Below are 72,089 nucleotides of genomic sequence, written 5' to 3'. Positions count from 1 at the left end.
TAATTGAAAATAGGAAAAAATGCTACCCTATACTGAAGCATTTCAACACAATTGGAAACATTATGCATAATTTTCAATAGATGAGGATATACATTTACAAAGTATTCACAAAAAGATATTTTTGGCCAAAATTTGAATTTGTTGAAAGAAAGTACATCTCTGATCTACTTTTTTAGAACTTTCTGGGTTTCAAGGTCTTTAACAGAGGTGTGTGTGTGTGTGTGTGTGTGTGTGTGCATGTGTGTGTCTGTGGGTGTACGGAAATGTACTGTGTTCATAAAAATGCCAGTGTTGGTGTTTCCAAAGTGAAGCTACTAAAAAACAGAGAATTGGTGTAATCTAGAGGGGAGAGGAATTGATAATGCAGAGAGCACTCGGAAAATAAAACTATGGAAAAGAGGCCACAGTATGGACCAGAGGTAATTACCTGATCACTAAAAAAGAGAGAAGAGAAAGAAAAAGACACAGGAAAACAGGGTCAGAGAGGCAGAAAGTGAAAAATCTAACAGTGTATTTGGCACTGCAGAGAGTAAAAGAATGAGAGGTTTTTCCCCTTTCTGTTCATGGGTTATGAAATTGAGGTTTTCCATATAATTAAGAAAGGATGGATCTTGGTGAAGGGCATATTGTCATCTATGAGAGAGCTGCAAGAAGTATAGGGAAGATTGGAGAAGACGGCTGACATTGCTGCTTTGGGGTAGTTGCTCTAAAACTTCTGCCATTCAGCCACGCGGAGGAGGTGAACAGGTATTTGGGGACATGTGTGACACTTGATCACATGTAACAATAATATATATTACATGTAGAACAATTCATATCATAATTTATGTGTGGAGCAGGATGTAGCTCAACAACGAATGTTCAGAAACTTTACCTAAAAGCCAATTCATAAGTTCTTCTAAAATTGTTGTTAACCTGGTGGGCATATTTTCTAGGGATTTCAAGTGAGCCAAAATTGTCAAGAAATAAAAGCCGTCAGGAATAACGTCTGCTTGGCCTATGAATCATAGACACACTTAAGAGGCATTTAACATTTTAGTTACAGCTAGAAATGATCTTTGCTTTAAAATTTAAAAATGTGTTTTCTTTAAACTTTGGTTTCATTTTCTTAGGCATTTCTTCAAATAATACATATGTGTGAATGTATGTGATTTTTAGACTATAAAATACTTTGAAACTCTTAGATAAATCTTTGCTAATAATACAGTTCATTATGGAAGAATTTTAGGATTCCTTTTGCTCTCAGCATTGACTACTGTCATTGTAGTAGTTCTGACAATATGATGATTATATGAAGACTCTGAGTTCAAATGCATCATCCTAAGGCAATGCAAACATATTTTCATGTTCTTGTTTTATCATATTTATGTATAACAGAAATGGGAAGACTAAAAGATTTCATTATCACAATTTTGGAGGGCAGAGAAAATACCGACAATCTGCATTTCCAGGCTAAGTTTCAGCTATTTAGAAGCCAAACCTTCTCACTAGTCAGCTGGCAGATCACATTCAGCGAGAAAATGTTTCAGATTTTTCATAGCTATGTTTAACTTTAAATAAGAGATTACATAATTAATGCTAAAATTGCCTGTCACTATTATATTCCTTAAGGTTTTCCATTCTTTCTTAGCTTAAGTCCTGATTTTTATTTTCATTATTCTCATTGTTATTTTTCTTTTCATAGAAAAGTACTGCTTAGCTCTATAATCTTTTGTTTGACATTAAGGGATAAATATTTTTGACAAAGCGAAAATATGCTTGAATAAGTTTGTGGTCTTCTGTAAAGGTTTAACCTTATGTAGTTGGATTTTTTACACTTTTGATAATAATAATGATTACATAAACTTTATCCAAAAATTGTTATAATTATTCAGATTAATTTTGAATCAATTAAAAAGTTTTAAAATAAATATTATTTGAAGTGTTTATCAGATCAGAAAACAAATGAAAAGATTCATGGTTATACATCAATAATTGCTTATAGTGTAAATGAAAACATTTGTTAATTTCTAGAAATTTATCACATATTTGATTTTACTTTCCAGGCAGTATTCCCACATTTTAAGTTTGTCTTCATTTTAATAAAACTGTATCCAGAAAAATAATAAAACTATAATCTGAATATACAAAAATTTCAAATAATGACTCCATATATGCTCAGGAAGTTTAATGTCTTGACTTTAATCATACCAAAGACTTCTTATGCTAATATAATTTTGTATATATGCAAGGGTTTCACTTCTGTACGCAATCAAGAACTCAGCTAAGCTGTTTATCCTCTCCATGTTCTTCCAGAACATTCTGCCTTAAGGATCTAATTCATGGTTACTTCCTACTCCGTTTTTAAATTTCACCATGATTATGCATCTCATTTACATTTTATTTCCTGGGTCTTTCCTCCCCTCTCAAAAACTACCCAGAGAGCATGATAGCGGCCTTTTCTTGACTTCCACGCCTTACACACACACACACACACACACACACACACTCTCTTACTTTCACAAATATGTGATAATGGGGACAGTGTTGCTACATTTATATTATTCTTCACAAATGAAACTGGTCACCTGTTTGCTGTATATCATAGTCTTGGCCAACATCAGGCAGATGCTGCCCAGATGGCCTTTCTTCATCTAGAAACATGGAGCCATGGTGGCCACCTCACTTTCCTCACACCCTCAACCTAATTGTATCCGGGTCCTAACCAGCAGTTGAATCCATTTCCTTTCCTTCATTTTCCTTTCTGCTATCCAGGCATTTGTCCTCTTGGAAAGCAAGACGAGGCCTTCCTACCTCATGCTTAATCTGCTCCAGTGGCATTAGCCTACACTCACTCCTCAAAGAGAACAGATCCTTCCTAACTCAGAATTTCACACAAGGCACGTACCCAGGAGTCCTCGCCACTCTATTCCATCCCATGTCTCCTCATATTCAATAGCCATAGGCTTTAGTCTAGAGGTGACACCTCTGGGACAATGTACCTGAAGCCCTAGACAAGGAGCTTTGTTATTTGCCATCACATATTCTATGTTTCTCTACATGACATTTATAGCAATAATTTTTGTTTAAATAATTTTTAATATTTTAGTCCCTCTCCTCAACATATACACTTCTAAAAATCAGTATGTTGCTCACTACTGATTTCCAGCACCCAGCACAGCCCTTAGCATATGGTTGGAACTCACTGAATTTCAGCATTATAAAGAAATGAATTAAATGGATGTTGCACACATGTGTGAGGAGCCATGTGGAATGTAAACGGCAGCACAACTATGTGTAAAGTTGTCAGAATCAAGGAAATGGAGCTAAATTGGGAGCCAGAAAGCTAATCCATATGGATGTCGAGGAGATGAGGCTTGAGACACAGAGCAGTGAGCAATGTGAGGGATCCAAAGGCTAGGGAAGTCCCACAGGAACACAGGAGATGATTCAAAGAACCCTCGGTTGTCCTGAAACATTGCTTTTCTTCATGGGCTAGAGGACTTTCTTGGCAGAGGGCTGAAGACAAATGCGTGCAAAAGTGCTTTCTCTAAATGTCTCACTAGCTTATGTTTTGAATGTATAATTCCAGAACTATGTATCACCCATCTCTCTGTGCTGTTCAGTTCTTTTCGTCCTGCTAAATCTTTTCTGCATCTCTATTTAGATGATTTCTCATTCTTTCCATCTGAGACTGATGGTTATTTCCATGTGGGGATGTTACTAAGAAGACTATATAGGGTCTAGTTAGCAAAAACAGACCATAGAAATTTTTTTTTAAAGTCTGCCCAGCATTTAAGAAGATATCAACCTGGTCTCCAAGTGTCCAGTCCTATCTCGTGTTTACCAGCTTTTAGCCTTTTTCTTTTTCTAAGGATAAGCTCTCACTTTTCAAATTCTGTGTGACATTTTTAAGGCCACATACATGAACACATTTTCATGTATTCCATCTTGCAGTCCTGAAGCAGTAACATGACTACCTGTTGTGGCAAAAAGGCTGCTCCTTGGTCTGATCTGCATCTTCCAGGGAACTTGCTTGGCGGTCTATGATCCATCAAATTTTCCCCTTAGTAAATCTCAAAAAAAGATCACCCATAAGCATAGTACAGGGGTATTCTGAGGTTTGACTAGTATTTCAGAGTGCTGTAGATCCTAAGATGAAAGCAGTAAGAAAGTTGAAAGAACAGTATTATTTATTCAACAGACATGCTAGAAATCTCAGAGCTTCCCTAGTCCCTATTTTCTGTCCTATGTATATAACATAAAACTCTGCAAAATCAGAACTGAGTTCTCTGTAAAGACATTCAGAAAGAAACAACACCAGCCTTGAAGGGAAGGCCTTGTAATCCATGGTTTATTCTCCTTTTCTTGTTATGGCCGATGGCAGCACCTAGATTAGAGTAGGTTCTCAGCCGTGGATTCACTGAAATAATGCTTTAAAAATATACTAATAAAGAAGAAAAGAGAGAAGAATCAAATAGATGCAATAAAAAATGATAAAGGGGATATCACCACCAATCCCACAGAAATACAAACTACCGTCAGAGAGTACTATAAACACCTCTATGCAAATAAACTAGAAAATCTAGTAGAAATGGATAAATTCCTGGCACATACACCCTCCCAAGACTAAACCAAGAAGAAGTTGAATCCCTGAATAGACCAAAAACAGGCTCTGAAATTGAGGCAATAGTTAATAGCCTACCAACAAAAAAATGTCCAGGAACAGACGGATTCACAGCCAAATTCTACCAGAGGTACAAGGAGGAGCTGGTACTATTCCTTCTGAAACTATTCCAGTCAATAGAAAAGAGGGAATCCTCCCTTACTCATTCTATGAGGCCAGCATCATCCTGACACCAAAGCCTGGCAGAGACACAACAAAAAAAGAGAATTTTAGACCAATATCCTTGATGAACATTGATGCAAAAATCCTCGATAAAATACTGGCAAACCAAATCCAGCAGCACATCAAAAAGCTTATCCACCATGATCAAGTGGGCTTCATCCCTGGGATGCAAGGCTGGTTCAACATATGCAAATCAATAAACGTAATCCAACATATAAACAGAACCAAAGACAAAAACCACATGATTATTTCAATAGATGCAGAAAAGGCCTTTGACAAAATTCAACAGCCCTTCATGCAAAAAACTCTCTATAAATTAGGTATTGATGGGATGTATCTCAAAATAATAAGAGCTATTTATGACAAACCCACAGCCAATATTACACTGAATGAGCAAAAACTGGAAGCATTCCCTTTGAAAACTGGCACAAGACAGGGATGCCCTCTCTCACCGCTCCTATTCAACATAGTGTTGGAAGTTCTGGCCAGGGCAATCAGGCAGGAGAAAGAAATAAAAGGTATTCAATTAGGAAAAGAGAAAGTCAAATTTTCCCTGTTTGCAGATGACATGATTGCATATTTAGAAAACCCCATCGTCTCAGTCCGAAATCTCCTTAAGCTGATAAGCAACTTCAGCAAAGTCTCAGGATACAAAATCAATGTGTAGAAATCACAAGCATTCTTATACACCAATAACAGACAAACAGAGGGCCAAATCATGAGTGGACTCCCATTCACAATTGCTTCAAAGAGAATAAAATACCTAGGAATACAACTTACAAGGGATGTGAAGGACCTCTTCAAGGAGAACTACAAACCACTGCTCAATGAAATAAAAGAGGATACAAACAAATGGAAGGACATTCCATGCTCATGGATAGGAAGAATCAATATCGTGAAAATGGCCATACTGTCCAAGATAATTTATAGATCCAGTGCCATCACCATCAAGCTACCAAAGACTTCCTTCACAGAATTGGAAAAAACTACTTTAAAGTTCATATGGAACCAAAAAAGAGCCCGCATTGCCAAGACAATCCTAAGCAAAAAGAACAAAGCTGGAGGCATCATGGTACCCGACTTCAAACTATACTACAAGGCTACAGTAACCAAAACAGCATAGTACTGGTACCAAAACAGAGATATAGACCAATGGAACAGAACAGAGCCCTCAGAAATAATACCACACATCTACAACCATGTGATCTTTGACAAGCCTGACAAAAACAAGCAATGGGGAAAGGATTCCCTATTTAACAAATGATGCTGGGAAAACTGGCTAGCCATATGGAGAAAGCTGAAACTGGATCCCTTCCTTGGACCTTATACAAAAATTAATTCAAGATGGATTAAAGACTTAAATGTTAGACCTAAAACCATAAAAACCCTAGAAGAAAACCTAGGCAATACCATTCAGGACATAGGCATGGGCAAGGACTTCATGTCTAAAACACCAAAAGCAATGGCAACACAAGCCAAAATTGACAAATGGGATCTAATTAAACTAAAGAGCTTTTGCACAGCAAAAGAAACTACCATCAGAGTAAACAGGCAACGTACAGAGTGAACAGGCAACCTACAGAATGGAAGGAAATTTTTGCAATCTGCTCATCTGACAAAGGGCTAATATCCAGAATTTACAAAGAACTCAAACAAACTTAGAAGAAAAAAACAAACAACCCCATCAAAAAATGGATGGAGGATATGAACAGACACTTCTCAAAAGAAGACATTTATGCAGTCAACAGATGCATGAAAAAATGCTCATCATCACTGGCCATCAGAGAAATGCAAATCAGAACCACAAATGAGACACCATCTCACACCAGTTAGAATGGCGATCATTAAAAAATCAGGAAACAATAGGTGCTAGAGAGGATGTGGAGAAATAGGAACACTTTTACACTGTTGGTGGGACTGTAAACTAGTTCAACCCTTGTGGAAGACAGTGTGGCTATTCCTCAAGGATCTAGAACTAGAAATACCATTTGACCCAGCCATCCCATTACTGGGTATATACCCAAAGGATTATAAATCATGCTGCTATAAAGACACATGCACACATATGTTTATTGCGGCACTATTCACAATAGCAAAGACTTGGAACCAACCCAAATGTCCATCAATGATAGACTGGATTAAGAAAATGTGGCACATATACACCATGGAATACTATGCAGCCATAAAAAATGATGAGTTCATGTCCTTTGTAGGGACATGGATGAAGCTGGAAACCATCATTCTCAGCAAACTATCGCAAGGATAAAAAACCAAACACTGCATGTTCTCACTCTTAGGTGGGAATTGAACAATGAGGACACTTGGACACAGGAAGGGGAACATCAAACACCGGGGCCTGTTTTGGGGTGGGGGGAGGGGGGAGAGGTAGCATTAGGAGATATACCTAATGTAAATGACGAGTTAATGGATGCAGCACAGCACATGGCACATGTATACATATGTAACAAACCTGCACGTTGTGCACATGTACCGTAGAACTTAAAGTATATAAAAAAAGTATACTAATTCACAGAAATCCTCCGCACTTCCAATTACAATAAAACCATCTATTACTCTAAAATTTGTGAATATTAATCATTCTATCCTTCTAGCTTTTATTCTGCATTTGTGACCCCTTTGTACTATTTTTTCTGTTAGGATACAGTCAAGAAAACTGAAATCATGGTAGTAAGTACTTTAAAGACGGAATTGGTTACCAGATGTTAGAAAGCTCTAGAAGTTCTTGAGCAGGAGTAATTATAGACATCAGTTTACCTTAAATGGGCAGAATTCAGATAGATAACAACAACAACAAAAAGAGACTGTGGAGGTTATTCATAGTGGGCTAATTTGTTTGGGAAAAATAAGTAGCTATAAATCAGTATATTCTAGTATCTTTGAGACAACAAATATGGGAAATTATTTTTCTTTTCTTTTTTTTTCCCAGCAAGCGCTGTGTTTATTTTCCAAACAATTTTATTGAAATGTGCCAAGAGTACATGGGTAGCACAAATGTATGAACAGGAAAAAAAAAATCACATGTACAACAATTTTTTAAAAGTGAAGGTTAATTTTGGGAGATATCAGTTCCCCTCTCCCTCCCCCTGCAGACTTCCAGCGTTTCCATTAAGGTTAAGCCTCTACGAACCTAGCATTAAAAAAAAAAAAAAAAAAAAAAAGGAATACAAGATCTTTTGCAAATAACAAAAACAAAAAACAAAAAATGGCATAAAGGACAGAGAAATGTCTTCCTGCTTAGATGGCACTCTTCCTAGGCACCTAATTAGGAGGCGTGCTGAGCGGTGGAGAAACACAACTTCAGAGTGTAAGGGTATGGACCATTGGGTTTTTCATCTGGTAATGGTTCAGGAAGCCCAGAGTCTCCAGGGCATCGCTCTTGGATTCCCACTGCAGCAGTCCAGAGGAGCTGCGCTCACTTTTGCTGAGAATACTTTCACAGAAGATGGCCGTTTCACTCCAAGCTCATCGCAGATCTCAAAGAAGTTCTCCTCAGTCACCTCCAGCGGGGTGTTGAAGAAATGCAGCACGTTGCTGGGGTGCTGGATGCGGTTCTTGGCTGCCTGCTCTGGGGTGGAGAACCGATTGTTCTGGGATTCACTGAAGTCTTTGTAACTGCAAGACCCGTCTTCCAACCCGTATGACTGACCGGGCATGATGGCTGGCTGCTTGGAGACACAGACATTCAGCTTCTGCCCAAACATGAAGTTGTTGTTGAGGTGGGTAATGGCCCGGTCCACAGCGTAGCCATCAGCCATCTCCACCATGGCGGCCCCCGGCTTGCTTTTCATGAATTTCACCTTCTCCACATTGCCATACAAGCAGAAGACATTGAAGACTCGGTCACAGTTCATCTTAGATTGATCCAAGCCATAGACCACCAGCACAGGGCTGTGGGCGTGAGGGCCATACTCGGGTGGTGGGGGAGGGGGTGGGGGGGTGCCCATACTGGGGGCCGTAGCGACTTGGGCCCCGACGGTGACCCCCCACTGGTGGACCCATCCTTCTCCCTTAGTAGTGAGGGGTGCGGGGCCGTAGCCCTCATCATGGTAATGGCTGTGGTATCCACCGTGGGGCCCTCCATATTCTGCTGGGTGATCTCCCAGGAGAGGGGGCTGCCTCTGGCGTTTGTTGGGGTTGCTGCCAGGATCACCTTGTCCACTGAGATTGGGGTTTGTGTAGTCCCAAGTATCCTGATCACTCTTGAACACATTCAAGCGTGTAGGCTTTGCGTATTCCATCTTCAGAGCACAACAGCCAGAATAGATATCAGCCCCATTGAGAGAGGCCTTGGCCCACTGGGCACTTTGAACAGAGTCGAATTCCACCATCGCCTGAACTCCATTCTTCCTGAAAATGACAATTCTCTGGACAGGGCCACAAGGATTACAGATAGTGTAAAGAACATCCGTGGTGATCGAATAAATGGGGTTCAGGATGGTAAAGAGAAGCACACTGTTCACGCTCCGGGAGTCATCCGAGTCCCCGGGGTGGGAGATCTTCTGGATGGTAGAGTAGTTGACAAAAGCTGGGTGGCCGGCAATGCATATTTGGTTGTCGGCTGCGTAGCTCACTGCGTTGCAAGCCCCCAACACATCTTCAAACTCCACCAGTGCTTGTCTCTTTTTAGGCATTACCACCACAGAGCTGATGGGTCCAAACTCCTGCAAGTCCTCCACAAGGTCAGCTTCCACCACACCCTCAATCAGGCCCCTGATGTGGACAACTGGGGAGGCAGGGGTTTTGTGCGGGTCATCGTAGTTCTTCCCGCCGCTGCTCGCCGCCCCGCCTCCTCCACCGCCACCGCCACCGCCACCGCCACCGCCTCCGTGCTGGTCGCCGGCGTTGCCAGTCTTGAGCCGCTTAGTGGTCCCGCCGCCCTCACTGACGCCGCCCTGGTATCGGCCACTGCCGCCTCCGCCGCCCGCCACCGCCATCTTCACCGTCGCTCCGGACGGCCTCTGCTGCTCGTCCGGTTGCTGCCTCTGCTCCAGCCGCCGACGCCGCTTCTCCCGGGAAATTATTTTTCTAAGTTAGTTTGGTAAAGTTTAAAAGGGTTGTACTTTATCCTGTAGACAATTGAGAGTAGTTTGCTGTATTTAAGAAGGATAAATAAACTGTTCTGTGTGCAGGGCGGATTAGAAATGGAAGACATTGGAAGCAGAGAGAAGTTAAGGAAGAATGTTGACATTATCTTAAAGTGTTAAGAACCTGAACGAAACTCATTGCAAAATCATTGCCAGGGAATACAATGTAGGGCCATTGACTGACTCTAGTGGTGGATGAGGACAACTCACAGAGAGAAATCTGACAATCCATGCTTAGCAGAGGGAAGGAAGCCAGAAATAGTTATTATTAAGTGCAAGACTTCAGTTTTGTTGGTTTTTTGTTTTTTACTCCCAGCAAGCTAAATTTGACAATAATGTAGCTCAATTTCTCCCAATCTCATTTTGTTAATCTCTATAATCTTGCCCCAGAAAAGCCCCAGCTCAGAAAATTCTGTATTCATTTGTCTTCATAAGATTGTAAAAATTTCAAAACTGTCTGTTCATGATAATTAGAGAAATACAAATCAAGACCACAATGAGATACCATCTTATACCAACCAGAATGGCTATTACTAAAAAGTCAAAAAATAACAGATGCTGGTGAAGTTGTGAAGAAAAAGGGATGCTTATACACTGTTGGTGGGAGTGTAAATTAGTTCATCCATTGTGGAAAACAGTGTGGCAATTCCTCAAAAGCCTAAAGACAGAAATAGCATTTGACCCTGCAATCCCATTACTGGGTATATACTTAAAGGAATATAAATCATTCTATTATAAAGACACATGCATGCATATGTACACTGCAGCACTGTTCACAATAGCAAAGACATGGAATCAACCAAAATGGCAATCAGTGACACACTGGATCAAGAAAACGTGGTACATATACACCATGGAATACTACGCAGCCATAAAAAAGAACAGAGATCATGTCTTTTGCAGGGAAATGGATGGAGCTGGAGGCTATTATCCTTAGCAAACTAACATAGGAACAGAAAAACACCGCATGTTCTCACTTGTAAGTGGGAGCTAAATGATGAGAACTCACATGGACACACAGAGGGGAACAACACACACTGGGGACTTTCAGAGAGAGGAGGCAGAGAGATGGGAGATCATCAGGGAAAATAACTAATGGGTGCTAGGCTTAATACCTGGATGATGAAAGAATCTGTACCACAAACCCCCATGACAAAAGTTTACCTATGTAACAAACGTGCACTTGTACCCCTGAACCTAAAATAAAAGTTCAAAAAGGAAGCAAAAAAAAAAAAAACTTTAAAGTAGCTCAATAAGTTTTATATTAATGTCAACTTTAAATAATTTTTATGCACAATACGTTATGAAAATTCATTTACCTTTTTTAAAAAAAGAATGCGAAATTTTAGCAGAGTTTTCAACAACAATGTTATAGTTAACAAGAGAAAAGCATCCTGATGTTTTACAAACTGGTGTTTCAATGAATTACTCTTTTTTTTTCTGAGAGGGGATCTCGCTCTGTTGCCCAGGCTGGAGTGCAGTGGCATGATCTCGGCTCACTGCAACCTCCACCTCCCAGGTTCAAGTGATTCTCCTGCCTCAGCCTTCCAGTACCAGAAGGCATGCACCATGACGCCTAGCTACATTTTGTATTTTTAGTAGAGACAGGGTTTCACCAGGTTGGCCAGGCTGGTCTCTAACTCCTGAGCTCCCAAACTGCTGGTAGTACATGCATGAGCCACCGTACCCAGCCAAAATGAATTACTCTTGTGTTCTATTCATTTGTTTTTCCTGCATTTTCATTTCATTTCACTTTGACGAACCAACAGAAATACCCGATGCAATACAGTGACAGCTTCAAAAGCTTCATGTTAACAAAGTTATCATTTCACAGTAGATAAAATAATATGTGAAAGTAATGAGAATTTAGGAATTCCTCTAAAATCAGAATTTAAAGACATACCACTTACCCTTTGTTAAAATAGCTTACAGCACAGAAGTCTTAGAAAATGGGCATTAGAGTGTCAGAAAGCTAGTCATGTTAAAAAAAACCTTTCAAATCAAGGCTAGCCACCTCATTAAATAATAAAATGAAGAAACTGCTTATAAAACCGGTGTTCCATTTTCAATTTTAAAAAAATGTTGATAGTAAAATAACCATTAATTTAAAATATTTTTCTGCTCACTTCTAGAAGGTGACCTATTTAAGCCCCACTAAACCACTTAAGTGACCTACTTAAGCCCCACTAAAGCAAATAGCATATATTGGGATTGGATTACCAAAAGTATGCCTTCCATTTGATTGGCCATATACCTTTTTGTTTCATGCAGGGATAATGGCTTTTCTCCTTCTTCAGTAACCCAAAGGAAAAGCTGACATTCTAACCTGGAGCTGCACATTCAAGCTTTGACACATGCCTCTCGCTGGTTTCATCTAATGCTTATAATAAACCTGTAGAGTCAGCAACTTTAGAAAGATGGGTTGAAGAAGTGTCTTTGTCATAGTTTGTATTTTTCTCTGAGGCACTTGGCAGAGTCACCTCTGGTGTTTCAAATGTGCTTGAAAGTTATCTGTCTGCCCTCTGAGAAGTTTGCATAAAACCTGCTTTACTTAAAAGCAGGCAAAATTAAGGTTTCTGTAACAAAACCATAGGCACTGCATTGAGATAGGACAAAGACCAAATATCCTGCTTCCATGTGGCAGAGAAATAATGAATAACTTGGTTCAAGAGCTCATGGAGTGGCATATCATCACGCCATTATTAATAGAGAACATTGCTAATTTCTAAAGGGGCTTAATGTCATGATTATTTTATCCTCTTCTTTCTGTTGAATTTTTAACATGTATGTCTACTGCAAAGTACACAAAGGAAATAAATTAGCACTAAAAAAAGGGCTTCTTCACAACCGCAAATTATATATATATTTCTTTCAGAACATCACTTTAGAGAGAAAATAGCAAAAATTCAGCATCATCACTTTTGTGACACTTCACTAACCAATCCAAATATAGAAAAAGAAAGAGAAATTGAGTACATTTGCATTCACTGTACATTTTTAGCTGTTTGTGTAGAAGAAAAACAATTAGCTTATTTAAAAACCCTAAGGTGAGTACGCAGTTTTTAATTATTATCTTTGCTGTTGTGATTTGTATTTGTATTTTATTTATGTATAAACCCAGTATATAAACCTATGTCAAATACTTCTTTATTTTTGATACTAGTTCAAAATATTGGTGACTTTTTTAGATATGAATATCTCATATGTATCTTTTAGAAATTATCAGAGTTATAAAATAATATTTGGGAGGTAAGGAAGGCACTAGACATAAGAAACTTGTGTAGACAAATACTTTGTCACCAAAGATGTATATTTAAAAGTCCCTATTCTTTGTCTCTTATCAATTCAAAATTAATTCACTAGAAAACAATTTTCCTCAACATTTAATCCCTAGTTGTTCATCTTTTTCACTAGTTTGTATTGCATTACTCATTGCTTCATAGCTAAACTCTGTTTAAATCTGTTAACTGAAATGATTTTAAAAACCTTTTGGTGGAGCGCTGCGGAGGGCGCGTGCGGGCCGCCGCCGCCGAACAAAGGAGCAGGGGCGCCGCGCGGGGACCCGCCACCCACCTCCCGGGGCCTCACCGCGGCCTCCCGTCCACCGCCACCATGACCGCCAACGCACAGCCGAGGCAGTGCAGATCCAGTTCGGCCTCATCAACTGCGGCAACAAGTACCTGACGGCGGAGGCATTCGGGTTCAAGGTTAACGCGTTGGCCAGCAGCCTGAAGAAGCAGCAGATCTGGACGCCGGAGCAGGCCCCTGATGAGGCGGGCAGCGCGGCCGTGTGCCTGCGCAGCCACCTGGGCCGCTACCTGGCGGCGGACAAGGACGGCAACGTGACCTGCGAGCGCGAGGTGCCCGGTCCCGACTGCCGCTTCCTCATCGTGGCGCACGACGACGGCCGCTGGTCGCTGCAGTCCGAGGAGCACCGGCGCTACTTCGGAGGCACCGAGGACCGCCTGTCGTGCTTCGCGCAGACGGTGTCCCCCGCCGAGAAGCGGAGCGTGCACATCGCCATGCACCCTCAGGTCAACATCTACAGCGTCACCCGTAGGCGCTAGGCGCACCTGAGCCGGCGGCCGGCCGACGAGATCGCCGTGGACAGCGACGTGCCCTGGGGCATCCACTCGCTCATCATCCTCGCCTTCCAGGACCAGCGCTACAGCGTGCAGACCGCCGACCACCGCTTCCTGCGCCATGACGGGCGCCTGGTGGCGAGCCCCGAGCTGGCCACTGGCTACACGCTGGAGTTCCGCTTCGGCAAGGTGGCCTTCGGCGGCTGCGAGGGTCCTTACCTGGCGCCGTCGGGGCCCAGCAGCACGCTCAAGGCCGGCAAGGCCACCAAGGCGGGCAAAGACGAGCTCTTTGCCCTGGAGCAGAGCTGCGCCCAGGTCGTGCTGCAGGCGGCCAACGAGAGGAATGTGTCCACGCGCCAGGGTAGGGACCTGTCTGCCAATCAGGACGAGGAGACCGACCAGGAGACCTTCCAGCTGGAGATCGACTGCGACACCAAAAAGTGTGCCTTCCGTACCCACACGGGCAAGTACTGGACGCTGACGGCCACTGGGGGCGTGCAGTCCACCGCCTCCACCCAGAATGCCAGCTGCTACTTCGACATTGAGCGGCGTGACCGGCGCATCACACTGCGGGCGTCCAATGGCAAGTTTGTGACATCTAAGAAGAATGGGCAGCTGGCCGCCTCGGTGGAGACAGCAGGGGACTCAGAGCTCTTCTTCATGAAGCTCATCGACCGCCCCATCATCGTGTTCCGCGGGGAGCACGGCTTCATCGGCTGCCGCAAGGTCAGGGGCACCCTGGACGCCAACCGCTCCAGCTATGACGCCTTCCAGCTGGAGTTCAAGGATGGCGCCTACAACATCAAAGACTCCACAGGCAAATACTGGACGGTGGGCAGTGACTCCGCGGTCACCAGCAGCGGCGACCCTCCTGTGGACTTCTTCTTCGAGTTCTGCGACAACAAGGTGGCCGTCAAGGTGGGCGGGCGCTACCTGAAGGGCGACCACGCAGGGGTCCTGAAGGCCTCCGCGGAGACCGTGGACCGCGCCTCGCTCTGGCAGTACTAGGGCCCGCCCGCCCCGCCCTTCCCCGCCCCTGCCCACGTGGCAGCTCCTTCCAACCCTCCCTGCTAACCCCTTCTCCTCCAGGTGGGCTCCCCGGGGCGGGAGGCAAGCCCCTTGCCTTTCAAACTGGAAACCCCAGAGAAAACGGTGCCCCCGCCTGTCGCCCCTATGGACTCCCCACTCTCCCCTCCGCCCGGGTTCCCTACTCCCCTCGGGTCAGCGGCTGCGGCCTGGCCCTGGGAGGGATTTCAGATGCCCCTGCCCTCTTGTCTGCCACGGGGCGAGTATGGCACCTCTTTCTTCTGACCTCAGACGGCTCTGAGCCTTACTTCTCTGGAAGCGGCTAAGGGACGGTTGGGGGCTGGGAGCCCTGGGCGTGTAGTGTAACTGGAATCTCTTGCCCCTCCTGGCCACCTCCTCCCAGCCCCCCAGGAGCTGGGCACGTGTCCCAAGCCTGTCAGTGGCCCTCCCTGGTGCACTGTCCGGAAACCCCTGCTTGGGAAGGGAAGCCGTCGGGTGGGCTAGGACTGACCCTCGGTGTTTTTTTGGGTAGTGGCTGGAAACAGCCCCTCTCCCACGTGGCAGAGGCTCAGCCTGGCTCCCTTCCGTGGAGCGGCAGGGCGTGACAGCCACAGGGTCTGCCCGCTGCATGTTCTGCCAGGGTGGTGGTGGCGGGGGGTAGGGGTGTGGGGGCCATCTTCCTCCTGTCTCTTTCCTTTCACCCTAGCCTGACTGGAAACAGAAAATGACCAAATCAGTATTTTTTTAGATGAAATATTGTTGCTGGAGGCGTCCCAGGCAAGCCTGGCTGTAGTAGTGAGTGATCTGGGTGGGGCGTCTCAGCACCCTCCCCAGCGGGTGTATCTCAGCCCTCTCTTTCCGTCCTTCCCGTCCAGCCCCAGCCCTGGGCCTGGGCTGCGGGACGCCTAGGCCAGAGCCCCTACTGTGATTGGTGCTCCCTGGGCCTCCTGGGTGGATGAAGCCAGGCGTCACCCCCTCGGGGAGCCCTGGGGTGAGCCGCCGGGGCCCACCTGCTGCCAGCCTCCCTCGTCCCTGACATGCATCTCACTCTGGGTGTCTTGGTCTTTTATTTTTTGTAAGTGTTATTTGTATAACTCTAAACGCCCATGATAGTAGCTTCAAACTGGAAATAGTGAAATAAAATAACTCAGTCTGCAGCCTTCCCCCCGCAAAAAAAACTTTTTGTCCATTTTTTACCTATTCCATTTGACATTGGTCTCATATGATATCATGATACAAAGGAAAATGACCCTACAATGATATGATTCATAATTCCACTATAAATTTCCTTGATGCTTTGAGAGTGTGATTTATTTTGCCCCCCCTCCATTTTTTTTTAACTATAAAGCAAGTACATGTACAATAATGCCACTTTTTTTCCAACCCCAAATAAATAGAAACAGCTATAGGACTGAAGTTTCTAATATGAATCTTATAGTTTACTTAGCACATGCTTTAATAAAGTTTCCTCTTCAGGAAACTAGAATATTGTGTCTGGTGCAAGACTAGATGTTTTGTCAAAAACATATGTAATATTCATATAGCAGAGCTTTGGCTTTATGCCATGAACAAGCAGGAGGTGTTTTTGGAACTGTCCTATTGATTTTCACACGTTATTTATTGGAAATGACTGCTGCCATTCCCACATAGTCCTAAGTGTGAATATTTACCATATGTATGTGGCTTCAAGATTATTTTGTTGTTCACAAAATCACCTATGTCCTCCCATCAAAATACTGTCCTCATCTTAAAGTAAATGGCACTGTTTTATTCAATGATTTACATTTTGGAATCCTAACCAGATATTTTTTTCCTTAAATTTCAAGCACTGCATTACTTCCAAAGGCATGCTATGGGTATGTGGAAATTATATCAAACATGAGTAAATTTTGTTGACCAAGACTACAGAAATAACAATACCATCACATAAATATATGAATACAGACATTGATGGTTGGTGAAAATTACCTCCAAATGTCCAATGCCATGAGTATATTTTGAATAGCTAGTTTGATTTTTATTAATATTATATGAAGGTTATTTCTAAGCCTGCAGACATAATTTATGGAATATACTACTCAGATATTTGACAATGTACTACTTCAATGTTTGGATATATTTATTCCAAATATATCTCCACTGTGATTTTTTAGGAGATACAATTGCCATCACAGAAAGATATTGCTGATTCCGATGAAATTTTTAATTAAGTAGAAAAATCAAAGAACGCAATTCTTTTTCAAGATTTCTTCAAATAAAGAAATAAGCAAAATTAGGCTGTGGTGTTGTGAATAACACCAAGAAGTATGGAGTCAGGCAAGCCTCAGGTTCTGTCACAGTTCTACTGTGAAGTAGATAATTCTAAAGGTGCGTTTCTGTGTCTTAGGTTTGTGGAGACCTACAGTAGCATTCCACAGACCAACACTGAGCCTACCCCACGACTATTCAACCTGCCCATTATTGGGTAGCTTTCATATAACCAGTTAGAAAGAAAACATCTATGAAAACTATTTACTAAAGAATTATATATTTTAATTAAGGGTACCGAACATGGTCAAGTTAGAGAACAATAGAGTAGAAACCTTCTATTCAAATATAATTGAGACCAGTTTTTTGATAGTTAATCTAAAAAGTGAGTTAAGGAGGAGGATCATGGGGTTAAAAAAAAAACCAGAAATGTAAATTATTTGGCCAATATTTTGATATAAGTCCAGGACCCTTTGATTATTACTCTATTAACTGGAGTTTCTATACATTGTCTTCTTTGTATAAATTATGATCATAACAAGTCAGTCATAATTCTAAATTTTTACCTGTTTAAAGTAGAACAAAAAAAAGTAATTGAGGTGCAAAAACCTTTTAGCTTGTTAAAATTTTGCTATTCTGATTATTCTAATTTTATAATTTTTTCTTAAAATTTTTACATTGCTTAGCCCTCCTATGAATCAACTTAGCTTTTTCTAATCTTTTCAAGACCCAAATATTTTTACATAAATAGTACCACTATATTATAATCACATCACTGATTTTATTTATGTCACAAAAGCCCAACTTGAATACAACCTAAATAAACTGTCTGGTAGGTAAGTTAACATAACGCCAAGTTGAGGCAACAGACTTACATAGGCATAATAGAAAACACACTGTTATTTTACAGGGAGAATGTACAGTGTCAGTTCATTCAACAAGTTGGTTAAACACAACTCAACTAAAACAATGTCATTGAAAAGTAGCAAATTCTGTTTTTGTTCCATGGACTTACAGCCAATGAGTCCTGAGAAAGAAGAGAGAATTTAAAGAGCTTCATTGGCAGGTGAATCTGTACTTGGCCTTTTAGCTTAGAGACTGCAACTCCATATTAAAAGCAGGAGACTAGTGAGACATCCCATATAAAGAAAGAAATCAGAACAGACATGCAGGGGCAAAAGTAGCCATGGTCTGCGTCCTGGCTCAGGAGGACAGTATGTGTTGAAGAGCAAAGCCTAGAATGGGCTGATGCCTGTAACCTCACCCCATCCCATTGCTTTATCTACTCACACTGCTTGCCCAGAAAATCTGGTGCCCCACAGTGAGAACAGGAACTGGGCATCCCAGCTAATCTTCAGCTGGGTAGGTCTCATAGGGTTGTCAGATTTGAAAAAAATAACAATAGGCTTTGAAGAAAAAGACTTGGAGATGAAGCAGAATGCTCTTGCCAAAGCTTCCCTCAATTGACATAAGAGGAGCAAATTTATTTCCCAAATTAGTTATGGTATAATTTACCAGGTATCCAAATAAATTTGTTTAGAAACTAAGAGTTTTCCCCTGGAATAATGTCTGACTATAATTTTACATATAATTCTTTTATTCAACAAATGCTCAATGTATGTTTGTTTTATACCAAACACTTTTAAGGAATTAGGAATACCATTGTGAATAAAATAGACAGTCTCTACTAAATGCTTAGTTATGATGGGAGGCAAACAAATACATAAGAAAATAATTAAGAAATACAGTTTTATGCCTAATTATGTCAGATGATAGTAAGTGCTGTGTCCCCAAAACACTTACTCATTTTCTCAAACTATTCTAAAACAGGAAAGGTGCATAAAGAGTGCTGGACATGGGACTGAAGATTCTGTTTTAAATATGGTTGCCAGGGAAATCCTCACTGTGTAAGAACATTCCATCAAGGACTTGAAGGAGATGAGGGAAGTCATCAAGAGGATGGGAAAAAGAACACTCCCAGTAATAGGACCAGCAAATGCAAAGACCAGAGGAGAAAGACATCTGCTTTGTTTAAGGGACAGCAAACAGGTCTCCCTGCTACAGCAGAGTAAATACAGTGGTAATGGTAGAAGAGTTTTTAGTTGTAAGGCAAGAAGGGGACCAACCATGGAGAGTCTTAGATGTCATTGTGGAGATTTCGATTTTACTGGAGGTGAAATGGAAGCCACTGAAGGCACTTGAAATGGAGGCTGATATGGTTCACAGCTTTAATAGTCTGCTGTCTGCTGAGATAAGAATTGACGACAGGACAAAGGGTAGATCTAGGTAGTGAGATGTTATTGCAATCACCTAGGAAAAAGACAGGATGATTTGAACTAGAGTGGTACTGGTAAGAGGTGGTCATATTTTGAAAATATTTTTGAAGTAGAGTTGACAGGATTTGGTGATGAATTTGACATGGGATGTGAGTCAAATTTCATAGCCAGAGCCAAACATCCCTATTTAATTACATTGAATATAATAGAAAAGGTGGAGGGAAATGGATCAGGAAAAGAAAGAATAGAAGTTTGGTGTGGGAAACAGTAAGGTGAAGAAACCAGTAGAGATGTTACATATCTAAATCTCAGTTCAGGAGCTTTGAATGCATAGAAAAGTTGATCATTAGCATGGGGCTGGAATTTGAAGCCATGAGACTGGACAACGTCATTTTAGTTTAGTGTATTTCCACAGATTATATTTCAAGCATCATGCTAGATACTTTAACGTTTGGCCATTTTAAAAGCCCCTTGGTAAATTTCACAGGAATGAGGATTTGACTGACCTGTTTTTCTCAGATGTCTGACCTCAGTAGGATGCATGATTTTATTATATTTAATTCCCTATAAAATTCCAAAATATCAAAATGAGACCTATATTTATTAGCAGGATTTTTCAGGTACAATATTCCTACTCAGATAGAACTATATCACTTAATTTCACAGAAATATCCTTCCCTGGGGTGATGATACTATTATATCACCAATCATGAAATCATGCTGACTTGCAGGCAACAATGGAGCTCACATTTTGATCTAAGCTAATTTGCATGACTTACTTAAATTATGAAAATACACACTTTTAGAGAGCAGACAGATTTTGTTAATTCTGAATTATGTCAAAGTATCACTTAATTCTCAAGGGCCCAACTCTGGCGAAACAAGATGCCGCAGTGTATGTGTTTCCTATTCCCTTCCAACTTTTTTCATCATGATTCATCAGCGAATGCTATGAAGTCTAGAAATTTAATTAATGGATCTCAGGGCCACTGGACCATGCATTTACACAAATTTCTCTGTGAAGAAGGAGCACTCACTCTCTCTCTCTCTCTACCCGCCCCTGCCCTTTCTCCCCCTCTTTCTCTTTCAAGAGCAGAACATTTTAGTGACCTCCAGTTAACTGGCTGAACTAAGCAGCGATCTCTTAGGTAATAATGCACTGCTAACAAACCTCAGCATAGACTATAACGCTACCACTAAAGCTTCCGTTCATGTTGTTCTAGGGCTAATAAAATGGAATATTGTATTCTAGCTCTGAGGAAATTTGAGATTGTCTCATATTTTCTCAGTTAAACCAGAAAATAATTAATTTTAGGGAAGGGACAAGAATTGCTGTGGCAGAGCCAGCCTGATAAATAATTTCTATTCATTCTCAATGTATTATCTGTTTTCTCCCTACAGGCTCCTTTTTGTTACTCTTATATCAAAATCCCACTTAATTTTCTTGCCATCACAACTCAAAAATCATACCTACAAAAGAGCTAAAGTTTTCATCTTTTTGCTTTGGCACAAACTCTATGCCGGCTATGAGAGTGTAAGCTTTATAGTTATATATAGATATTTTTATTTATAATCTTTCTTCTGCAAAAAAGGATTAAAGTGAAGCAAAAAGAACATGTAATAAGATGAATAATGAATAGAAAAATAAATTGCTTTTAAGACAAAGTAAAGGAAACTATAAAAGGGAGATGACTAGAACTATTTAGCAAGAAGAGACCTCATTCTTTCTATCAAATAGTGCGGTGTAATTTGCACAATGTACCCAATGGTTAATGAATACATATTTGTTGAGGATAGCATTAATAAATAACATGACCAATGAAAAACTATAACAAAAGATTCTTACTCTTCAGGAAGTAATTATTAGGTAGGTATTTTAAATTCTAACTTTAAAAGATAGAGGAAAAGATATATTGAGCTGGCCCATAAATGCAACAGGAAGACAGAGTAACAATTACTGCAGGTGAATTTCAGCTCTCGGTCTATCTACCAACCAGTGTCACCAGGAACCTTCTTCAGACCCGTGTATCCAACTGCTTATTTATCTTTTGCACCTGGATATCCCTCAGCTACCTCCATTTAATTCATCTTCTTCCTCCAAACTGGTCAGCATCCAAGCAGATCCAGAGAACTGTGAGGAGCTATTCTAGTCTCTGCCTTCTCCCCTGTTGCTGATCCAGTTAAGAGGGCCAAAGAATGTAGTTGAGAGGACACCAGCCCTGTATCTAGTAGATTTAGTTTTAACCTCATCCCTTAACTTAAAATTGGCATGGCCTTCAGTAAGCGATTTAACTCCTCTGAATATCAATTGATAAAATTTAAAAAAAGTCCAAAATTCATTGTAGTGAGGATTAAAATATCATGTTTGGTACATCATGAGCTCTCAATAAACAACTGCAGTATTATTCAAATTGGTACACAGGCCTGTCCCTTCTCCTTCCTTTTAGATTTCTTTTTCCTTCTGTTTTTGCCTCTGAATGCCCCAACCCAATCTCTCTTCCTTGATCATCTTTTTAGGAAATCCATCCCCACCCCACTCACCCCACCACTCCTCATACTCCTTTCTCTCCTACCCCGGCCTCCAGCTCCTCCATTCCCGCTTGTAATCCAGCCTCTGCACCACTATCAGCGCTGCGGTTCTGAAATGCAAATCTCATCATGTTGCACCTTATAACATCTCTGACACCTACTTGTCTCCTGATAAATTCTCAGCTTCTTAGTTTTAGGTTGACCATGACCATTTGTGATCCGACCCTGTCCGTCTCTCCCTCCTGATTCTCATTTCTCTCACCAAATACTCCCCCCTTTGTACTGAACAACGTGGCTCTACTTTCATCTCTTCAGACTTATATTTTTTCCTTGATCCTTAACTTTGCTCACAATGGTCCTCCCATCTGGAATAGCATTTTCCCTGTTGGCCTGGAAAATTTGACTCTTCCTTTGTGACGCAATTCAGTCTTCACTTCCCTGTGAGTGACCTTCTTAGGACAAACTGACAGTATCTTATATTGTAGTCCCACAGTCCATTAGGCAGTCTTCAAGTGTCCAATATGACAGTGCATGATATTAGTTGTTTATATGCCTATTTCTCCCACTGGCTTTGAGAAACTTGAGGGATTGTTGTAACCATTTGTATCCCCAGTGTGTAGCATAGCGTGCATCTATTTGTGTTTTGAATGAGTGAGTGAATTAATGAATGATGAGAAAGCAATGACCTATGTTTTGTCTCTACCAGTCTTACATGAGATTACAAATAGACTGATTCAGCTGAAGATTCCAGGTCCTATTCCTTTTGCAGTTGCTATTGTATATGTTAGCAAAAAGCTTCATCCCTTCCAAAAATTTTTTCAGTGGTAGCAATAAATTCATTGTCTTCTGGGAGCAACTTTCTGCTCTCTCTCTCTCCTCTCTCTCTCTCCCTGATTTGCCTATTGCTACTTTGAAGAGTATGTGTTTATGACTTTATAATTTGTTACAGTGAATGTAATAGGAGTCCTTCTGTTTCTTCATAAGTGGTTATGAAAAAATATTCACACTTGCTTATGATTTTCTCTTACTGTTCTTAATGTAATGCTTCTAAATTAGATATACAAAAGTGCTCATCTAGAAGATAATGGAAGCATAAGCAAAACACAGAAAAAGGCTTACCAAGAATGAATTATAACTAACAAACAAATGTTAGTTGTATTCCAATCGAATTACTGAATTAGTACATGATGGAACAAAAAATCTATAACAAGTTTAGATGTCAGTAATTTATTGGACACGGATTGTATACACTGTACCCACAAAATTCTATCAAGTTGTTTCTATTTCAAGAAATTTTCAGTTTATTCATGTTCAATACAAAAGTTAATTATACATGAAATATAAACTGAATGGAAAACATTGGCATTGTTTTTCCTGGCTTTCTTGGAAGAATACGGGAGTAGGGTTAATATTGAAATGCAAGAGAAAACTCTTCACGCCTCTCCTTGTTCCCAGGATAGGACAAAATACACACGGCCAAGAATGAGGAAAGTAGGACAAAACCCAACGTAGTCAAGAGAGTTATGACCCTGAGGTGTGAGGTAAGATCTGGCCCTGGGAATGTTGACTGACACTGCAATATTTAGTATCTAGACTGGAATGATTAAATATGAAGTGGGTTGACCTGGAGTCTTTAGAGATGGCGCTATTCCCAGAAAGATAAATGAGATCCAGTCCTAGGACAAAAGGACAAACATCATTGGTCGGAAAAAGAAAAAATGATTTAGAAAAAATGAGAAAGAGAAACAAAATGTAGAGGAGAAGAAGAAATCCCAAGGATGGAGACCAAAGGGTTTGCCAACAGTCTGTTCCTCGGGAATGTGAGTTACACAGCAACCTAGAAGATGATGCTACTTCCAAGCCCATGATTCTGTCTCCATGACTTAGGACACTAGTCACAAAGAAATAGAACACACCTTTCTCTTTTGAGATCTCATTGTCCGTTGAAGAACTGCTACTCATGGCCTGCAAGAGTGAAACTCACTGGTTCTAGGAATGAATGAAATTGGACTGGCTGGAGGCCTTTAATTATTATGTGGGCTTCAGAACTGATGAGGATTGATGTGGGTGTTATTTCAATAAAGTGTTATAAACAATTCATATATGAAAAATTTATTTTCTTAATTTATAGTTAAATACACTTATATTGTATTTCAATGTTGTTATTCAAATTAAAGACCATGTCAGTTCTTAGACACAATCTCTCACTGTGTATTAATCTCAACAAGACATTGTAGTAACCACATATATATTTATATATATATAAAAATTAATAGATATTACTTTTTGAGCTATTTTATGTTTACAGGCAAAAATTAGTGAAAGTTAAAATGCCTGTCTGTAGACTCTCTCACTCCACTCCCATTTCTCCGATTTTTAACATCTTGTGGTATTTTTAACATTAGTATGTTACATTTGTTACAGGTGATGAGAAAATGTTGATAAATTATTTTTATCTAAAGTTCATAATTATATTAGGGTTCACTCTTTGTGGTGTCCATTTTATGGATTTTAACAGAGATGTACCCACCATGACAATGTTACACAAAATAATAGTTTCACTGCCCTAAATATCCCCTGTGCGCTACCTAGTTATTCCTCCTTTCTTTCCTCCCCAGGAACCCCTGGAAATGACTGATCTTTTTACTGTCTCCACAGTTTTGCCTTTTTCAAAATGTCATATACTTGAAACCACATAGTGTGTAGGCTTTCATATTGGCTTCTTTCACTCAGTAATATGCATTTAAAGTTCTTCCATTCCTTTTTGTGGCTTGATAGCTCTTTTTTTTATATAGAACTGATTAATATTCCATTGTATGGCTACACCACAGAGTGTTAGTCCATTTGCCTATTGAAAGGTACTTTGGTTGTTTCTGTCTTGGTAATTATGAATAACACTGGTATAAACATTTGTGTGTATGTTTTGTGTGGGCATAAGTTTTCACCTCATTTGGCAAATACCAAGAAGCACAATTATGGAATCATAGGCTAAGAGTGTGCTTAGTGCCATAAAAAACTGCTAGACCATCTTCCAAAGTGGATGTACCATTTTGCATCCCAACTAGCAATGAATAAGAGTTATTTCTGCTCATTGTTCTTACCAGCACTCAGTAGTGTTACTATTTTGGATTTTGGCCATTATAAGAGCTATGTAGTAGCATCTCATTGTTTTGGTTTGCAATTTTCTAATGACATATGATATTGAGTATCTTTTCATTGCTTATTTACCATTAGTAATATGTTGCCATCAGTAACTTTCCTTTCCCTTTCCATTGCCAGTGAGATCCAGCATTTTTTTTTTTTTTTTGAGACATAGTCTCACTCTGTCGCCCATGCTGGAGGGCAGTAGTGCAATCTTACTGCAACCTCCACCTCCCAGGTTCAAGGGATTCTCCCTGCCTCAGCCTCCCAAGCAGCTAGGATTACAGGCACCCACCACCACGCCTGGCTAATTTTTTTTTTTTTTTTTTTTTTTTTTTTTTAGTAGAGGGGATTTTCACCATGTTGGTAGGGCTGGTCTTGAACTCCTGACCTCAGGTGATCTGCCCTCCTCAGCCTCCCAAAGTGCTGGGATTACAGGCATGAGCCACTGCGCCTGGCCAGATCCATTATTTCTTAATGGAAATGAAAAATTCACCAGTTGCTGCATTTTTCCCCATATATTTGTAGTACGTTCCGATGTCTGATAAGGCAAGTCCAACCCTCTGCATTTTTAAAAATTAATCATTATTTATTAAAAATTAATATTCTATGCACATTTTAAAATCAATGACCATATTAGATTTATTGAAAAAATAATGTAATTTAATATTAATTTATCACATCGATTGACATGATAATTCTCCACTTATTTGGATTTCCTTTAAGATCAGTTCCTAAAATTTTCTATATAGATGGTTTTAGAATTTTTTTTTTGTAGCTTAACTACAAGATACTTTGTAGTGTCTCAATTTTTATTACAGTTTTACACCTTCAATTCAATTATTGCTGACATAGAAAAACTTTTTTTTCAACATCTATTTTAGATTTAGTGAGTACATATGCAGATTTTTTACATGGGATACTACTTGATACGCAGGTTTGGAGTACACATGTATCCATTAATCAGATGGTGAGCATAGTATGCAATAGTTACTTTTTCAACCCTTGTCCTTTTTCTTCCATCCCCCATATAATAGTCTGTTACTTTGTACTGTTTTCTATTATAAATTGGGGAGAAGCCATTATTATTATATATTAGCTTCAGAACAACTAGGTTCAAGTCATGGAAAACAATTTTGCACAAACAACTTTAGGAAACACTGCTTTGAAAACTGTAATCTGAATTATAGCTGAGGCCACAGAAACCAAATATTTACTGAAGGTTCTTTTAAGAAAAACAAGTTAGCCAGGAATGGTGGCTCATGCCTGTAATCCCAGCACTTTGGGAGGCCGAGGTGGGTGGATCACGAGGTCAGGAGATTGAGACCATCCTGGCAAACATGGTGAAACCCTGTTTCTACTAAAATAAGAAAAAATTAGCTGGGCATGGTGGCACATGCCTGTAGTCCCAGCTACTCAGGAGGGTGATGCAGGGGAATCGCTTGAACCAGGGAGGCGGAGGTTGCAGTGAGCTGAGATTGTGCCACTGCACTCCAGCCTGGGACAGAGCAAGACTCTGTCTCAAAAAAAAAAAAAAAAAAGAAAAAGAAAAGAAAAAAGAAAAAAGCAAGTTGTATTGAAAGAGGACATCATTAACAGTATATCTCTTCAATAATGGTTTATTTTACTATATTCTCATGCCTCTCTTACTGTGTCCCAAATCTCTTTACAGGCTAAAAGAAACTGTTCAGAATTAATCCTATTCATAAAGCACAGCACTTACTGAGTATTGCATTTTCTTCTTCAAATTCTTCAGCATACATTGGGACTACACCATACGGGACCATTTTTATGTTTTTAGTTTTGGGTTTTTTTTTTTTTTTTTTTTTTTGCTAAAGAAACTGCAACTAGATTTAGGACCTCATTCTATTAGGTCAGTATTTGTCTAATAAACTTCAGCTTAAGCAAAATAAAATATGTGTTGCTCTGAACTGAAACTCCTCAAAAGCATATTTTTAAAATTACAGAAAAAATTAAATGAAATTATGTTTTTAAAAATCTTGTAGATGAAAAGATATAATATATAGTAGGGTTAAGTACCTATTTCAATGGTTCCCAAAGTGGGGCCCTCAGACATCCAGGTTCAAACTATTTTAACAGGAATACTAACAGAGTGACATTTGCTGTAAAGGTGCAAATACAATAGTGGGTAAAAATGCTGGCACTTTAGCACAAATAAAGGCAGTAACACCAAACTACTAGTAGTCATGGTATTCTTCACTATGCACAGGAAAGGTTCGAAATGGAAGGGCAGGCCGGGCATGATGTCTCATGCCTGTAAGCCCAGCAATTTCAGAGGCCAAGGGGGGAGGATCACCAGAGGTCAGGAGTTTGAGACCAGCCTGGCCAACATGGTGAAACCCCATCTCCACAAAAAATACAAAATTTAGCTGGACATGGTGGTTGCATGCCTGTAGTCCCAGCTACTTGGAAGGCTGAGGCAGGAGGATTGAGCCCAGAAGGTTGAGGCTACAGTGAGCTGTGATCATGCTACTGCACTCCGGCCTGGGTGACAGAACAAGTCCCTGCCTCAAAAATAAAAAGAATGTCTGTGATGAAGCAGTGAAAATTTTACTATATCTTAATCCTTGAATATCTCTTTTTAATATTTCAAGTGATGAAATTGGAAGCACACATAAGCATTCCTACAGACTGCCTGAGAAAAAACCCTTGTGTGACTAAGTCATGAAGTGAATTAACCACTTTAATGGAATATCATTTTTACTTGAAAAGAGTACTGACAAACAATGTTATTTCAACTGGGGTTTTTGGGAGACACTTTCTCAAAAAATGAGATTCTGTCATTTCAAGAAAAACAACAGACAGGCCATAATAAAATTCAATAATAAAACTGCTAATAATAAGATTCAAGCTTCTGAACAGAAAATTAGAATTTTAGAAAACTTATATCTACCATTGCTTTCCAAATGTATTCTAATGAGATTGTTGGTGATATTGATGAATGTATTTTGATACTGTATCATCAAACGTATCAACATGTAGAAGATCTCGGTGAACCATTATTTTCTAAATGACCAATGCATGATGTTACAATATCACGCAAGGGTAAAAGATCCAAAGTTCAAGAAAAACCAAGTTTTGATGGAGTATCAAAAAAGAAGCCTAGGCAACATGGCAAAACCCTGTCCCTACAAAAAAAAAAAAATACAAAAAATTATCCAGGTGTGGTGATACACACCTGTAGTCCCAACTAATCTGGAGGCTGAGGTGGGAGGATCACCTAAGTCCCCAGAGACTGAGGCTGCAGTAAGCTGTGATCACACCACTGCATTCCAGTCTGGGTGACAGAGCAAGACCCCATCTCAAAAAAAAATTTATATATACATAAATATATAAATACATATATCCACAGTGATCTAAAATGGCTATCTGTATGAGATTGGACATTGTTCACATTTTTTCAAGCAAATATCACACAATAAATTAAATGCAGATGAAAATGACATGGCAGACATCAAGGAAATTTGCAAAAAATATAAGATTGTGCTACTTTGGGTTTAGAAATTTTTTCATAAGAACATTTATAACAATATGTGGTGAACTTTTAAAGAATAATTTTAATATTTCTGATTTAATTTCTAATGATAAATACCAATAGATATAACCTACATAAACCAAAGCTCCTTGGGCCCTCAATATATTTTTAAGAATGTAAAGGAGTCCTGATTCCAAAACTTTGAGAACTGCTGCCTTCCCCTCCACTTTCCTTCCTTCCCTAGAATTTCTTCCTTGGAAGAAACATCCCTTTGCCATTTTAACTTACAGAGTTCCATTCAGGCCAGTTTTGCTACTACCTCCCTCCCATCTTTCCACTTCCCTCTCTTGACACAAAATCTGACCAAAGGACTCTACCAGCCCACCCCATTTCCAGTGATTAGCTGTCAAGGTGGGCTAAGCCAAGAAAATCTGGGTTTTCTCTGAGACTAGACCTCTTTTTCTGGGAGATCTGCAATCACAGGGACAAGGTTGGCCACCTTGGCGTAGTCAGAATTCATCTTGCCTCAATGGGGAGAGGTTAGGCAAGTTTCTACAAAGCCAAACTGCTTCCTAGAAAGTCAAAGATAATTATACTTTGTGCCACAACTGTGAGAATGCCCATTTTATTGCACACTTTCTAACATTTTTACCAAACTGATAAATAAAAGCTGGTACCTAGAAGAAAAAAAGGCCAGGTGCGGTGGCTCATGCCTGTAATCCCAGCACTTTAGGAGGCCGAGGTGGGTGGATCACCTGAGGTCCGGAGTTTGAGATCAGCCTGGCCAACATGGTGAAATCCCGTCTCTACTAAAAATACAAAAATTAGCCAGGTGTGGTGGCAGGCACCTGTGATCCCAGCTACTTGGGAGGCTGAGGCAGGAGAATTGCTTGAACCCAGGAGGTGGAGGTTGCAGTGAGCCGAGATCATGCCATTGCACTCCAGCCTGAGCGACAAGAGCGAGACTTCATCTCAAAAAAAAAAAAAGTTTCCATAAAATATAATTTGTTCCATCTCTAGAAACCAATTCAGCAATGAGAACTGAAAGCCACCACTTGGAAGGTTTCAAGGATTTAGCTCTACCTAATGATGTCTAAAGCATTAGTTAAGGTAGAAAAAATACAACACACACACACACACACACACACACACACACCCCCCTACGTATTTAGTACCAGGAAACATGACTGACTAGATGGTATAGTCATCCAACAGAAAGCACACAATAACTGAAGCTACTGTAGAGGAATAAGTTATGACATGGATCTACAATATCGTTGAGTGAAAAAGCAGATTACAAAAAAAAAATCTGATTTTTCAAGGGAGAGGGAACATATACAAGCACAGGAGAAATAAGATGAGCAGATGACTGGAAAAATACAAAATTCTGATAATAGTACCTTCTGAGTGGGAGAATTCTCGGCAACATTTTCTAGTTTTGCCTAAAATTTTCTAAATGTCTTAAAATAAGAAGGTTTTGTTATCCATATTATAAAATATCCACCACCCCAGGAAACCTAACCTTCAGCACAAATGCTACAACATGTTCAAAGTTTGTTCAGTTTAAGAGACAATCAATTTTGAAAGACATCTAAAATGATGACCAATATGTAAACCTATGCATTAATGTTTTTCAATCATATGCTTTAAATTTTGTAATTTTGATAAGTTTAAGCTTTATATCCATCTTGAAAAAAGTTTTCTATTTGTCTTTAAAATATGACCTACAATATACCAGTTTTTAAACAACGAATGGTGCTCAAAAATTGCAATATAAATTCAGGCAGTGTTCCTTACATAGAATGTTTAAGTGCTTCTAACCCTGCTCTTTCTCACCGGTTATGAAAACACATTACAATTATCTAAGCATCTAATTATTCAGGTCCTTTGTTTCTCCTCTATTCTGTTAATTTTATAGTAATTTTAAGGCCTGTGAGGATGAAGTTGTCTGGGACAGCTACCACAAAGGTTATTATAAGTGGACAAATTTCAAACAAGTTTATCACCACTACCATCCCCACCATAAAACTATCTTAATCAAGGGCAACACATTTCAAGGTTAACCAAGACAACCTCTTTACTTGTCACTGCTTAAGAAAAGGATTTTTTGGTCTTATTTAGAAATAACTTTCTCTATCTATTTTTCTCCATAAATCCACTGAGACCAATGTATGGCTCTATCTCAAGCACCAGTAAGCAAAACTGCCTGCCAGAATGTTCAGTTTTTGTATCTTTCCAAATGTAGGACACAGCTATCTTTTGACATCACAATTTTTAAAAAATTGATGCACAAACTTCTTCTTGAAAGTTCAGCCAGGCATGGTGGCTCACGCCTGTAATCCCAGCACTTTAGGAGGCCGAGGCAGGTGGATCACGAGGTCAGGAGTTCAAGACCAGCCTGGCCAAGATGGCTGTTTCTACTAAAACTGCAAAAATTAGCCGGGTGGGGTGGCAGGTGCCTGTAATCCCAGCTACTCAGGAGGCTGAGGCAGGAGAATCTCTTGAACCTGAGTGGCGGAGTTTGCAGTGTGATGAGATTGCATCACTGCACTCCAGCCTGGGTGACAGAGTGAGACTCCATCTCAAAAAACAAAAACAAAAGCAAAAACAAAACAAACAAAAAAAAAAGGAAAAGAAAATAAAGTTCAGACATACAGCAGTTGTAATTCTTCTGAAGGCTGGTTATGGGACACACTAGTTTCATACTTTGCTGTTCAATAAATGTGGGCTGGAGAATAAAGTAAACTGACAGAATTACCATATAAAATAAAATTCTAAGTGTTCTGACAACAAAACAACCTTAAAATACACACACACACAAACACACACACACAGACACACACAGAGTTTTTCCTGCTGATCATTTTACAACTAAACAACCAAGTGACTAAAGCAGAGCCCACAAAATCAGCGTAAAAATTCTAACACTTGGTAAAATAAAAACGCACATACACCCCTGTGATCTAAAAAAAAAATGCTTAAGTATTCAAAGACAGCAATTACAGGTACTGAGAACATCGCTGTAAGCAAACTGAGGCAGAGAAAACAAAGGTGCTGATGAGGATTTGAACCACCTAACATGCAGAAACCCACTGGGTGATTTCCTAGGTTCCAAGTTGGCATCATCTTTCAGAATGATCTTCTAGAAGAGGACACATAACACTGTTACAAAGGATCTGGAGAAAGAGACCCTTGCTTTATCACTGCAGCTCTCCAGTCATGCTTCACATTTTCGCTTCTTCCACTCTTTCACATGAAGTCAATTTACAGACTTCCATCAAGCCCTTAGAGACCTTTTTGTACTATCCCTGACAAGTTCTGGATGTTATCTCTGCACTTTTGACAACTTCTTAGCAGTTAACTTACAGGGCAGTTAAGATTTTGGTTCAAGCACAATATAGCTAGAATAGGGTCATATACTCAATAAAACAAATATTTACCAAGCATTTATTGAGTGGAAGATAAAAAGCACAAAGCATAATTACAAAATATTCTCCCCTGCCACCATAAAAGAATTTTTTTAAAGGCTTACAGAATATAGCATAACGTGACCAAAGCAAAAATTGGGGGGAGGAAGGGAAAATATCAGCATGAACTCAATACGACCCAGAAGAGCCTTGATGGTGAGACATGTAAAGACAAGTTGGGTAGGGTTAAGGGGTGGAGGTCAGGGGCACAGGTCACAGGCACATTCTACAAGGGAAAAACAGCTGATACAGAAGCCTGAAAGGAAAAGCGGGCACAGCACCTGTACAGGACTCTTACCTGCGGCATCTACCATACAATGCGCCTTTCCAGAACACAGCAGTGCGCAGCCAGACCCGGGGGAGAGTGATCACTCAAACAGCACCAGAGGCTGCATTCCAACTTTTCTTCCATCAACGAGTCCGTTCTCATTGTTAGTTTCTCCTTCAACAGAAACTTAAAACTAATTGGCTGAACACGCGGGAGCAAGGAAAATCTGACTGAAGAATGAGGCCTTAAAACTTAAGGGCCTTGGGTCCTGGCACGGTGGCTCACGCCTGGAATCCCAGCACTTTGGGAGGCAGAGGTAGGTCATTTGAGGTCAGGAGTTTGACAGCAGCCTGGCCAACACGGTGAAACCCCGTCTCTACTAAAAACACGTTAGCCAGGCGTGGTGGCGGGCGCCTGTAATCCCAGCTACTCGGGAGGCTGAGACAGCAGAATCGCTTTAACCAGTGGACTGTCAAGAGACATAGGCTGCAATGAGCCCAGATCGCGCCACTGCACTCCAGCCTGGGTGACAGAGTGAGACTCCCTCAAAAGAAAAAATAATTTTTTTTTTGAGAGAAGGTCTCCCTCTTATCCCCCAAGTTTGAGTGCAACGGCTGGATCTCGGCTCACTGCAACCTCCGCCTCTCGGGTTCAAACGATTCTCTTGCCTCTGCCTCTCAAGTAGCGGGGATTAAGTCGCCTGCCAACACGCCTGGATAATTTTTGTACATTTTAGTAGAGACGGGGTTTCACCATGTTGGCCAGGCTGGTCTCTTAACTCCTGACCTCAGGTGATCCGCGCGCCTCTGCCTCCCAAAGTGAGGGGATTACAGGGGTGAGCCACTGCGCCCAGCCAAAATACCGAAAATCTTAAAGGTCTTTCCCCTTCCCCGCCTGGGCTCAAAAAACGCCGGAGCCGCCCTGCACCGCCCTGTCGCGGTCTCCGGAGCAGGCAGGCCGACTGAGGGCGACCATGGGTCCCAAGAAGGCTCCGGCAGTCGCGGGCTCCCACCTCGGGGCGCGGCGACGGGGGCCTAGAGGGGCCAACAGCCCCCAAGCCTACCCCACGCGAGGAGTCGGAGAGACGCGCCCTCCGTCTCCTCCCACCCAAGCCTCCCGCAGTCCCGGCCGGGGCCGGGCCAGTCGCGGAAGAAAGGGGCGGGGAAGTGGGGCCTCTCTGGGGAAGGCTCCCCTTTGTCCTGGGACTCCCGGGGCCCCCTCTCTGCCCTCGCCCTGCCCCGCGAGGCCGCCGCCGGGCGCCTCACAGTCATGTTGCAGTGGAGCGTGAGCGGGGGCTGCGGCTCCTGGTTCTTGTGGAAGATAGACCCAGAAACTTCACTTGGGCCTTGAACCCTGACACGGACATCTTCCACTCATGTACGGCGGCAGGGGCGCGAAGGGGAGCCTGTCCGGAGCCGCTGTCACGGCGGCGAGTACCCTGCGGGCCCGCCCAGCCGAGCTTTCGCGACTCTGCCTCTGCCTGCCGCCTGGACCCTTGTGGGAGCGTGGCTGGAAAATGGCAAGGTGCCCGGAAGCCTTGGCGGGAGCTGTGTGGTGGCCTGCGGGGCTGCTCCCTTTGTAACGGACTCCACCCACAGGAGGCGCGGCTCCTGTCAAGCCGCAGCTTCAAAGGGCAACATAACCACTGCCCCCACTACCGCCTGGGAAAGGGCTGCCCCTACCCCGCCCCCGTCACCCTCACCCCTCACGCCTCAACCAGGCGGGCCCTGCCCGCACCAGTTTCGGCGGGTGCACGAGTCCAGAGCGTGCGCGCGCTCCCGGCTGCCGCCTCCTCCCTTGACCCAGCACCTTTCTGCCCGACCCATCTGGTCCCTTCCTCACACTCGCCAACTGGAGGCTCAGGGCGGCACAGCCACTAACTCTGTGTGTGTGTGTGTGTGTGTTCGTGTGTGTGTGTGTGTGTGTGTGTGTGTGTGTGTGTGTGTCCCAAGGGAACAGAGCACTGCTGAGTTCAGGCAGATGATTAACTCGTGGACGGTCAGCAAAATACAGTCACAAGAAGGCTATGTGTTGATTTGTCTTTTGCAGTGACATCATGTTGCGCATGTTTTATGTTTTTCGGAGTGCATTAGTTTCTTTTTGTTCTCAGTTAATATCCAGCTTAATAGATTGTGTAAGTAGAATACCCCCAAACTGAAAGTCACCTACATAAAATATAGTGAAAAATATGTCACGCATTTAAACTATAGTTGAAAATGTGTACACTTTAGTTTTGCGTAGCCAACACTGGAGAGTGGGTAAGGACACAGGATCCCAGGGCTAGACTGCCTGGGTTCAAGTTCCAACTTAGGCACTTGCTGGCTGTGAAATACTTGACAACTTTAAGCCCCAGTTTCTTTTTTTGTTTTAACTTAATCCCAAATGTGATAGTAAGTCTCAGTTTCTTGATCTGAAAAAGAGAAATGATTCAATGAGAGTCTAGTGAAAACTTTAAAGTTGTAAAGCCACTACCTGGCTAAGGAAAGTCCTCAGCCTTAGCCGTTATTAGCTATGATTATTATTGTGTTGGCTACACGTGCATTAATGAGGCAGGAAAATGCTCAAGGATAACAACCACGTATCCAAATTATCTCATCAGACCGAGAGAGAGGCATATGTGTGCATGCTCATGTTTCAGCTCAGAGCCCTTTGTCTAGAAGGCTCTTGAACTCAGAGGTGCAAGCACTATCAACTTTGCAGTGGAGCCATCACTTTTGTTGATGAATGAAATTGACATAATGCTTTTTTTTTTTTAAGCACCAACCGTGTGCCTCAAGCTAACTGTCAAGAAAAGCATGCTTCAGTTGGCTGGAGTGAGCAATTCAACTTGTGGAGGAATGAGAAATGTTAGCGTTGAGACGAGAAACATAAAACCCCAGAGTAAGGTAGGAATCACTGAAAGTCAGGCAAAGGAACTGGCATCCAGTAATGAGTTAGGCTTTGCCGGGCTCTGGCCCTACAGATGGCTCTTTGGAGAGGAAAAAATTAAGCCAGGCCTGAGGGCACAGATCCTAAGGGAATGCTGGCAGCTCTAGGCTGTCTATGGAAGAGAAGCAGAGGGTGACGCCTGGTTGAAAGAGGGGGCTGGGGGACATAGCTTCAGCCCGTGTTTACAGATGGAGTCCCCTGATTCCTGCGACTGGGAAAAGAGATCGTGCCCGGATCAGGGGACCTCAAATCAGAACTCTTCCCACACACACCCCTTCTTTTCAGGGCGTCTGTCACTGCAACCAACAGGTAAACTAGTTGGAAAGCTCGGCAGATTCTCATGGTGGTGCCTAGCAGGCCAGGCCTAGCTGCCCTTTAACCTGTGACTGAGGATGATGCCACTGGCCTGTAAGCACACATTGGAAAATCTTTACATCCATGGACACGCCATGCCCCACAGAGACAGCTGTGCAGGGTTCTTTAGGTTCGGGGTGCTGTGCTGGCAGTTGCCTTATAAATACGTAGGATTAAAATGGGATGCCCTGGAGCTTAGCTAACCTTTATCCTCCTCCCACTCCCCACCCCAAAATGAAGGGGCTGCTAGTTTTGTTTGCTTTATGAAAGATGGATCTACGATTGTTTTTAGAATCTTTGGAGAAAGATTTCTTGGGAGGAAGCTATCCTGAACCCCTAGAGATTTTTGTCATTTACTGGCACAACAGCTTTAGAGTCCTAGGTCTTCATCTTGGCTCAGCCACCCTCCAACTGTGTGACCTTTGAGAAGTTGTTTGACTAAACTGAATCTCGTTGTCACCTATGAGAGGAGGTTGCTCCATTGTTACCGTGTGGAGCACCTACACCCAGGCACTCTTATCGGGTGATGGTGAAGATTAAATGCAACAAAAAGGAAGAAGGAGGAGGCTGGCTTGAAGCCGGGAGTTCAAGACTAGCCTGGGCAACAAAGTCAAACCTCATTTATTTAAAATGTTTATTTAAAGATGTTTATTTAAAAATTAGCTGCACTTGGTGACTTATGCCTGTAATCCCAGCTACTCGGGGGGCTGAGGTGAGACCAATTGAGCCCAGGAGTTTGAGGCTGCAGTGAGCCGTGATCGCATCACTGCACTCCAGCCCAGGCAACAGAAAGGGACCCTATCTCAAATAAATGAATAAGTAAGTAAGTAAGTAAGTAAATAAATAAATAAATAAAATAATGCATGCAATTAGTACACTTGTACATGCTCAGGCACATGATAAATGCTGGATAAATGGTAGCCCAAATAAACTTTGTAATGTTTTGGGAGAGGATGTCCTTTGGACTCAGCCCAGTGACAAAAGCATTTGAAAAGACTGATGTGTATGATGGCTATTCCCTACAGGTACAAGTCTGTACCTCCAGGGACCCAAGGCATTGGCTCCACCCGGTAACTTGTTCTGTTTATTCTTGTTTTGGGCGGCACCGATTGCCCTAGGGCTAAGCAGGACTGCCAACCCAGACTCGATTGCCAAGAGTATCCCCCTCCCCAAGCTAGCCATGGGAAAGCCACTTGCATCATAAGACTACAGGAAATCAAAGGGAAGAAAAAGCACAATTTAGTCAGCTACCCTCCAGTTGATGGGCAATAAGTGTTTGCTATTTTGAACACAGCTGCATGCCTTGTCCACATCCCCTGTTTTATATAGGCAAGAATTTGTCTTGGATGTAGAGTAGAGTTGCCGGGCTGGGAGGAGTGTGAATATTCAACCTTATGAGATGGAGCCAAACTGTTTTCTAAGCTGGTCATACCAGTGTATGCTCTCAGCAGCAGGAGGCAGCAGTTCCTTTTTTTTTTTTTTTCGACAGGGTCCGCCCAGGCTAGAGTGCAGTGGCACGATCTCGGCTCATTGCAGAAGAGGCCACCAGGTGCAGACTGGAGAGGGAGGCAAGGGGACAGAACGGAAGATGCCTGGGGTGGGTGGAAGTCAGTGCCCTTAGGTGCTGGTACCTGTCTTCCCGGCCACCGCTGCATCAGGCTTCTAGGCCTGTTGGCTGTCAGGGCTGGACTGCACCCCATAGGCTCCATGGCAGTCCCCATGGAATCCCCCAGGCGCCACCAGGCAGCATACAGGTAACACGCCTGGAAGGTCCCCAACAGCCTAGCTGGACATGTTCAAGACACTGGGGCTCCTTGTTTGGTGGCACAAACTCCAGGACCCAGTGAGGGAAACGGGAACACACCAGGCCGAGCAGTATGGCTAAATCCGTTTTGTCCAAAATAAAAAGCAAAATAAACAGGAGTCGCATGACCAGGGAGCCATGACCCCATCCCCGCCCCCTTCCTCTGTCCTATACTAGCAATAAATAAGTTTCCCAGCCACAAATAATTATTAGAACCTCCTCCCCATGTGCCAGCTCCAACCTCAGCTAGGTATGATACGGGGCGGCCCTACCCTCTGGAATATACAAAACCTTACACAGACACAATATGTACACTGGGGAAGGGGGGCCACCCCAGCAGCCCGTGCCCTCGCCTGGTCCACAGTTAGCCCCACTGTCCTGCCTCTCTGAATAAGAAGGGAGCCCCCCTGAGGGAAAAGTTGCTATGGTGAGAGTAAGGGGGCCATCAGGCCTCCTCCAAGCAAACCAACTCCACCAGCCTCTGGCTCTTAAATAACAATCATCATCACCCAGAAATTTAGGGACTCAGCCTTGGTCAAGGTGGCAAAGGGTCTGTTTGTCTTTCCCCATTAGACAGAGGTCTTGTCCTGCTACCGTAATTGTAAAGGGGTGCCTGGGAAGGGGTGGTAGGGACATGGTGGCGGTGGAGACTCCAGCCCCACTTCTCCAGGCTTTGCTAACAGGGGCCTGCCTATAATTTTAATTTTTTTTCCATGACTTTTAAAAAAAAATCCCATAACTTCTTTTTCATAACTTTTTTTGTAACTTTTCATAAAAATTTTTTCTACTTTTTTTCCACAACTTTTGTACATTTTTTTATCCCATAACTTTTTAACCTCATAATTTTTTCTAATCCCATAACTTTTTTATTTTGTGTCCTTTCAATAAACACTTGCATAGTTATGTTACAATTTTGTGAAAAAATGAAACATATTATCTCATGTGAAGCATGCCCAGCAGTTGCACGTATCAATACCTTTAATACTATAGTTTTCAAGAAACGCAAAATAAAATTTTAAGGCAAAAACAATACTTTGAAACAATTTAATGATTTATTACATTACAGTAGCATCACACCAGCAGTCAATAATGCCTCTCTAGGGAAAAATCTTTCAGTATTTCCATGACACATTCTGTTCACAAGAATTCATAAATTGGTAAAATTCATTCTAAGAAAACTTGGCAAATAAAGCTTTGGACTGGAATTGCCATTTCATTCTCTGCTTTTCCTTCCCACCGTTTCTTTCTTTTACACTACAGTATTCATATTTTAAAATGTTTTAACTTATTTCAGAACATTAAGATAGCAGTTACATTTTTTAATAGTTATATTATTTTAAAATGACTCTTCAAGATAAAGTTTTACAGAAAATATATTATGGATAGGGCTGATTTACATTTTCAAATTTTCTAAAAATCAGCTTTGGTTTTAGAGCTGATATTTTTTCATTTCTGGAAAATCTATCAGGTTTAATCAAATACTTTTAAAATGATTATTATATACTGCAATCTTCAGGTGTTCTGGTTCTTCCTACAGAAACTCAAATGTATTCAGCGGAACTCACATTTTAAAATTCTATGTTTCTGATGAACTCTAACATTCCAATGTTGCCTTCTAAGCAAACTGAAAGCTGCCTTATACTGAATGAGGAAGAGCACAAATACTTGGCTGAATGGGGTATCGCAAAAGACGGCATGCACTTTGAAGAAAGACTTAAGTTATTGTCATACAGTTTCCATTCTTTTTAGCTTTTTCTTAAATATATGACAAATACCTACACAAAGAGTGGTATTTCAGTCAATATAGTAAATTTATTTTCCAGACTGACCTTCAGCTTAAATATGCCAGTGTGTGATTTAATCCATAGGCACCTGATGAACACATTGTTGTCAGATTGGTTACTGATGCTAAACGCTATCTGAAGGTCATTCGTAGTCACTGATGTTTATCAGGGTAAAGTGAAGTGATTTCAATGATAAAAGTATCTTTGAAATAATTTATCAATGTATTAGATAAACCCAGTTTCAGAATGATAAAAGAAAAAATGTTAGACCAAATAATGTGGCTAATTAACAGTGGTCCGATTTCTAGCACATGGGTTTAAAATGCTCTTAAAGTAACTGTCTTTAAACTGAACACAAAGAATGCAAAAGCAGCAAGTTCAGAAAATAAAAGGCAAGAACAGGACTTTAAGTGCATTTTAAACCCACGGGCTAGAAATCGTACCACTGTTAATTAGCCACATTATTTGGTCTAACATTTTTTCTTTATCATTCTGAAACTGGGTTTATCTAATACATTGATACATTCATAAAATTTGGAAGAGTCAGTTGAAGTCACAAGGACCGAATATTTGCCCTCTTTCAGTGAATGCCGGCAAATCTGTTATTCCATCGGTAAAATCGTATTGCTGCTCTCCTGTTAATGTCATAGAAGTATCATGAGGATGCCAAATGCTAAATATGGAGATGGTCTAGTAACTAGAAATCCCCACACCAGGGAGCACACATACATATCTCCCTACATCCTAATAATGTGATGTGTTCTGGAATACAGACATTAAAACTTCATGAAGTTTTCCCAAGCATCAAGTTATGATTTAGGCAATATATGACTGAAATGCATTCATTCATCATGCGTAGGCACAATCACATGAATATTGCACTAAATATGTCCCTGACTGAAACAGAGAGGTACAAAAACATATTTCACTCTTTGTAAAGAAGTCTGTGAGAAAATATAACTGTGTGACGGTATAGACACGTTTCCTGATAATACATTGACATTCACAAACAGTAGATTGCACTGCAGTTTGGAAACATTTTAAGTTTCATAAACTTCTCCTTGATTTTCAAACATAGTATAATACTGTGTACTAAAATTCCTTTTTGTTTCAACTAAGCACTCTCACATATATTAGTTTATAATAATGTTTCTATTATTTTTTAAAGTGTTTTCCATTCAAGGAAAAGAAGTAAATTCCTATGTCAGAGTAACCAAGGTGGTTGAAGAATAGGTATTAGCCAGAGACGTCTAGATGGTAAAATCAATCTTCAAGCCTCAAAGAAGCTCCATGAACAGAGAGGAATGCCAGGCACCACACAGCTTTCCTTCACTCTAATTCATTCTTGACTAGAGCCTGTATGCCTGTTCCAGGGACATTTGAACTCGTAAAGGATTCTTATGATCTTCACTAAATACATTAAGAAGAACGCCCACCAGCGCCCTTTTGTGAACTGAGGCATGTAGTCATGTGATTAAAACAGGGAACATGAACTCTGACTTTAAAATGTATTGTAGATACAAATGCTCTAAGCTAGGAAAGGTTTTCCACATCCACAGTCAACGATGGGAACCTTTCATTCCTCAGAAATAAGCCCTTTTTAGGTCATCAAAAAAGAGTACAACTGCTGCAGCTCCTGATGCAATATCTTCATGAGCCCAGAGCACATACAAATCCTAAGGGAACCACCATAATACAGCGCTAATTCTTGGCACTGGAACAGATGAAACACACTCTGTCCTGCACATACCTGCCAGAGGAGGCCACTTTCCTCTTCTGTGAGATTTAAAAAGCTCCCCCAAAAGGTTATTACTCCCATCACCAACACACAGAAAATGGAGGAAAGGCTGTTTCCAGTTCTCAGCCTTTAAACAACTCTAAATGTCAGTACTCATAGTGGCATATTACAAAGTAATAAACAGTGCACACTTGGGGGCAAACTACATATTGAGCTAATGAAGAGCTCACTGTGATTAAGATTAGATCAAACAACAGTAGAACATAGGCAAATTTTGTCTCAATTCTGTAGTGAATATACATGCTGCAATAACATTAAAGAAGCATGGCAGCCTATTCCAAACCAACGAGAACAATTTTCTGCAAAGAGTGGGTCTTTGTGTGTTTGATCTCCCACCACATAAGGGCAAACTCGATATGCATGCTAATGACCTACAATTATGAAATTAAAAAAGAAAAATGCTAAAGGATGCCAGAGTGAACATCAGTGAGAGCCACAGAGACCCACTCTCTTTTAACTTTTTACAAATAAACTTAAACTATAAATTAGAAACACAAATAATCATGAGTGACTCTAACATTCAAATGAAGTAAATGTATTGTGTAGGAGATTAACCCCATAACTTGGTTTCTTATTTAAAAATTTCTTGAGCAGCTCTTTGATGACAGTGATGTTTATCTCCTTCTTCTCAGCAGCCAAGCCCAGCAAAAGAATGGCACACAGCAGTTGCTGCCCAAGCCTGGGTGCTCCTGGTGGTCCTGCACGATTGGCTGTGTGGTAGGGTTGTCATAGAGAGGACCCTCCCTGGCCTCTCCTTGAGCAGAGGAGGTGAGGCTCACTTCACAAAGATCTTTGGAGAGAGGGAGGCGGGGATCTGAGCACAGTGGGAGAACCCCTCTTCCTGCCTGCCCACCCCGCCTGAGGGCTCTACTCACCACCCTGCTTGTCTGCAGCCCCAAGTTCCTGGGGGGCTGGGGCTCCTGGACCAGGCTCATCAGCAGGGTTCTGGGCAGCAGCCAGGAATTTTCTGTGACCATTGTTGTAGTTGCTATAAGCCGCAATACCATCTGCTGCAGCTCCAGCAGCTTCACCTGGAGGGAGGGGTGCTCAGCTGTCATGCCACTGCCTGCACCCACCCTCACACCCACCCCCACCCCCACCCCCACAGAGATGTTGCACACCCTACCTTCATCTCCTCCCTGTCCTGGGCCAGCCTGATGATGTCCTCCTCCCAGTGCCGCATCTTTGGCACTGCCCCCTGGCTCTGTTAAAACGTGATGGATTTTCCTGCAAGAAGACAGGGCTCAGATGCTGGGGTCCCTCTGACGGCCCTGCAGCTCCCCCTGTGGTGCCCTGGCCTCCCACTCACTGATGGCATCTCTCTCGCCAGTAGTGGATGAAGCGAAGTTCTTGTTTGTTCACCAGCTCACTCAGGTCTGCCTTCTCCTCCAGGTGGTCCATAAAGCCGCTCTGGAGCCAAAATATTGCGGTCACATCTCGGCAGCGACCTGCCCTCAGGTGGCATTTTCAAGTCATGGAGAAGGTGGAGGTGAGTCCTGGCATGGGCCAGCTTCTCCATGACTTCCTGCAGGGCCCAGTGGGTCTCCCCACTCACAGACTTGCCCCCAGTCCCTGGGGCTGGGACCACTGCCTCTGGCTCCTTCAGGGCAGGGGACACCGGGTGAGCCAGGCACTGGCAGCACACCCTCTGCTTTTTCACCTGCTCTTGTAACCGTGCTTGCTCCTCCTGGACACTGGCTCCAGTGGACTTGAAAATCGCCACCTGAGGGCAAGACATGAGCATTCTTGTAGGGGCATACACACAGCAAATGGGGCAGAGAGGTGGAGTGCAGCCCCTTCCCTTGGGGCCTCAGAGAGTACACATTTGTTACGGGTGAAATGGTGTCTGACCACTGGCTCCCAGAAGGGGTGAGGGTCCAGAGAAACCAGAATGCAGGGAAACTAAGAGCATAAAGGGGTCTTGGAGGGACCACAGAGGAAGGTGGCAAAATGGGTGCAGGGGGAGTCAGGCTCACCATGGCCTCCCTGCCCTCCAGGTCCTCTGAGATGCTTGGCATGGGCCAAGGTGCCTCCTCCTCCTCACTGTCCAGATGTCCTCCTCCATCTCCTGTGGGGGGTGGCCAGAGGGGTCTTCAGACAACCCAACAAGGGAGGTACTGTGGGCCCACCTCTGCCTCCACCCTCACTGTGTAACCCTGAGCCAGCCCCTCCCCAGAGAGGAATGAGCTGCTCTTCTTTATTTGTACTTTTAAGAATCAAAATCTTGCTATTCCACCCAGGCACACTCCCACTACTGGTCGATGTGGGAGTTCTGACCTGCTCTCTTTCTGACCTGGGCCAGTTCAGCCATCCTTAGGCAACTTGGTGGCCCCCTGCTCACAGGAGGTCAACACACTGATGCCGAACTTAGTGCAGGCACCCGGTCGGCATAATGACCAGCTGTTCTAAAGGTCTCTTCCAACTCCTCAATCCTATGCTGCTAACAGTCCCCCCTTCCTCCTGGGGCTCTCTCCTCTTCCTCTGAGCGGTCTCCCGTACCTTCCCCAGGGAGAGCCATGAGGCTCAGCTGGGTTGTTAGCTGCTGGTTCTGCTGGCTGGTAGCTTCCAGGTGCTCCTAAGGGGACAGGAAAGAGTGAGAAGGGATGGAGTTTGCCAGGTCATCCCCTTCACGGCCCTGTCCTCCACAGCTCCCTCCCCTGGGTCTCCTGCAACTTTTGGCAGGCCATCTCGGCCACCGCTTTGCCCCAAGCTTCCTGCTGCTGCAGCTGGTTCATGAGCTGGGTCTGCTGCAGTCACTGCCTGGGCAGCGCCTCCTTCTCAGAGGTCAGCTGCTGATAGGCGGCCACCTGCTGCTGATAGGTGGCCACGTACTGCTGCAGGTGACCCAGGTAATGGTCTGGCTGCTGCTGCAGACTCTGAGCCTCTTGGCTCTTCAGCTCCACCTGCAGGAAGATCCTGGGCGTGAGAGCACGTGGTGGCTGGTTTCCAGATTCTGGGCCCATTAGTGGGGTAGTGAGGGCACTGTGGGGCTCTGTCCCCTGCCCAGGCCCCTGGCCCCTTGCTCGAGGCCTAAGTGACTGCCTCCCTTTCCTAGAACCCCATGCCTCCTTCCCCAGCCTCAAATCTCATACCCTCTTCTCATTTAATCCTCAGCACCTCTGTAAGGAAAATGCTAACTTCCCTTTGAAGTTAAAGAAACAGACTTTGAGATGAAAAGTACTTGAATGGTGACCAGTGGAACCAGGCTGGAATCCAGTTTTAATCTAAGGAGTCTTTTTGTTTTGTTTTGAGACAAGAGTGTCACTCTGTGGCCCAGGCTGGAGTGCAGTGGTGCAATCTCAGCTCACTGCAACCTCCACCCCCTGAGCTCAAGCGATTCTCATGCCTCAGCCTCCTGAGTAGGTGGAATTACAGGCATGTGCCACAATGCCCTGCTAATATTTATTTTATTTTTTTGTAATTTTAGTAGACATGAGGTTTTACCATGTTGGCCAGGCTGATCTCAAACTCCCGACCTCAAGTGATTCTCCTGCCTCAGTCTCCCAAAGTGCTGGGATTATAGGCATGAGCCACTGCACCTGGCATAAGGAGCCTGTTATACCACCGTCTCTTCCCCTGTGATTGGGGGCTCCATGCCTCTAGCTGGGATGATGATGTCCAGACCTGAGAGGAGCCCAGGGCTACCCACCTCTAAAAGTCAGAGGGCAGGAAGCAAGAAACAGTCACAGTACTGCTCTGGAGAGTGCTGGGGTCACCTGCCCCCAGGCTGGAGCTGCCCCTGGCTTGGCACCTCCCCTCCCCAGAGGCTGCTGCCCGCCTCACAGCCCTTCTTGGATGGGGTGGAGGTTTCTGTCTCCTTCACCTCACCAAGCTTCTCCTGTAGCTCCTTTACTTGCTGCTTCAACTGCAGTGTGCTGTTGTGCTCATTGTTCTGGACATAGAGAAGCAATCAGCAGCCACCCACTGCAGCTGGAGACCCCAGAACTTGGTGTCTGCCTCCCATGGCACCAGGAAGGGTGGAGGCAGGTTAGAAAAATCATCCCCTCTGTCCCACAGCCACCTGGCTCACGGGTGCCCTTAGAAGTAACATTTCACATGAGGGCTACACTGCCCCATTTTAGAGGTGGGGAAACAAAGGCCCGGAGGGCTAGGGAGGAGGGCAGGCTCCCCCGGTGGGGCAACGCACCAGCTCCTCAAAGATGCTCTGTGGCTTGGCCAGCTGCTGAAGCCTCTCCTGCTGCTCCTCAAGCCTCTCCTCCTGCTTCCGAAGTCTCTCTTCCTGCACCTGAATCCTCTCTTCTTGTCCCCGGTTCAGGAGGCTTATGCGCTGATTGTTTTTGACTTGGGCCTGGAGCTCTCCTGCCACTCTCTCTAGTTCCTTCCTCAGGTGCTGCAGCTCCACCTTGGAGGACATTGCTGGGGGCTCTGGGGGCTCTGGGGGCAGGGGTTCAGCTGAGAAAGGAAGCAGATAATAAGGGCCTCTGGATTCTCAAAAAAACAAAACAAAACAAAAACCCTCCTCTTGGTGCACAGCTCCTCTCAGACTCCCCAAACTTGGCCTCACTGCTTATGATTCCACGCACCGGGATGGTAGCCAGTCTTCCAAACCAGTTTCAAAAAAAGAGCACTGCGGGTGACTGACAGTGGGCCCTCCTTGCTGATGGGGACACTGAGACACTGAGACTTATTGAGATGACAAGACTTGCCATCTCCTGGCACAGACCTCTTTCCCTCTGCCTCAAAGCCCTTGCATCCACCTACCTCCCTGGGGCATTCTAAGCCACCCTCACAGCCCTCTGATGCCAATCCTGCTCCCAGGTCATGCCAGCCCCATCTTACCCATCTGGTTTTTCAGTTTGGACAAGCTCCTCTCCAGCTTTTCTATCCGACGCATATCATTCTTCTTTTCATTCTTTAATGTGCAAACCTGCCGAAAGCACAAGGGGAAAGGGCCCTGGAGAGAGGGGCTGGTGGCTGGACAGGCTGCCATCTCCCTCTCTGACCCCACCTCCACAAAGCCCAGACCCATGACCACCTCTGGCTGTACTATTGCCATTTTAAAGATGCCCAGAAAGATCCAGTGACCTATCTAAGGTGGGGGTGCTGAAGGGTCAGATCTCACCTCCTGCGACATTTTTCTCATCCTCTGCTGCCACCGGGCCCTCTCTCCTTTTAGATGTTGCACACACTCGTCTCTTTCTAATTGGGCTTGTTTAAATGACTCCTTCAACTGCAAGAATGGGCACAGAAGTTAGGAAGGGCTGTCACTGGTCCTCTCCTGCTCCTGGCCACCTGGGGTCATCTTCCTTCCACATCCATCCCTCAGAAAACCTCACCTGTGTCACCTGCGCTTTCAGCAGTGCCTGCTCCTGGATGGAGTGCTCTAACTTCCACTCCATACGTGCTTTACTGTGGCTGGAAAACTGGATGGTGAAGAGTGACCAGTTTCAATCTGGTGAGCCCGGGCCATTCCACACAGTGCCCCTTAAAAGGGCTAGGGCTAGGCCCAATATACAACTTGCTCAGTAAAGATCAAGGCATTTCCAAGCCCGTGGTCTGGTTTTTAAAAGAACTCAGTAAAGTTGGAAGGGACAGGGAATGAGATTGAATTTATAGCTGGCTAACAGAGGCCCAGAGAGATCAGATAATATTGCTATTGTTATTACTGTTATTATTACCACTGTTTGAACCTTTGTGGAATGCTTCACCAGGTACAGTGCTAACAATCCCGTTTAATCCTCACAACCACCATAGGAGACAGTTACTATGATTACCTCTTCTGTATAGATGAAAAAACATGGAGTATTTGAGGTTAAGTGCTTGCCTGAGTTCACTTAGGCAGAGCTGGGATATAAACACCCAGGTCTATCCAATTCTCTAAGCCCATTTTTCTTGCTGGGGATGGGGGCACAGATAGGAGGGGGAAAATTAATCTTTTGTTCACTTTTTGAAAGGATGATACATTCGCATAGTCCAAAACTCAGAAGGTACAGAAGGGAAGTATCTCCCAGCCAACTTGTTGCTCTCTCCTGAATTTTTTATGAATGCTTGCAGACATGTTTTATGTATATTATCATAGTATGTACACAAACACACACATGCACACATTTCCTCTTTCTATAGAAATGGTAACATACTAGAAGTACTCTTCTGTACCTTCACAGTACAAGTACCCAATACCCCACCTAGGACTTGCCCAAGACCACAGCCAGGTAAGGGCGGGGCAGGCACTTGGCCTCCAAGCTCTGCGTCCAGTGCTCACTCCACACAGTGCCCCTCAACTCACCCACAGCAGCTGACTCAGCCCCAAGCTGCCACTAAAAACCTTTTAAAAAAGCAGCAAGAAATGGCCATGCTGCCTTCTGGGCAGGACACTCCATCCTGCAGAAGGGACCTTTAGGCTCACTCCTCCATCTGTGAAGCCAGGCTCCCAGGGGATGGGGCAGGTGGTTGGACTCACCTGGTTTGCCTTCTTCTTCTGTGTGGCGGTGACAGCAGAGAGAGCCTGCTCTAACTCTCTTTTACGCTGCAATGAATGTTGCAGGTGGATAGCCAGATCCTTTGACTCTTCTGTAATGAGAGAGTTGAGATGGGTCCCAAAGGACTCCCCCTGAAGACCTGTCAAAGTGCCAGGTTGAAGGATGACAGGGTGCCCAGATTCTCACCTTCAAAGTATCTGAGAGAACGTTTCATGTGGTACAGGTGTGTATTTAGCTTCCCTTTCTGTATGTTCAATGTCTGGATTTGAACCTTTGGGAGAAAAGCCAAGCAAGTGCTGAAAGAGAAGGAAAGAAACATTCTCCGGAGGACAGGAGGAAACTTCACACCCTCCACTCACCTCTAGCTCCCTTTTGGCTTTCTGTTTCTTGTTGTTTGCTTTCTTTTCCTGTAGGAAGAGGAAGACAGAGCTCTCACCAGGGAGAGGCAGAGATGGCACAGCAAGAGACGTGCACCCAGAATGTCACCAATGCCCCAGGACAGGCCCACCCATGGGACCAGGTTATCAGGGGCCCTGTGGGGATGGGGTGGAATCTGAGGAGTGAGCCTTCTTCCCCAGGCTGGGAGTAGGTGAGACGAGACTGGGGCCTCTATGTCTGAGTGCCCCCCAAACCCTGCAGTCATCTCGTGAGCAAACAAAGAAATCATGTTACTTCTTCCAGCTGATGTTCCACTTGTTTCTTCTGTTGTTTCTGTGGGGAAAGTCAAATTAAGGTGATGGAGGGTGGCCCCCTCAACTCTATTCCCCAGACCAGGAAGCGGTAGGCAGGGGCCAGGAATGGATTTTCAAGGCAAAGTTCTCAGACATAATGGGAACACGAACTGGTAAACTCTCCTCAAGCTCCCAAGGACAGAGGATTTGGGTCTTTGTTGGCTTTTGCCCACAGCCACAGAACTCAAAGTCTGAATCTGGAATCTCTTGAGAGGACAGCAACATAAACCTCTAGAGACGGAGTTTCAGAAAGGCCCCTCCTTCTGGCAGCTTGTGATTTAGAAAAGTGGGTTCATTCAATAAACATGTACTGAGCACGTACAGGCCAGGTATGGTTCTTCACAGCAGATATAGGATGGAAAAGGACAGACAGGAGCCCTTGGCCCTGAGGTTTCCTTTCTAGTGGGCCTTTAAATCTCAGACTCAAGAGCTAACAGAGACCTTTGATACTCACTACCTCCTCGGAAACACGAGCCTAAAAAGGAGAGGTGGCTTGTTGAGAATCAAAGAGCAAATTAGGGACTGAGTCATGGCAGAAATACAGGGCCCCTGATAACCAGTCAGGCTAGCAATTCCCCGAGAGGCAACAACCCCAGGGCTTGTGTAGCAAGGACTCGAGCACGGGTGTCTGGAGAGGAGAGAGTTGGCAAAGAGGGCAGCAAAAGAAGAGCCATGCTGCATGCTCTGGGGTCCCTCCAGGTGAGGCCTGGGCGCCCCAGCTCCCTATTTGTCCTGGGCACCAGGGGCCCCCAGCCCCTTTCTTCAGGGCCCCAAGGGGAAACTGGAGCCCAGGATTGGCAGTGTGGAATCAGGGGACCCCACTGGACTCTTACCAAAGATTTGATGGTGTTCTTCAGTTGACTGATTTTTACGGACCTTGAATCCAGAACTACTGCTAGTTCTTGGCATGGGCTCTGAGGCACATGCAGAGAGGAAGAGGTGGAGGAGGAGTTGGGGGAGAGGTAGAGAGAATAATCATTAGGGCTGGGGTGTGTGTGGGCTGTCTCAGCTGGCAGAGGGGCACCCAGTCCCACCTGGAGGAGGAGGTCGGAGGGTTGACCTGAAGGGTCACAGCACCTGTGCCCAGAGCCTCTTACCTCCAGATCCTTCAGGGTAGCAGATGATGTAGGGCCTTCCCTGTGGAAATCTCTTGCTGACTACAAGAGATGAGAGCGCATATGGAGATGTTCTGTCCCCCACAGTGTCTGAGTCCTCTGACTTCCTTTCTTCCCCATCAACTGGCAACATTTTCTTTTCTGCCTGTCTTGGATCCTTTGTCCCATAACTCCTTTATGCTAACTTCTCTCATGGTTCTTATCTCCCCACCATCCCATCCTGGGGCCCTTTCAGTGATTCCTGATGGCAAGTGACTGTTCTCATTGTCCTGGCTTCCCCTTGAGACTGGGGATGAGGAAACTCAAACAGCAATGACCATATCCTGGGTGTCCTGAGTGTTTACAGCAGGCCATGTACTAGGGATTAACATAAAAACAACAATAACAAATCTCATTTAAACTTCACAAGTGGAAGTCAAACAGTATCACCTCTGTTATACAGATGTGAAAAGAGAGGCCCAATTAGGTCAAGCATCTTGCCCTAAATCATAGCCCTAGCAGAGCAGATGGAGAGGCAGGATTCAAACCCAGAATTCCTTTTTTTCTTTTTTTTGAGACAGAGTCTTGCTCTGTCACCAGGCTGGAGTGCAGTGGCACAATCTTGGCTACTGGAAGCTCCACCTCCCAGGTTCACACCATTCTCTTGCCTCAGCCTTCTGAGTAGCTGGGACTACAGGCACATGCCACCATGCTTGGCTAATTTTTTTGTATTTTTAGTAGAGACAGGGTTTCACCGTGTTAACCAGGATGGTCTGGATCTCCTGACCTCATGATCTGCCTGCCTTGGCCTCCCAAATTTCTAGGATTACAGGCATGGGCCACCACACCCAGCTAAAGCCAGAATTCTTAACCAGTACCCAGCAGTCCATCTACAATCTTAACAATTACCCTCTATTGCCCCTTGGCCCCCCTGTCCCCAGAAGCCTGGCCAGCCAAGACTCACATCCCCAGGTGACTGGCAACCACCAGAAGTGGCTGTCTCAGGGATACTGCCATTTGTTTTCCTGTTCCTGTTCACTCCTGCTGGAACTCTAGGGCTGTTTTTCTGCCAATATTCTTTTAACTGTTGGAAAGAAGAGCAGTAATACTCATGAGAACTGTCAGCCCCTACAGCCACATCCTCCTTTACAGTTTTTACAAAATACACTTACACACCATCTGATTTAATGACGCCAACAACAGTACAAGGTGTTGTCACACTCACTTAGTGACTGAGAGGGATTGATATCATGGCTAGAAAAAAAAAAGAAAAAGGCAATACTGGAACTTTGAAACTCAGTCTTCTGACTCCAAGCTCTGAGGTTTTGCCAAGAATCAGCAGCTGCCAGGGACCAAACCCAGAGGCGGAGGTAGAAAAGTAAACGTTAAGTAGGCAGGAACTGTATGCCATGTGGTTTAGAGTCATACATCCTCACACATCTGTTAGTGTGAAGAAGTGCACCAGTACCCCTCAAACTTTTATATCAATGTGTCCTCATGGCAGAAGGCAGCCTTTCTCTTAAATCAGAATTTATCAGAAAGAGGACAACCCAAGCCTCATTTCAGAGAGAAGTCTGGTATGCTCTTAGAAACCTAAGTGACTGTCATCCCTAAGTACATTCATGTTTTTTCTCTTGATCTCAAGAGAATCAAGGGAAACTGATGCTTCAGAAAGATGTCCCACATTTATCCTGTGGCACTCAAAGTACCCAAGGTTGAGATAATATGAGGAAGATTCAAGGTGTCAAGTTCAGTTTCCCAAGATCTATTCCACAGAAGATGAGCGAATCTCACTTCAGAGACCACTGACTGAAGGGCAGTCTGGTCCCAGAACCATGGAGAATGAGAATATGAGGTGGAGAACTCAGAAAAAAATGTTAAAATCTCTCTGGAAAGTAGAAGCCTGGGAGAAAACCAAACCAAACCCATTCTCTCATTGCCACCCAGAGATACTGTCAACGTTTTGAGTTCACGGGGGAAGTGTAGGATTTTCCCACCATCAACATCTGTAAGGGAGTGAGGCAGCCTGAAACCGCTTGCTCCTAGGTCCCAGTCTCCATTCCCCTTCCAGCTGGAAATTTGTGCTGTGACCAGAGGAACCAGAAATGGGGTGAGAATGCTTAGGGGACTGGGTCATAAGATCAAAGGCCAGTCTTGCAGTAATGACAGTTACAGGTGGACTGTGACATCACTACATTCCACTCCTCCTGGTGGGGGGAGGGACCATGTCAGCACCATGTCCAAGTCTCCGCTCCATGATGGGGGAGGGAAGTACAGGGTTGGGACCCAGCTCCTTGGAGATGCCAGCACAAAGAACCCAGGGAGGTCGACCTTGAGGCAACAGGAGGGGAGGGCAGAGTCTGCAGCAGGGAGTCCCAGCAGTCACCAGACCAAAGGGGGTAGGGCCTGGATCCTTGGAGATGAGAGTCCAAAGAGCCCAGGGAGATCAAGCTTGGGGCAGCAGGAGATGAAGGCCCAGTAATGGAGTGGGAAGCCCCAAGAGTCACCCACCCAATTCACCCTGGGGTGATTGGTGAGGGCAAGGACTGGGCTGTTTGCTGAAGGGGTGGGGCTGACTGACAAAACTTTGGTGGGGGTAGCCCAGAGGCACCGGGGTTGGGGGGCCCAGTCCAGTGTGCTTCAGGAGTTGTATGGACTCTGGCAGGGGTCTTGTCATCAGAGGGGATCTGTGGCTGGTTTGAGGGGCTATGACCTAGTGCGTTTTTACCTTTTTCTTGGCTGCCGCCAATTTGTTCTGTTGAGTTTCTTCTGCCATCGCAGGGTGGGTAGGGAGGCAGGGTTGGGGCCACGTCAGCGAAATCCCAGTGAGCACTAATCAACACCTCCAGTCACCTACCAGGCAGCTGTGTGACTGAGCCAGAGGAGGCGTAACCAGGGCCCCAGTAGAATGTGGAATAGGGGTGTGGCCTTAATGCTCCAAGCCCATTGGTCAATGAGAAAGATGAAAGGGAAAGGGGGTGTGGCCAGACAGCAGTGTGTCCAGAGGGAACTGTGGCTCACAAGGAAAGCTGCCCATGCAACCGCTGTCCCCACCCACTCTAAGAGAGGGGAGAGGCCTCCCACTCTGGAAGAGAAGAGGGGCCGGCTTTTGCTTTAAAAGCTTTCAAACTTTAAAAAATATATGTGTGTATACTTTATATATATGTGTGTCCGTGTGTGTGTATCTATGTTTTTCTCCATAGCTGTCTTCATTATCCAGCTTCTATGCAAGGTCTATGATTTTGGCCTACAGTTTTCATCTTTGATTACAGTACAAAAATTACCAGTATTACCTTAACTGAGATACAGATCCTATAAAAATGGAAAACCCATAGCATGCTTGATGATTAATGAGGCAGACTATATTATCCAACATTCTAATAAGATAAAATAATCACAATGATTTCTCTTTTTTGGAAAAATGTTTCTCTTATTCTCCTACGTTTTTGTTAAGATTTTTTTTCTTAAACATGTCTAATATCTGTAAAAACACAAAGCTTTTGGGCTGGGTGCAGTGGCTCATGCCTGTAATTCTGGGACTTTGAGAGCCCAAGGTGGGTGGATCATGAGGTCAGGAGATCGAGACCATCCTGGCTAACGCAGTGAAACCCCATCTGTACTAAAAATACAAAAATGTCCGGACATGGTGGCAGACACCTGTAGTCTCAGCTACTTGGGAGGCTAAGGCAGGAGAATGACATGAACCCCCGAGGTGGAGCTTGCAGTGAGCCAAGATCATGCCACTGCACTCCAGCCTGGGCTACAGAGCAAGACTCTATCTCAATAAATAAATAAATAAATTCATTAATTAATTAAAATAAAAAATTAATAGTAAGAGCAATGTGAACAAAAGATGCAACGAAATAATTTAGAAAGTACAAACTATTAAAAAGTAGATTTTAAAACTTGTGCAATGAAGTCAAACAGCACCCAACGAAAACGTATACCCTTACATATTTGTTTAAAAAGCAATTTAAATTACATTGATCCACTAAACTAGGAAAAGCAAAACAAACAAAAAGGGGGAAATAATTAAGACATAAGGAAAAAGTAAAAAAGAAAAACCACTAGATTTAAAAAATAAAACTAAAGGAGAATTCTTTCAAAAGACTGAGATTAAAACAGTCAAGCCTCTGATAAGTAATCAAGATAAAGAAAACTTTGAAGAGAAAAAGGCATATAGCCACATGTGAATATGATGCAAAAAGTGAAAACTTTGCACATCTTTACAACACCTTAGAAGTATGGATGACATGTTCATTTTTTTTTTTTTCTCAGACAGAGTCTCGCTCTGTCACCCACGCTGGAGTGCAGTGGCACGACAAGCTCCACCTCCCGGGTTCACGCCACTCTCCTGCCTCAACCTCCCGAGTAGCTGGGGCTACAGGTGCCCGCCACCACGCCTGGCTAATTTTTTGTATTTTGGCTTAGTAGAGATGGGGCATCACCATGTTAGCCAGGATGGTCTCGATTTCCTGCCCTCGTGATCCACCAGCCTCGGCCTCCCAAAGTGCTGGGATTACAGGCATGAGCCATCGCACCCGGCCAAAGTGTTCATTTTTTTTTTTTTAAGAATCTGCAGTTATGAAAACTCACTGAAGTAGTGGAAAATCTGGGGACCAATACGCAGAAGAAGGAAAAAGACAAAGACTCATCCTCCATATTGGATACTTATTTAAACCAGAATTTGTCAGCCTCAGCAATATTGATATATTGGGCCAGATAATTCTTTGTGGAGGGTTCTCCTGGTGTGTTGTCGGACATTTAGTAACATTCCCTCTACCCACAGAATGCCAATAAGACCTCCCGACCATGACCAGTTGTGACCACAAAAATGTCTCCAGATATTTCCAAACGTCCCATAGGAGGCAAAATACTCCTGCCATTGAAAATTACTGTGTAAACCAGATCTACATCCTAGATCTTAGAAAAAAGATGTAAAGCTTCCCAACTCAGCCCTGCATACCCTTGATACTGAAATGAAATAACAGCCTTAAAGGAAGCAAACAAAACTATAATCTTATTTAATACAGAAGTAAAAATGCAAAAATAAAATATTACCATAGCCATTCTAACAGTGTTTACTATAGGAATGCAAAGATAATTCAAAATTAGGAAAACTTCATCAGGCAATTCACAAATTATATTTCTACATATAATTGAAGGCACAATCATGACAAACAAAGTAGCTCTATATGCATTAGGTCCATGATCTATTCAGTGAAAAACACAAGTTGCAGATGTCTTACAGAAGGAAAACTTAACACTGAACACATATTTTCACCATTTACTCTTTGTCCTGAGGCTCCAATAGAAATACAGTGAAGAATAAACATTGTATGAGCACACAATTACAAAAAAGGAATGGGGTTACCAACAGAAGAGAATTCATCTTCATTAGACAATGACAGTAAATGGAAAATGGTTAATTCATGGAGCAAAGCAAACAAAGGTGGAGGTCAGGAGGATACTGAGAACAACGAGGCTAATTTGTCCCACAGCAACCTGGAAATGATCTAGACTCAGACACGAGGTACCCCCGAGAGTGGGACTGATAGGCAAGACTGAAAACAGAGATTAACCAAAAGCCCAGACAGAGAACACGTTTTCCAGGCCCTGAAACACACTGCTGGCCCCATCTCCTTAAACAGACCCCAAGCAAACATATCTACCTCAGGCAAGAGAATGTAGATTTTACATCCAGAGGAATGGAGTAGTTCCAGCCATCATTTATGATTGCACCAGGAGATAAGATAGAGGGATGGAGGATAACAATTAGGAATCAGCATACATTCCTCCTAAAAGCTATCAGTTGACAAGTCTTTGCCACAAAGAACTCCCAATCAATTTTTATTTATTTTTACTTTTATTTTTATTTATTTATTTTTTTGAGACAGGGTCTTGCTCTTTCACCCAGGCTGGAATGCAGGAATGCAGTGGCATGATCACAGCTCACTGCAGCCTCAATCTCCTGGGCTCAAGCAATCCTCCTGCCTCAGCCTCCCAAGTAGCTGAGACTGCAGATGGGTGTCACCACACTTAGCTATTTTTTTTTTTGGTAAAGATGGGGTCCCACTATGTTGCCCAAACTAGTATTGAGCTCCTGGGCTCAAGAGATCCTCCCACTTCGGTCTCCCAAAGCACTGAGATTATAGGTGTGAGTCACCACACCCCACCTCCCAGTCTTTTAGTACCTCTCTCAAATATGAATGAACAAATAAAAAATGAAAAAAAGACTACAGGTCAGGCACGGTGGCTCATGTCTGTAATCCCAGCACTTTGGGAGGCTGAGGTGGGTGGATCACCTGAGGTTGGGAGTTCCAGACCAGACTGACCAACATGGAGAAATCCCATCTCTACTAAAAATACACAAATTAGCTGGGCATGGTAGCACATGCCTGTAATCTCAGCTACTTGGGAGGCTGAGGCAGGAGAACTGCTTGAACCTGGGAGGCAGAGGTTGTGGTGAGCCGAGATCACATCATTGTACTCCAGCCTAGGCAACAAGAACAAAACTGGGTCTCAAAAAAAAAAAAAAAAAAAGACTACAAATGATAAGCAACATAGAATAGATATTTAAGGAAAGGCTTTAAAAAGAAAAATAAGACCAGAATAAACTAAGAAAAAAATTATTAAAGAACAAAGAGATGCCAGGGAGAAGACAGAGTATCAAAATCACTTCATAAGGACACTTGTGAATATATTACATGTATAAAACAAAACAGAATATGAATAAGAAATAATCAGAGAAGAAAAAGTTCTTAGAACTCATGCTTCATCTTGGGAGTTGGTCGCCAATGAGCCATACCTCCTGTCATCATGTCCTTAGACAGGCCCATCCATAGTCAATCTGGGTTGGCCCCAACACTCACTTTAACCTATAGCATGTCGTAGAAATGACACTGGAGCTGTTCCAGGTCTAAGCCTTAAGAACCTCTGGCAGCTTCATTTCTGTGCTTCTGGAAGCCAAACATAAGAATTGACTACCCTCTTGGAGAAAGAAAAGCCACATGAAGAGACCCGAGACGATGAGATGTTATGCAGAGAGAAAGGCCACATCAAGAAACACCAAGACAGTCCCTGACACTGTCTAACTGCACAGTGAGAGCTGCCAAATGAGACCAGAAGAAAAACTGTCCAGCTAGCCCCAGTTAATCCATACAGTAGTGACAGATAGACAGATGTGTAGTTTTATGCCATTAAGTTTTGAGAAAATTGGTTAAGCAACAATAAATAACCAAAACAAAACTTAAAGTTATTACAGTCCAAATAAAATTTCCTGAAAGTCAAAAGATAAGAAAATATTCCAGAACTTTAAATTTAAAAAAAAATTAGAAATAACTTGAAATACAAGACTCAAGACATGAGGTCCAAAATCCAATTAATAGACACTTCAAAATGAACAAATAAAATGGAAAAGAGAAAGTTAACACCAAAAATATGACAAGATTCAAGACTCCAACTTTGAAAGAGCCTATCCATAGGCCTGTTCATTTGGTGTACCCAGCACAATGAATGAAAAAAGACCCACACTAAGTACATTGTTGTGCTATTTCAGCTCACCAAGGAAAGGACAAATTCCTAAAAGCTTCCAGGGAGAAAGTCATGCATAAACAAGTGAAACTCAGGATGGCATGAGGTTTCACCACCACGACTGGTTAGAAGACAAAAGCACAGACTTTGAAATTCTAAGGTAAAATTATCCTCAACCTAGAAATACATAATCAAGCAAACTATCAATCAAGTGTGAGGATAGAATATGAGAGACGTGAATACTTATGGGGATGTGGTATGCAGCAGGCACTGTTCTAAATGGTTTACATGTACCAAACCAATTAAGAAACTTAAAGTACACACACCACACACACACACACACACACACACACACACAGTTCTTCCTGCTAATCACTTTACAATGAAACAACCAAGTAGCTAACCCAGAGCCCACAAAGGCAGAGTAAAAATTCTAACACTTGGTAAAATAAAAATGCACATATACCCTGTGACCTAAAAAAAAAATGCTTAAGTATTCAAAGACAGACAGCAATTACAGCTACTGAGAACATCATTGTAAGCAAACTGAGGCAGAGAAAACAAAGGTGCTAATGAGGGTTTGAACCACCTAACCTGCGGAAACCAACTGGATGCTTTCCTAGGTTCCGAGCTGGCATTGTCTTTCAGAATGATCTAGAAGAGGTCACATGACACTGTTACAAAGGATCTGGAGAAAGGGACCCTTGCTTTATCACTCCGGTGCTCCAGTCATGCTTCATATTTTCACTTCTTACACTCTTTCACATGAAGTCAATTTGCAGACTTCCATCAAGCACTTAGGTAGCTTTTTGTAATGTTCATGACAAGTTCTGGATGTTATCTCTGCACTTTTGACAAATTCTTAGCAGTTAACTTACAAGGCAGTTAACATTTTTGTTCAAACACAGTATAGCTAGAACAGGGTCATATACTCAATAAAACAAATATTTACCAAGCATTCATTGAGTGGAAGATAAAATGCACAAAGCATAATTATAAAATATTCTCCCCTGCCACGATACAACAAAATTTTTAAAGGCTTACGGAATATAGCATAACATGACCAAAGCAAAAACAGTAAGGACTAAAGAAGGGAGGAAGGGAAAATATCAGCATGAACTGAATATGACCCAGAAGAGGCTTGATGGTCAGACATGTAAAGATGTTTTGGGTAGGGTTAAGGGGTGGAAGTCAGGGGCACAGGTCAGAGGCACATTCTACAAGGGAAAAACAGCTGATACAGAAGCCTGAAAGGTAAAGTGGGCAGAGCACCTGTACAGGACTCTTACCTGCCGCAGAAAGGTTACAATGCACCTTACCAGAACACAGCAGCACACAGCCAGGCCTGGGGCAGAGGGATCACTCAAACAGCACCAGAGGCTGCATTCCTACTTTTCTTCTGTCAACAAGTCCATTTTCATTGTTAGTTTCTCCTTCAACACAAACATAAAAACAATTGGCTGAACACACGGGAACAAGGAAAATCTGACTGAAGAATGAGACATTAAAACTTAAGGGCCTTGGGTCCTGGTGCGGTGGCTCATGCCTGGAATCCCAGCACTTTGGGAGGCAGAGGTGGGTCATTTGAGGTCAGGAGTTCAAGACTAGTCTGGCCAACACGGTGAAACCCCGTCTCTACTAAAAACACAAAAGTTAGCCAGGTGTGGTGGTGGGCACCTGTAATTTCAGCTACTTGGGAGGCTGAGGCAGGAGAATTGCTTTAACCAGTGGACTGTCAAGAGAGGTAGGCTGCAGTGAACTGAGATCGCACCACTGCACTCCAGCCTGGGTTACACAGTGAGACTCTGTCTCAAAAAAAAAAAAAAAAAGTCATGGTCATGGTAAAAAACCTATGGCTTTGGAAGGCTTTCTCGGTAATGTCCTAGAATTAAGGTTAAGCCTACGTTTCATGGTAACTGAACAGGAAACCAGCCTGACCAACATCCTTCTGCCAAGTGGCTTGCTCTCAGCTCCTCTTGGTTGGGCCTTGGGCAGCCAGACTGTCTGGTTTTAATCCTTGCTCTGCCACCTGTGACCTTGGACAAGTTACCTACCTTCAGTTACCTCATCTACAAGATGCAGATATTAATAATACCCTCTTTTTAATTTATTCAGAGGATTAAAAGAGTTAATAAAAAGTAAAAAATAAAAAGACTTGGTAAGCATAGGCACAGAGGAAAAAAAAAGTAAAAATAAATAATTAAATAAAAAGACCAGTGCCTAGCACATAAAAGTTCATCAGGAATTAATTCTATAATATGAACTCAATTTTGCAAAACTTCAAAGTACATATAACTTTTAACTTACTAGGGTATACATACCAATAATAAATTTACAATGGTAGACATGTTTGCCTACTGGAAATACAACAAAGACTAAACAAGCAGATACTAAATCATTAAGCAGTTATGAGTTAGTATCTTTAATTTTCTTATACTTCTATATTTTCTATAGATCATCTTTGTAACAAGAAGAAAACAAACCAAATGAAAATGAAATGAATTCTCTCAAAAAGAATTAAGTCAAGACACGAAGAAGGCTGACAAAGTAATATAAAATATATCTTATGGTTTATGTAAAATTCTTAATAAAATACCTTCTTTCCTCCAAGCTGCACTCTGGCTTTGCCTTTGAGTCAGGTGGCTTTTCTTTGCATGATGACTGGTTCTGTCGAGTAGGCACTGCTTCAGCCCTACAGGAAGAACAAAACATCTCTGGAACACAGCAGCATTCCTGATTCCCACTTGAGAAGGCCTAACAAAATGGCATATGCCTCAACAGCAGCCCATCAGTGTTAAAAAGTCTGGAGTCAAGGGGAAAAAGTAAAATTGGACCATTTCCAGAATCGCACAAAAAGCAACAAACTGATGTTCTAAGTGCCCAACGTGAGCAAATTAGAACCTTAAATAAAGGTCACTCTTAATGCCTATCCCAGCATAGATTCAGTACCAAGAACAGCATCATTTTACTGGTTTACCTTTTTCATTCTTGAAAGTAGGAGCTATGAAAAAAAAAACACTAAAATTTCTCCAAGAGAACCTTCTACTTTCTATCTAACTTACATAATCAAAACACTCTATGGAGGTTGAAAATTGAGTATTATAAGAAAATAATCAACTGTTCTGTGAGAAGTTCAATACATAATGCTCCTCCACCCAATACATACCTTAAAAAGAAAAAAGGAAACATACAAAATTATCTCGAGAATTATTCCTGCTTAAACAATTTCTATGTGCCATTACTAAGAAAGTAGACACACAGTAAAGATGAGAAGAGAACATGCAAACATGAACATACTTGTTAGGGATATAGGACTATGGGTAATTTAAAAATTTTCATGGTATTACTCTCATGTAATTGCTCTGAAATTCTAGTCAGTTGTTTGAAATGGCTCTTAGAACAGAATACTTTGACATTTTTATGATGTCAAAAACTAAGAACTTAGCTCTAAATATTCCAAAGAATAGGGGCAGAAGAACCCCTTTCCTTAAATGGCATTTGAGTATTCTTTACAACTCAAACTTTCTCTCCCATCCTGTGATGGCCAAGAGTTTTTCCTCTGACAATGGCATTGACCTTACCCTATCCAAAATATGAACATCTGCATGGTTTCCTGGTTCAAATTGTTTTTATCCATTCTGTCGTGAGCATCAAATGGTTCAGACCAGGCAGCACCTCTCTGGGACTCCTCAAGTCCTTTCTAGATCTGAAAGACTATTCTCTGAACAAAAAACAACTTCTGGGGGTGTACCAAATCTCCCATTAGAAAATTATTTAGATCCATATGTTTTAACTTTTTAACTCTTTCTCAAACAAAATAATTTCATTTCTCCTTTACTGTTATTTTAAATTTCAAAATACACAGATAGTATGTCTAAAATAAAATCAAGGGAATGACAGTTGTAGAACACAAACTGTGGTAATTTTGAAAACACAAAAGCTAAGACCACTAATTAGGTCTATGTGGACACCAAGTCCACCACAACCTGTTCTGTCCTCCGGGGCTCTGCCCACACCTTTCCCTTGCCTGAGATTCCTTCTGCTTCCTACCCTTCCAAATGCTGTATTTCCCCCTGGAAGACTTACCAAGACCACTCTAGCCTGCACATCTTCCATTCCAGCTAACCAAAGGCATCCTCGGGTTGACTAAACCAAATTATTTTGCAGAGAAGGCATCTAAAAACTTCTACTGTAGACTATTCACCTTAATAACTGTTATTGTGACATTATTCAATAATAAAATGAGGGAAAGAAGTCCTCTTCAATCCCTTATCCTGGAGAATCTAAGCAAGTGTCTTTCTCACTTGCTTTGCCCAAACCCTGGGACCTTTCAAAGTAGAAGTTTAATGGAAGGGAAAGAAAATCTAAAAGAAAAACTCTCCAAAAAATTAAACTTGGGCAAAGAATCCTGGGATTAAAAATGTTTATTCTTTGTGTATTTGATTTCTGAAACATAGAAATCTATCACCCACTCCTTAAATCTGCCACCGGGCTAAGAGAGTGTTGTATGGAATATGCACTCACTGACTTAACAGAATTAGAACATCCAGGCACTCGGTGAGATTTTGCTTCCACAACCGCTCAAAATCTAGTCATTAGTTAATGAGTTAACACCACACCTGATCTTCAAATTTTGGAAATGCTGACGGTAGACAGGGACTTGTTTTGGGAAAGGAAGTACACAGTAGACATTGTTACCCATGACCCAACCACCACCACCTTTCCTTTAAAGTACCCCACTCTTCCTTTAAGGTTGCAGAGTCTCAGAAAGTGGGAAGAAAGGAAGTTTTTGCATTTTCGGGTCAAAACAAAGTACATTTGTGCAACCACATAATGCCCATGCAAAGGTTTGTTGAAATCTAAACACAAGACAGAAGTAGTTCTAGCACCTCCACCAAAAGTAAGGTAGGTAAACTTTTCCTTAATGTACACTTTCAGCAGCATCAACACCTAAAAGTGGTTGACTTTACTACTGTACTAAATTAAATTACATTCATTTTGTCAACATGTGTTCCAAATTCATACTGATCTTTGTCTCCAAGGGGTTCCTGCTGAATATTGAGACAGTTGAAGATTACTAGGGGAAAAAATTCTTAATAATTGAAGTTAGGGTCATCTAAGGATAATATGCCACATATACAGACACAGCCATATTTTCAACTTTAAAAAAGTTCAGTTGTCCAAGTTGTACATCAAACACTCTCCTAAGCTTAGCATCTTCAGGCATTTGATTTATAATCTCTGTAAAGAAAAACCAGTCACAGAATGCCACATTTGGTATGATTCTATTTATATGAAATGCCCAGGATAGGCAAACCTACAGAGATAGAAATTAGATTAGAGGTTGCCAGGATCAACAGTGGGGAAGACGGGTACAGGGAGTGACTGCTAGTGGGTACAGGGTTTCTTTTTGGGGAGATGAAAATGTTCTGAAATTAGGGAGTGATAATGTCTGCAGAACTCTGAATATACTAAAAACCACTGAACTGTACACTTGAAGGGTGAGGCTTATTATATAAAAACCGTATCACAATAAAGCTCTTAGTTTAAAAAATGTTTGTCTATGTCAAGAAACAAAGAAATAGGGTCATAGCTAGAACATATGGGATATAAAATATGGGAACAAAACTGCTTAATAATCTATCTAGACTTACACAATGCTTAGTCTTTATCCTGACTAAAATCACGAGCTTTGTGTTTTATCGATATTTCACATTTTTTACTTCTTCTAAGTCAGCCAGTAATTCCTCCTTCTCACTTAATAGTTGACTACAAAGACCAAGCCATTTTGATTCTGCCGCTAATGAGCTTTCACATTTCTTTCCTCCTTCCATCCCCATGACTACCAGACCAATGTAGGTTCTCCTCACTTCACTCTAAGACGACAGTGTGGCCCTCAAACACTGTCACACTCTTCAAGGCTCTGTGAGGACAATGTGACTCATATTCTCTTCTGCTGTCACCAGATTTATTCTAAGACAGTTTCTTTACTGTTCCTCCCATTTCTCCACCAGTTACACAGAAAGATGACTATCCAGACATTGTGTCATGTGCCTGTGGTCCCAGCTACTCAGGAGGCTGAGGTGGCAGGAGCACTTGAGAATGTGAGATTCAGACTGCAGTGAGACATGATCATGCCACCGCACTCCAGCCTGGGCAACACAGTGAGATTGTCTCAATAAATAAATAAATAAATAAATAAATAAATAAATAAATAAATGTGGTCTATCCATGCAACAGAATATTATAAAATTATCAGCCTTAAAAAAGAAAGAAGCCCTGTCACATGCTACAATATAGATGAACCTTGAAAACATCATACTAATAGAAATCAGCCAGTCACACAAAGACAAATAGTGTATGATTTCTCTTACCTTAGGTTCGATATTAGTCAAACTCATAGAAACAGAAAATAGAACGGTTGTTTCCAGAAGCCAGGGGATAGAGAAATGGGGAGTTGTTGTATAGTGGCTATAGTTTCAGTTCTCCAAGAGAAGCAAGTTCTAGAAACTTGTTACTCAACAACATGTATATACTTAACACTACTGCACCGTATACATACACATGGTTAATATGGTAAATTTTATGTTGTGTGTTATTATCATAATGTTTTTAAAAGAAGGGGCTTGTGTTTCCCTTCGTTGTGATCACTCATTTTTCACTTCAGCATTTTGAACTTCAGATTTCCTGTAGCTGTTTTACTGAGCCCTGGAATTACCAGCTCAGAATGTCTCCACCACCTTGTAACCTTGTAGGCAGACACTTTTCAGCATCTTATTGGGCTCCGTGTGCTTGATGCTTAAAGTGACATGGGGACATGCCACTTGCTGAGAGGCAAAGAAAGGCAAAAGGTGATTGCTTTCCTGGCATCGATGAAGGCAGAGAGAAGGGATCTTGGAGGCACAGATGTTAAGCCATAAGCAATAACAAGAGTTGCCAAAAAGAGAACTAACCACTCTCCTGGTAACATTTGCAGGTGTTTTTCACAGGGCCAGTGGATTTCACAATGTGAGTGCTGTCCAGCACCAAAGGGAATGGCCAACAGGCATGGAGGAGCAGCCTGCAGCATCCAGCACCCAGGAGGATGGCCAGCACACATGGAGCAGCTTGCAGTGTCCAGCACCCAGTAGGATGGCCAGGAGGCATGGAGCAGCCTGCCTGTCCCAGGAAAGCAGGAGTCACCGGACACAACTGGACCCCAGTAGGCATGTACATTAGTTTCCTGTGGCTATTAGAGCAAATTACCAAAAAGTTGGTGAATCAAAACAACAGAAATTTATCTTCTCACAGTTTTGGATATCAGAAGTCCAAAGTCAGTATCACTGGGCTGAAGTCTAGGTATCAGCAGAGCCAGTGCTCTCAGAGGCTGAGGGGAAAATCCATTCTCTGACTTTCCCAGCTTCTGGTGGCTGCTGGCATTCATTGGCTTGCAGCTGCACCACTCCTGGCTCTGCCTCCTTGGTCACAGGGCCTCCTTCTCTTCTGTCTGAAGTTAAATCTCCTTTATCTCCCTCTTATAAGGATATATGTGCCAGGATTTAATGCCCACAGAGACAATCCAGGATAATCTCTCCTCAAGATCCTTAACTTAATCATACCTGAAAATATGCTTTTTCCAAATGAGGTAACATTTACAGGTTCTAGGAATTAGGACTTAATTATTAGCTCCCACTTATAAGTGAGAACATGCAGTATTTGGTTTTCTGTCTCTGTGTTAGTTTCCTGAGGATTATGGCCTCCAACTGCATCCATGTTGCTGAAAAGGACATGATTTTGTTCCTTTTTATAGCTTCATAGTATTCCATGTTGTATATGTCCCACATTTTCTTAAAAAGAGATTTATTATGGAAGCTGAAACACTCAGGAAAATTGGTGATTTAATTCTGTCCAAGTCAGAAGGCCTGAGAACCAGGAGAGCTGATGGTGTACATCCCAGTCCCAGGGCAGAAGATGAGATGTCCCAGCACAAGCAAAGAGGCAGAAAGAAAGGGGGCAAATTTCCCCTTCCTCCCTTTGTTCTACTCAAGCCCTCACCAGGTTGGACGATGTCCATCTCCATGGGGCCATCTATGTTACTGAATTCACTGACTCAAAAGCTAATGTCATCTGGAAACACTCACAAACACACCCAGAAACAATGTTTAATCTGAGCACCCTGTGGCCCAGTCAAGTTGGCACATAAAATTAACCCTCACAGTGTAATCCCAGGAGCGAGGCAGATCGCTTGAGCCTGGGAGTTCCAGACCCACCTGGGCAACATGGTGAAACCTGTTTATTTGTTATTGTTTGTTTGTTTTTCAGATGGAGTTTCGCTCTTGTTGCCCAGGCTGGAGTAAATGACGGCTCACTACAACCTCCACCTCCCAGTTTTAAGTGATCTTCCCACCTCAGCCTCCCAAGTGGCTGGGATTGCAGGAGTGAGCCACCATGCCTGGCTGATTTTTTTTTTTTTTTTTGGTGGAGACAGGTTTCTCCATATTGGTCAGGCTGGTCTCAAACTCCCAACCTCAGGTTATCCACCCACCTCAGCCTCCCGGGGGTGCTGGGATTGCAGGCATGAGCCACCATGCCTGGCCCAATTTATTAATCAGAAAGGCATAGATCAGCCTGGCGTGGTGGCTCACCCTTGTGATCCTAGGACTTTGGACGGCCGAGCGCAGCAGATCACTTGAACCTAGGAGTTCCAGACCGGCCTGGGCAACATGGTGAACACGGTCTTTTTTTTTTTTTGAGTGGAGTTTCACTCTTGTTTTCCAGGCTGCAGTGCAGTGGCGCGGTCTCGACTCACTGCGGCCTCCACCTCCCAGGTTTAGGTGGTTCTCCTGCCTCAGCCTCCTGAGTGGCTGGGATTGCAGGCATGAGCCACCATGCCAGCTAATTTTGGTTTTTTTTTTTGGTACAGATGGGGTTTCTCCGTGTTGGTCGGGCTGATCTCGAGCTCCTGACCTCGGGTGATCCACCTGCCTCCACCTCCCTGGGTGCTGGGATTGCATGCGTGAGCCACCATGCCCGGCTTTTTTTTTTTTTGGTAGAGACAGGGTTTCTCACTGTTGGTCAGGCTGGTCTCAAACTCCGGACCTCAGGTGATCCACCCGCCTCGCCTACCGGGGTGCTGGGGTTGCAGGCATGAGCCACCACGCCTGGTCCAATTTACTAATCAGAAAGGAATAGATCAACCTGGCGTGGTAGCTCACGCTTGTGATCCCAGTAATTTGGATGGCCGAGCGCGGCAGATCGATTGAGCCTAGGACTTCCAGACCGGCCTGGGCAACGTGGTGAAACATGGTCTTTTTTTTCTTTTTTTTTTTTTTTGAGTGGAGTTTCGCTCTTGTTTTCCAGGCTGGAGGGCAGTCGCTCGGTCTCAGCTCACCGTGGCCTTTGCCTCCCAGGTTTAGGTGGTTCTCCTGCCTCAGCCTCCTGAGTGGCTGGGATTGCAGGCATGAGCCACCATGCCAGCTAATTTTGGTTTTATTTTTTTTGGTACAGACGGGGTTTCTCCGTGTTGGTCGGGCTGATCTCGAGCTCCTGATCTTGGGTGATCCACCTGCCTCGACCTCCCTGGGTGCTGGGATTGCAGGCGTGAGCCACCATGCCCGGCTTTTTTTTTTTTTTTCTTTGGTAGAGACTGAGTTTCTCTCTGTTAGTCAGGCTGGTCTCAAACTCCGGACCTCAGGTGATCCGCCCGCCTCGCCTCCTGGGGTGCTGGGATTGCAGGCGTGAGCCACCACACCCGGTCCAATTTATTAATCACAAAGGAATAGATTGGCCTGGTGTAGTGCCTGCCCCTTGTGATCCCAGGACTTTGGACGGCTGAGAGTGGCAGATCGCTCCAGCCTAGGAGTTCCAGATCGCCTGGGCAACATGGTGAAACTGGTCTGTGTTTTGAGATGGAGTTTCACTCTTGTTGTCCAGGCTGGAGTGCAATGGTGTGATCTCGCTCACCGCAACCTCCGCCTCCTGGGTTTAGGTGATTCTCCTGCCTAGGCCTCCCTAGTAGCTGGGATTACAGGCATGAGCCACCATGTCCAGCTAATTTTTTTTTTTTTTTCAGTAGAGATGGTGTTTCTTCAGGTTGGTCAGGCTGGTCTCCCACCTCGGGTGATCCGCCCGCCTCTGCCTTCCAAAGTGCTGGGATTGCAGGGGTGAGCCACTGCGCCTGGCGGAAACCCAGAAGGGAAAAACAAAACAAAGCCCACAAAGATTAGCCGGGGGTGGTGGGCCGTGCAGGTAGTCCCAGCTACTCTGAAGGCTGATATGGGAGGATTGCTTCAACCCAGGCGTCTAGGTGGCAGTGAGCTATGATGGCGCTGCTGCCCTCCAGACTGGGTGACAGAGAGGGACTCTGTGGAAGGAAAAGGGAAAGGAAAAAAAAAAAAAGAAAAAGAATGTAAATAAAATTGCTAACTCAAGGGACAGCTTGACAGTGTATTATTGAGATAAATAGAGGCAAAGGTTAGCAGACACCAGTGTTCACTTAGTGGGAACTGCAGGTGTTCCCCCCATAGGAGGCTGCTACTTTCCCACAAGAAATCCATTACTGACTACCGATAAAAGAATACATTGTAGGTTTCTTACAATATACAAATAGCTAAACTTTATATAGCCACGACCATATTCTAGCACTGCTCTAAGCCATTTCCTCCTCTGAAATACCTACTATTGTTACCTCCATTGTTGAGAAAACAGATGCCCAGGTTGCTGTGGAAGGGCCAGGGAAACTGACTATGGAATTGACTTGTTGTAAGTTTTGGACTTAAAGGTTCTTCCTGCTCTGCTCCTTACATTGCCACATTTTAGTTAAGGTACCTCGTACAATACTGGCCCTTTCTGTATTTGGAGGGACTTCTCTTGCAAATTGAAGTTTTTTCTTGTGCTAAGCATTTGGTCATAAGATTATCTGTGTTTTACATCAGTTTAAGTACCTCTTTAGACGTTGTTCAGTTAGGAATGTAAATAGGAGCTAACGTGTGTAAAAGGAAAGAACATCTGCTTACAACCATTTTTGTTTCATAATACAAATATAAATCAATATGTTATTGGAAATGCAGGCTGGGAGGGGAGGGAAAATATGCAGAGAGAAAATCCCCATCTCTGCTTGGAGTTCAGCACTGGGTCTCTTTTTCCTTTCCACCTTCCTTGTCAAGGCTGCCCCACAGTGACAGAAGCACACAGGGCTGCCTTTTAGTGACACCTGCTGGGACCGACCTGGCAGAACGAATTGCAGATTTGCATGTTTCATGGCTGCCTCTGCTAGCCTGAGCCAGCAGCCCACTCCAATTCATGCTGAGCTTGGACAGCTCAGGTTTGAAAAATTACCCCTTCCCTTGGAGCAACCGCTTGCCAGCCTCCTCATCATTCCTAAAGGAGAATGACCTACATGCCAGCATGACAGATATCCAGAAATTTATAGAAGCTTCAGTGTGAGCCTAAATCCTTAACACAGGCTCAAACTGCCAACACCGAATGAACAGAGAGGTTTTGCATTAAAGCAGGAAGTCATTAAAATAATGAATTACCCGGCTAGCTTTTGAGCTCCTTTCCCAATTTAAGGGAAAGTTTTATTGTCTTTACAATGTACACTTTCATAAATTTTGCATAAATTTATTATTCACATCTTAATATAGGTAACTCCTTTGTGTTTTATCACTGAGCAAATTATATGTAGCAAAACAATCCTATATTTTGGTGAACTCATAGCTTAGAAAATACTAAAGACTCATTGTAAACTGAGGACAGCATTAAGCAAATTATATTTACCTTTGTGACTGCAAAACTTAACGATTCAATGCTTTTCCCATGAAATTTATCTTTCAATACTGATAGCTTTTTAAACAAAAAATATGAATTAAATATCGATTAAAACTTTATCATTGTTTTTAGAAACTGTGACTTCACTAGTTATGAACAGACTTGAGACATATAGTTTTTAAATTTGGAAATTCTTTATAGTTTCATTTACTTTTCCAGGAAGGGAGTGAGATATTTTTTGCCACTTTTGCCTGGTTTTTGTTTGTTTTTTGATGATAAACAAAACTTAATGGAGCCCCAAATCTCCTAACTCGGTCCTCCTTTGGCAATATGCCTATTTCTGATTTCTAGATATTACTTGATATTTGTAAGACACTAATTTTATTATTTAAAAATTTATAAAAGTACTAAAATGTAAGAAGCAAATTAAATTTGAAACCTTAGTATTAATACCATCATCCAAAGTCATCAATAATATTTTGGCATATATTATTTTAAAATGCATTTTAGCATAGTTTAGTTATATTTGTTATATCTGTGTCAATAAACTGTTTTCCTATGTCATTACTTTTATGGATATAATTTTTAACGTGTGACTAATACTAAATCTTATATACTTGCTATACGGTTGACCTTGTGAGACATTTAGATTTTCAACTGTTTAGTACTTTAATAACCAGTTTTTATTCTAATATCTTATTATTAGAATATTACTATAGTATTGTTTTTATTGTAGCAATAACTTGTTTTTAGAATAAATATCCTATTTCTCATTTAACTTGATTGGATCTGTGCATGGACAATTATGTTGGGAACATAGAATGTAACTGGCCCTGTTTCAACCCCTTAGATGTGGCCTTCATTTCAGGGAAGGAAGGAGTTCTCTACTGGGCTGATAAAGCAGAACTCAGAAACATTGTTTTCTTCCTTACCTGGTGTTTTACAACACCAGAAGATGTAGGTGTGACTCGTAAAGGCAAGAGCATGTATATTATGCAAAAGCAGCCTGAAATATTTTATTCACAGATAGTCGATGCTTGACTCCCTGCTAATCTGAAATACTTTGTGGGGAGGGGCCAGGGAAATCAAAACAAAATTTCAGAAGTAGAATGAGCTATTTGGTGTATGTCTCCAAGGCCAATAAATAATAACAAGAAGGAAAAATAAATTTCTTTGCTAACAACAAGAAGGAGAAATAAATTTTTTTGCTCTAAAACATTTTCTGATTATCTCCATGACACTGGAGGGAAGGACTAACAAAAAAAAAAAAAGAAAAAGAAAAAGAAAAGAAAAGAAAAAAAAAAAGCTGGGGCACGGTGGCTCATGCCTGTAATCCCAGCACTTTGGGAGGCCGAGGCAGATGGATCATGAGGTCAGGAGATCGAGACCATCCTGGCTAACATGGTGAAACCCCAGCTCTATTAAAAATACAAAAAATTAGCCACAGGTGCCTGTAGTCCCAGCTACTTGGGAGGCTGAGGCAGGAGAATGGCATGAACCCGGGAGGCAGAGCTTGCAGTGAGCTGAGATGGCACCACTGCACTCCAGCCTGGGCCACAGAGCAAGACTCCATCTAAAAAAAAAAAAAAAAAAAAAAAAAAAAAAAAAAAAAAAAAAAATTAACCATCACAGAGGGGCAGAGAAAAACCTTCTGAAGGAAAGAAGTCATTGATTTATTTCCATCATGGCACAAGCTCCTTAATTCTGTAACTTGTCCAGAATGGTTCCCTGTCACTGTAGACTCTGCATCAGAACGTCCTCTTATGCAAAGCTAAAAGACTCCAAACCACCTCTGTTAACTATGCAATGCTCCATGGTTTCACACAGTCCAGAGCTGCTTGTGTTTATCAAAAATGAAGCTGAAAACAAAATTCTTCCTTCACACAACAACTACATTCCATTGCACATTTACCAAAGACATTTACCACATTGGCATTATTTGTGCATCCATCAAGAAGTGCTGAAAAGCATTCCCCTCGCATGCTGCATGTGTCCTGTGAGTGGATCTTCCATTTCACTTACCAGCTCTGGAAAACTTTGAATTTGTGTGTCGATGGAAAATTAAAATTTACTGGCATCTTTGCCCCACATTCACCCAACTTTTCTAAGGAAGTATTTCAATGCTATTTTTCACTAGTGTCACTTTTCAGTCTTAGCCTCCTGGAGTACAACTTTATTAGAAGCCAGTAAAGCACTAGTGTTAAAATGAGAAATAGTAAACATCTGATTCTGTTGTCTTTTAACTCCACGCTTTTCTCTAATGTTTCATTGTTTTGAATTTAATTCTTTGTGCTTCCCACATGAATGCAACTTACATTTTGAATGTCTTCTTTCTTCACTAGCCGATGCACCTGTGCCAGTAACACACTGTGATTCTATCCTTCCACCTTTAGTTATGCCTGTAAAACCAAATTCAAGACAGATGATCCTCAACTCACAAAGGAGTTATAGCTCATCATCAGTTGAAAATCTAAGCCAAAAATGCACTTAAGGCCGGGTGCAGTGGCTCAGCCTGTAATCCCAACTCTTTGGGAGGCTGAGGCAGGTGGATTACCTCAGGTCAGGAGTTTGATACCAGCCTGGCCAACATGGTGAAATCCTGTCTCTACTAAAAACACAAAAATTAGCCAGGCATGTTGGTACGCACCTGTAATCCCAGCTACTGGGGAGGCTGAGGCAAGAAAATCGCTTGAACCCAAGAGGCAGAGGTTGCAGTGAGCTGAGATCACACCATTGCACTCCAGCCTGGGTGACAAGAGCAAAACACTGTCTCAAAAAATTAAATTAAATTAAATTAAATTAAATTAAAATGCATTTAATACACCTAAGCTAACATCATAGCTTAGCCTAGCTTACCTTAAACATTCTCAGAAAATTTACATTCACCTTCCGTTGGGCAAAAATTATCTCCCACAAACCCATTTTAAAGTGCTGAATATCTTGTGTAGTTTATTGAATACAGAAGTATGGTTTCTGCTGAATGCATATCACTTTCACACCATCATAAAGTCAAAAAATTGTAAGTCAAACCATTGTATGTCAGGGATCATCTGTTCATTAGAAATATTACTTCTGAGTAAAACCAGGACAAACTCCTTTGGTCTTCATTTCCTCAGAATCACTTTCATAATCATCTCTTGGTTTACAAGGTGCATCTTTTATTGGTTAAAAAAATTAATACAATTTGTTTCACTCTCAAATTAGGTTTAATAATAAATAATACAACTTTCTTTTGTTTTCACTAATAATGCTAACACTGGCTTGATTTAAAATTAAAATTATTGCAAAAATAAGACTTTATAGAGTAGATGTTCCCATTTTTCAGATGTGTGAGATTATACTATAGTTGACAAACTATCCTTAAAGAACGCAGCTTGCAATGTGGTCCCTGTGCATGTGACTCGTTTGCA

General features: G+C 42.7%; 2 protein-coding genes and 1 pseudogene across 7 annotated transcripts; 1 reads left to right on the top strand and 2 right to left on the bottom strand.

The window, feature by feature from the left end:
• Positions 1-7,843: 7,843 nt before the first annotated feature.
• LOC129050451 (heterogeneous nuclear ribonucleoprotein L-like) lies at positions 7,844-9,617 on the bottom strand (annotated as a pseudogene).
• Positions 9,618-11,711: 2,094 nt separating this feature from the next.
• LOC129050039 (fascin-like) lies at positions 11,712-16,203 on the top strand. Its single transcript, XM_054531317.1, is given in 2 exon segments — positions 11,712-11,766; positions 13,432-16,203. Coding segments are annotated over 2 exon segments (1,647 nt in total). The 3' UTR covers positions 15,024-16,203.
• A 22,378-nt stretch (positions 16,204-38,581) lies between these two features.
• LOC129050449 (golgin subfamily A member 8M-like) lies at positions 38,582-52,870 on the bottom strand. 6 transcript variants are annotated; one of them, XM_054532528.2, is made up of 20 exons: positions 52,127-52,234; positions 50,363-50,482; positions 49,402-49,461; positions 49,138-49,218; positions 48,246-48,284; positions 47,933-47,980; positions 47,760-47,844; positions 47,555-47,664; positions 46,431-46,517; positions 46,217-46,324; positions 45,934-46,021; positions 45,281-45,546; positions 44,957-45,025; positions 43,633-43,708; positions 43,110-43,201; positions 42,794-42,856; positions 42,443-42,543; positions 42,260-42,360; positions 42,009-42,164; positions 38,582-41,923 (listed from the first exon to the last, which is right to left on the bottom strand). In XM_054532528.2, the coding sequence occupies exons 1-20, from the start codon at positions 52,172-52,174 to the stop codon at positions 41,748-41,750; spliced, it is 1,974 nt and encodes a 657-aa protein (XP_054388503.1). In that variant the 5' UTR covers positions 52,175-52,234; the 3' UTR covers positions 38,582-41,747. The 6 variants fall into 6 exon arrangements, with proteins under 6 accessions (XP_054388503.1, XP_054388497.1, XP_054388498.1 ...); XM_054532522.2 differs by lacking the exon at positions 44,957-45,025 and having other exon boundaries at positions 42,461-42,543; positions 52,127-52,868; XM_054532523.2 differs by lacking the exon at positions 44,957-45,025 and having other exon boundaries at positions 51,396-52,865.
• Positions 52,871-72,089: the final 19,219 nt, after the last annotated feature.

This window comes from Pongo abelii, chromosome 16, assembly GCF_028885655.2.
Source record: "Pongo abelii isolate AG06213 chromosome 16, NHGRI_mPonAbe1-v2.0_pri, whole genome shotgun sequence".
NCBI lineage: Eukaryota > Metazoa > Chordata > Mammalia > Primates > Hominidae > Pongo > Pongo abelii.
The sequence above is the reverse complement of the archived record's forward strand: the minus strand, read 5'-3'. Positions and strand labels throughout refer to the sequence as shown.

Coding starts and splice junctions, on each gene's coding strand:
- LOC129050449 (XM_054532528.2), bottom strand. CDS start 52,174: ATGGCAGAAGAAACTCAACAGAACAAATTGGCGGCAGCCAAGAAAAAG. Junction 46,022..46,216: donor TGAGAAAAATGTCGCAGGAG/GTGAGATCTGAC, acceptor TGCTTTCGGCAG/GTTTGCACATTAAAGAATGA. Junction 43,202..43,632: donor CATGGCTCTCCCTGGGGAAG/GTACGGGAGACC, acceptor CACCCCCCACAG/GAGATGGAGGAGGACATCTG.